Source organism: Macrosteles quadrilineatus, unplaced genomic scaffold (assembly GCF_028750875.1).
Source record: "Macrosteles quadrilineatus isolate MER2022 unplaced genomic scaffold, UCM_ALF_1.0 Scaffold_7__1_contigs__length_78375512, whole genome shotgun sequence".
Classification (NCBI taxonomy): domain Eukaryota; kingdom Metazoa; phylum Arthropoda; class Insecta; order Hemiptera; family Cicadellidae; genus Macrosteles; species Macrosteles quadrilineatus.
In genome coordinates this window covers 62,856,353-62,928,441 of record NW_026542600.1, presented here as the reverse complement: position 1 = coordinate 62,928,441, position 72,089 = coordinate 62,856,353, and the positions used below count along the sequence as shown (strand labels likewise).

The 72,089-nt window shown below is 35.8% G+C and overlaps 1 protein-coding gene across 2 annotated transcripts; it reads left to right on the top strand.

The window, feature by feature from the left end:
* Positions 1–29,370: 29,370 nt before the first annotated feature.
* Positions 29,371–68,321, top strand: LOC128998111 (vitellogenin-1-like). 2 transcript variants are annotated; one of them, XM_054424109.1, is made up of 24 exons: positions 29,371–29,507; positions 34,316–34,348; positions 40,696–40,841; positions 41,245–41,385; positions 41,634–41,798; positions 43,166–43,381; positions 44,104–44,343; positions 44,806–45,584; positions 46,095–46,263; positions 46,737–47,071; positions 47,662–48,115; positions 48,784–49,033; positions 50,130–50,331; positions 51,002–51,290; positions 51,849–52,044; positions 54,334–54,659; positions 55,388–55,541; positions 59,365–59,510; positions 60,211–60,351; positions 61,954–62,118; positions 62,765–63,014; positions 65,559–65,710; positions 67,391–67,624; positions 68,065–68,321. In XM_054424109.1, exons 1-24 carry the CDS (start codon positions 29,465–29,467, stop codon positions 68,221–68,223), a joined length of 5,385 nt encoding a protein of 1,794 aa, XP_054280084.1. In that variant the 5' UTR covers positions 29,371–29,464; the 3' UTR covers positions 68,224–68,321. The 2 variants fall into 2 exon arrangements, with proteins under 2 accessions (XP_054280084.1, XP_054280083.1); XM_054424108.1 differs by having other exon boundaries at positions 29,392–29,507; positions 44,830–45,584.
* The last annotated feature ends 3,768 nt before the right edge of the window (positions 68,322–72,089 follow it).

The following is a 72,089-nucleotide window of genomic DNA, read 5'->3' as shown; positions in this document are numbered from 1 at the left end:
AACGAGACACTAAAGATTGCCTTACTAGGAGGGAGGCAATTTGAAAGGTTTAGTAAAATATCCTGTTCATGTTAAAAATTACTTACTTGGCCAATTAGTCTGTTAGCTTGAGCTCGAGTATATCAGCTGCCTCCAAAGAATGCATCTGGAAAAAGAGAAAATTATTTCCAGATTTTGATAAATAAAATCGAAATATTTTTATTCCCATTAAGACTGGAAACTAAAAATGTGTAATGATTTTACTTTAGTTATGGTTCTGCAAACGAGTACAGTATGAATGTAAATAAGTAATGTAAAATGTGTTTTGGACTTTGATTGGTAAAGCTTTGATAGTACGGGTTTTAAAATATAAATTGCAATCCAAAAGTTGCGTGAAACAGAATCTACAAAAATAAATCAGTAAAATACAAAACTATGGCTAATCAAAGCGAATCTTCTATTCTAAGTATTGTTCTACACGTTTTGTATTCTAGTAAGCTATGAAATATTTTAAAATACACATCAATGGTGTTTAGACGATAGATTACTATAATTTCACTGACATTTTGTACACTTTTGTAAGACATCAAAAACACATGCCATATACATAAATAAATGTTCTGTTTTGTTTTAAACTGAAAAAAATGTGTTAAAAAGTCGTACAGAACCATAAAAAACATAAAATAGGTATATGTTAAAAAAACATAATACAATACACATAAATACTGTATGCTATCACCAACTAATATCCTCAAAACGATATTTCCAAATTCTGGCTTCATTTGTATCTTATGGCTTTCTCATACTGTATTTAAAACAATATAAAGGTTAAGATGAAAACAATACATAAATTCACGTATCAATAAAGCGTCATTTGTTATTTTTTTTATGCCTGTAAAAATAAGGGCGGTCACAAAACACAACTCTGCTGTTGCCCCTTGTGGTGCACCCCAGAGATTCTGCTACCACAGGCCTCAGCCCTTAGGCTCACAGTCACAGTGGATGCAGCATGAACGTACTAGGGCACTCAGCACTTCTGACAACTCACATCTGCTATCAGAACGGGTAAAAACCCCCGAGTCAGCTCTTAAGGACTTAAGGCAAACAGGCTCACGCTCAAGGCATAATAAAAGGTCATTTGCCTAAAATTGACGTAACCACGCCAAGTTTAAATCAAATCGGCTAAACGAGTGGTTAGGTTTGATGCTACACGAAGGACAAGCCTATTATGCAGTAAAAATCTAGACTACTTGTATGAGCAAAACGCCACTACTGTATTCATCTGTGGCTCGGGAACTCATGCCATTTTATATTGTTTTACACACGTTTGTTACATATTTTTACTCACGTCTGTCACATATTTAATTAAGATCAAAGGATCACATATCAACCTTGTATAATACCTATCTTTAGTAAACATTTGAAACAATTATATTTTGGCGTCTGGGTCTCGGACCTTACGCAAACCGCCTTTATTTTCAGCAGGATGGAGCACCAATATCACCGCGAAGACTAGATACAGTCCCTAAATCCACAGGAAATTCAAATCGCGTCATTAAACATTAAATTGAAAGTTATTCAAACAAACCATTATAAATTTGTATAAATTGTTATAGCTTTAAATACTGTACTTTCAAATCATTTACACAAAAATCACAAACGTGGAATAGAATCGATTTGTTGTACGTCGAATGAAGTGAACATCGGTCAATTTCCAACGTTGCTATGTTAGGCAAGGGAACTACGGCTTTTGTTGATATGGCAAACACCGTTCCCATGACAACGCAATGTTTTGTGAACCGTTGGTCAATTGCTTTATGTGTGAATAACCCACCTTCCCGGCCCACTAAAACTGACACCTGGATACAAGCCCGGGTATAGGCCTATACAGTACACACACATCGACAACAATTAGGCTTACTAGCTCGGGTAAAGGATTCATAAGCAGGGCTACTATTTACTTCATTTTAGAAACGTTATCAAATACTGAAAGCTAAATAAAACGGTACTGTTATAGGGCATCTTGTCTTTGACTACGATACAAGTCTTGTCCCTATCTTAAAGTTGTTAGCCAGTTTAGTTGAACCACAGAAAACATACTACTATAGCGTATGTTAGTATAGTATGTTAGTTATTGTAGTATGTTTTCTGTGGTTGAACTGCACTGAGCCTCTGGCAAGAGAGTCACTACCTCAGCTGCTGTCAATTACTGTTTTCAAGCACGTACATCGACAACCAAGTTAAAATGAAAGTAACACCTTACAAACTATATTTCCTTTAAGTCACATCAATAATAAAACTAACAAAAAGATCGTTTATATAATTGAGTTCGATTTGAGTTTTTATATATGCTTAGTATGCAAAATCAATGATAGGACATACAAGAAATAGCATTCTGTATGAAATAACAAACACTTTCAATTTATGTGAATTTGTGAAAATAGTATTATATATCCACTTTCTGAACTGTTTCTTTATGATATTCACTTTTGGATTTAAGACAATTAAAAAGTTATACTCACTATAGACAACACAAACAAAATGTTTGCACCAAACAATAATCTCTGCTTTGCCAATGTACACATTTTATATTTTAAGCTATACATTTTTATAGTTTTAAGCTCGGCGGAAACGAACGCCATTCCCATGTGAACGGAAACCACCAGGCGGAAGCTAAACAATAAAAATTCCGTTTTATATTTTATAATTTTATTTTATAGTGTCTGGGAATATTTTTATCCGGAAATCAAAATACTCGGTGCCGGATGACTACACAATGCAGATAACCGGGTATACACATTACACAGTTGAAACCTTTCGCTCAACCTGCTGCAAAACCAGCAAAATCGAATCATATGGCTACATTTCCAGTATATATGCCTTGTTCAAATCCAAAACTGTCAAATGTTGATGGTACAGTTTACATACAGTAATGCAATATGAGTGCAAAATTATTGCAGATTATCTATAGGATATTCTCAGAGACATGCTGATAATCCAGTGATATGCAATGACGTGTTTGATATAATATTTAAATTTACAACGTTTACGCTCCCCCGATCGTGTTTAACGTGTTAGTATGTATATAAATGATATTAATTGCACTAATTAATTACTGAACAATCAACAATAGCATGTTTGGGCTATTGGCAAACTTCGGAAGAAGAATAAATAACAAAAAACTTGTTATTAATACAATAATGCTATTTAAATGGTGTTTAGGCTTTTTGAATCCATGTCGAGTAAGCGTGGGAAATGCACTGGTAAACTGGATTTACATAAGTTTATACTTAATATGCGCACATCTTCCTAAAGAACTATCGATTACTACCGAAAACACTAATTAATTGAGGCATTTATGTCAATCTATCTACTACTAATCTTCTTTTCAAATATTGGAACGGAATATATTGTTTTTACATTCTACCAACACGATAGTATTGGTCAGTAACTAATCAGCTGTTGAACTAATTAGAGGTCAAATTCGTGAATAGGGACGATATAGGAAACAATGGTAGGTAACGTGTTCTTTTTTACAGACACCTATATTGCATACGATATGAAATCCGATCATCGTAGCCTCATTTTTAGCTAATTTCCCTATAGGGAAGTAGCTATTACCATACCGTAGGTCTCATGGTAAGACCTGGGCCCGGTACCGATTTATTTTGCCATTTTGATGTCCCTAGAGGCCAAAACACTATTCGTTCAAAATTGTATAAATGTATATATTTAAATTATGTGTGTGTGTCCGTGAACGCGATAACTTGAGTAATTTTTGTCCGTTTTTTTTATTAAATTTGGCTTGAAGGTGTAGGGGGTGATAAACTTGAATGAGTTCGCGAACCAGCATGATCGGAATATGGGAACGGGGTTTTACGGGGGGTTTTATGGGATAAAAATTTGTTTTTCTCATTTTTGGCCCTCAAAACAAAAAAATCCCAATTTCCCTTGGTACAATTTTTTAGAGCTTAAAAACAAATAATTTAGTATATTGAAGTGTTTTTACGGTTATTGGTGACGGGAAAAATTCAAAAGAAATGAAATGAAATTAAATGCCCTGTATCAGCAAATCTTAGGTACTTGTTGAACATAATGTTATTTAAATAGATTTAATTGAAAATCCAATCGGGCAAATGGAAATTCGCTTAGACTGCAGGTTTGCTGCGGCGGGGGTATTTTGTATTAACTTTAGCTTAGCATTATCAAATAGTAAAAAACAGCTGACAAATAAATCCAAACCAATTTTTAACGCTGATTATGACTTATTTTCAATTTAACCATTGATGGTAAACCAACGATTATTTCAACCTAAAAAACCAACACAGTCAAAGCAGATCTTCAAATTAACCGTAGTAATTGTGTTTTCTTAGTTCAGTAGCCTAACTTATCGTGTCTGATTGAAACTAAGGCCTACGTCTAACTACCTCAAACCAAGTTGTTTACAGATTAAAAATTAGAACCACATGTCGATTAATTAGAACTATATAAATGTTGATTTTACACACCTTCAATAGAGTTTCCAGGTAAAAAATTTTCCATTGACTTAAGATACTGACACTTAAAAGAACAGTTGTAGAAGATTTGCTACTGAAAGAGAACATCGACAATTCTCACAGATGCTATTACTCTTTTCATTATACTACTTTAGTTAATGTTGTATAACAGATTAAATAGTTTGAGTTTCATACTGATTCTGATTAGCAAAATCTGTTAGAAATGGCGATAAGAAAGGAAGCATGATTTTTACACCAATTACACTATGTTGGTGCTTTTTATTGAAGAACTGATTACGAATTCAATATGAGGACGTTATGCCTACTTAGCAATTGTTTGTGTAGCGACAGACGAAACCCAGGTAAAGATTGATCCAAAACACAATTATGTTATTTACCTGTAAAGAAAGCCTTCCTTTAAGCATAGAGTAATAAAAATGGATGGCTAATGATATTCTAATAAGGCAATAGGAAGTGAGCTGTCAGTGACGGCATTATCAGCTGTGATAACGTAAGGTCATATGACTGTGTACCTCATTGGCCTTCGCCATACAATAGCATTGGCTTGGTTGATAAAATAAGAGGCTATTATTTTTTACATTAATTATTTTCGTTATTCTGTTTAAAAAAACATCAGTTAAGTGCATTCGTGCATTCAACAGCCAAAGGTTTAACTAAGTAGGTGGCAGTGCAGGTTTCTTACAAAAACAGGTTATCGATTCCTTTTGTTATTTAGGTACTGTAAATTATAGGTACTGTAGCTTACTTACACACACACACATTACCCTTAGTAGCTTACTTACACACACACATTACCCTTAGTGCACTTAGGCGAGTTCCTAACGCTAAAAATTATATATGGTTCATATTGTAAACACAATTATGTTTGTTTCGTGAATGTTTTTATGTTTGTTTTAGTTATGTTTTTTATTTGTTTTTTTAGAGGTGTCATTTTCATTTTACGAGTCAATAATTTCAAATGTTTGTGCGTTACACTATCCGGCTGGACAGATTTAAATATATATATAGTTGCATTTTATCAACAGGCAAAACACTGTTTTCATAGTTGTTTAATAGAAGATTGTTTTTTGTATTTTCCAACTACATATCTAAAAGTTTTAATTAATATCTGATCACAAATAATGCAATAGAGTCGTAGTTTAGAATTTTAATCAATTCCGCTTAAAGCAAAGGGAATCGAACCTATGTACATATAAACATATAAAACTTTACCTGGAAATAGAGATGTATGTGATATATCAAACATTTTTAAATTTATTTGCAACACTATTTCTTTAAATTTGTTCCTCCTTGCGATTTTAAATACCACAGCTTATCGTTGAATATTGTATTCTACACACTAACGCAAATATTTTATTTACAATTCTTCCAATGCAATATACTGTCCATTGTCTGTGACTGTACTATAGATTGGCTGAAAATTTAAACAACTGTTGCCGAAACGACGTACAGTAGGCCTATATCCATCAGAATTAGGCTGGTTTTATGCACCGCGACAGTCGCGAGTCGCGAGTCGCGCCACGTCTTGCGGCTGACCAAAATGTCACGCGACAGCGACACTTTTTTGTCGCGTAAACTCACATCCGGTGGTGGGGGAATTAAAGAAATCAGTCTGTTTTCAATCCAATGTTGTGTGTTGTGTTTGTGATGTAGAAGTGATTATTAAGTTGTTTAAATATAGACCCTGTAGTGTTGTACACGTTAATGACAAAACCCCAGTTATTTAAACAACACATACAATTTACAGTTGGAATTGGGTCAACCCTCTTAAAAATGTCATTTCATAATAAAATGATGTAATTTATAGTACAAATAAAGGGTAAAGAACTCATTTATATATTAATTATTAACATTAATCAATATAAATATATAGAGAATATACCACGTGGAGTATAAAAAATGCTACTGTCGCGCCGCGACTGTCGCGGTGCATAAACGTGCCCATTGGATCCAATAGAACTTGAACCGCGCGCGACACATTTTTTGAAGCTGCGATTCTAAAACCTGTCGCGGGTATTTAGAGTCGCTCCGCGGCAGTTTGTCGCTGTCGCGGTGCATAAATGCTCCCTTACATAAAGATGGTGGATAAACTATGGAAATGCTCAATCTCCTTTACAGCCATCGTGAAGAGTTAAAAACAATTTATATTGTAGCGTTGTTGTAAAATAAAAGTTTACCGATATATTTCAATGTTATTTTTATGGAGAAAAAGAAACCTTTTTCGTATAGACCCTACCTATATATTTTGGTATTACATTTCATAAATAGATACTTTTCCTCCCCGTAGCAGCAAACCTAATTACTCGAATATATATATATATTATTTTCAGAGGAATACGAACGAACTGTTTATGGAAATATTTGAGTTATCCAACCAGACAAATTGAAATTCGCGTAGTTTGCAGGTTTGCTGTGGCGGGGATATTTAGAGTACTGTATATTATACTGTAGTGTGGTAGGTGAAGCATGGTAGTTCAGGTGCCCCGCATTGGCCCGCATTAGCTCACCTCAGCTGATACTGGCTATCTACTACAATCCAACGGTCTACAGACTATACACTACATGTACACCTGTCGGGGAAAATAACTAACTCACTAAATACCATCGGCAACTGACAGTACGTTGTGGTTCAGTGAGTTACATACAAAGAGTAAAAATTTGGAAAAAACTACCTTTTACTGAAAACTATCGTGCTAACAGGCATATTATTTATTTATTATACAGGGTGTTTCCAAAATGTCCGACCATATTTTCTGGACTTGTTCCTTGGGCACAAACATAAAATGCCATATAAGTATGGTATCAAATGCCTCGATATCTGTTTGTCGGTCTGTTAGTGATTTTTAAGAACTATTATATATCTTGGGCATTTTTCGAGATAGAAATTTAAAAATTATTATAAAAATTTGTATTTTAGTAGGTAAAAAAAGCTTACAAAGTTTCGTTCCAATGTCTTAAGCCGTTTCAATATGGCGGCCATTTAAAATCTTGAATGCCAAATTTCATGAAAGCCGTAAACTTTAAGAAAATTTTTCTTCGTATCAGAAAGATAACGAATTTAAATCCAAATCAAATGAGACCTTGTTTGTTAAAATCGGATGACAAACAACCAGTTTTCTTTCTACATTCGGTTACGCAATTTAATAATAGGCCTACTCTCATATTGTTTATTTGTCATTAGAGCAGTACCTATGGTAGTCCTATTACATTGTGTACCTAACTGAATGTAGAAAAAAACTGATAACTCTGTTGTTTGTCATCCGATTTTAACAAACAAGGTCTCATTTGACTTGGACTTAAATTCTTTAGCTTTTTTATCTGAAGAACAATATTCTTAATATTTACGGTTTTCATGAAATTTGGCATTAAAGTTTTTAAATTGCCGTGATGTTGAGACGGCAAAGATAAAAAGTAATTCTTAAAAATCACACACAGGCCGACAAACAGAAATCTAGGCATTTTAGACCCATACTTATATGGCATTTTATGTTTGTCTTAGCCCAAGGAACAAGTCAACAAAATATGTCCTGACAATTTGGAAACACCCTGTATACGAGTGCAGTAGTAGTGTTTTTTTTTACAAAATATTTGTACCGGAGCATGCGCCTTCAGTTATGTTTGATGGTAGTAATTTACCCCCAATGTCAAAACAGTGCTGGGGTTTCTCGGGCACTGTACACAGTGTCAAAAAAAAACTTTCCCGGGACTTTATTTATCGTCAGTTCCACGGTCTCTTTAAAACCGGACAAATTGTAATCACAAATTATGCATACAGAATTAGATATAAATTTCATATAAGTGCTTTACTTTTGTACCCCCATACGAGACGAAAATGTATATGAATACAGTATATGAAAAATCTTAAATTTTAAAACCCTTCGATCATTCAGGCCTTACAACATAAACGATGGCCACAGAAATATATAATTCGAGTAAATCTTATATGACACGAATGACGAAAAAGTCGCCATTATATTATGCAGGCGAAAAATCTAGGTAGCCTAATAAGTTTATAAGTTTATTGTGGGGCTTTGTTCGCGCCATTGCAGTGGAGTTGTAGTGTAGATTGTGGAAGGTATTTTCTGACCGGACACCATCGCCATAGTAACGCTTCGTCGTCACGCCACACTACACTCAACACTGACCGAGCTATAGCTGTGTTTTTATCTACTATGTTCCTCGAAAGAACGAAAATACAAAGAAAGAAAACATGCGCAGACCAAACGAGTTTCTCGTAGTTCATAATTAAATTAAATTAATACTTATTAACCACGAACAAAATTAATAAGTTGGGCTCAAAATCTTTTTCGTTGCATTTTTATCAAGCAAACAATTAAATGAATAAAGAACTGTCACGATACAATTCGTAAGAAAGCAATTTCTATCCCTAAGCACATCACATGAAAGATAACGAACTGTATTTTTTCACTTTTGTACATAAAACCCATGTACGAATACTCTCTATTCTGTGCGTGGAACTTCAGTAAACATAAATGTTGAATCCAAATATAATGCACACCGCTATATCGTTTGTTCAAGGGTTGTTTTAGTTGAACAATTATTGAACACTGTCAACAAAGTCGAAACCTGCCCACCACCACCAAAAACGCACCTTCCCCAGGTGTTAGTTAGGTTTGTTTTTACGATTTTGCAACAAATATTTATGAAAACCATCTATTAATTGACCAAGTGATATTATAATGCTTTTAATATATTTATGTTTTTGAAAGCCCTGTAGTCTGCTGAAAAAAATTTTAATTGGCCTTTGGCATTAGAGACGTCTAAAGAAAAAGGGTGTGGAATGTAGCAAAATTTACTTATGCATATACTGCAATGTAAAAAGTTCTGGGCTGGAACTGTTTTACTGCAGGCTAGTCCTAGAGGTTTGCGGCATTATCACATATATAAAACCCACATTGGTGATTGGCGGGATTTGAACCCGGGACCTTGAGCTCCGAACCCCTGAGCTCTACCACTAGACCAGCGTGCTTCCCCGAAATCCAACCAATGTCAAAAAACCACTACTGTATGAATTTAAAATCTAAAAAAATATACGAGGTTTCCTCTAGCGAAAATCAACCAATGACGAGCTCAGAATATCAGGTGACGGATCTATGATGAGATCGGGGGGGGGAGAGAATAGAAGTGCAATGACACTACCTGCACCTCCAGGCAATGACAAACTAAGAAGTACAAGCAGGAGAAGGAAAGGAAGAGACGGAATGTGTAGTGACAAAAACTGTCAAAGACGAGTATAAAGGGACGGTGCAGGAAAGCAGTGAGAAAGTTATTAAGATACACAGCCACGACTAAAGAAAAGAGAGGAGCAAGGGGGGGGGAGGGAGATGGAAAGGAGTGATGATGATTCACCAGCTCAAGGTGAAACCAGTCTCGTCAGTCTGTCATCAGCAGTGCGCTTGCGCCGACCCGGAGTTTGCGCAGAACACTGTAGCGCTCGCTGTAGCTGGGGCCATAACGCTACAAATAATGACTCCGCGGGACCCAACTGACATGACTGACAGCACTGGCTTCCTGTCGACATGACGAGTTCCTGTCACTGGTGAAACATTACCATTCTCTATGATGGGGTTCCAAACACCATTACGATAAATATGAACATAGCATGAGTACGAGAACGCGATACCAGCAGGACTTTATTTAGTCCATCTTCATGATGACTGCTTAAATGTGCACATTAGATATCTTTAAAAAGTAATATGTTGTTGATAAAACCCACAAAACATTATTGAGGTTTATTGCCTGGACAAATTAATTGTCTAATAAAACTGTTGCAACCTTACGTTACATTCAGAATTACCTCTAACAACATATTTTATACAAAGAAGTTCAGTAGTCAAGGTAAATCTTCAATGATAAAGTAACATGATAAATGAAGGTGTTAAGCCTACAATACAGTGGGAGTCAAATCATGTTTGGCCCAGGGTTTGTTGTTTCTTCTAGGAAATACTGATATTGTATGGTCGAATTGAGATGACAATTTATCATCAAATAATTTTGATTTGTATTCGAATTCGCAAATACAGCAGAGTGGTAGTTTGACCAGCCTCGTACCACAAATTACAATACTATAGAAGGTGTTCCGAAGTTGATTTAATAAAAAACTTATAGTTCTTGCCCGGCTTGAGGGTTGACACCACTTTTTACCGCTGCAAGTGTTCCCTTGAATGCTAATCTCCGTCATATCATATCACGTGTTATTAGTGGTAACTAGGTTAAATGATGTTTCCTCGGACCGCACAAGTATAGTAATATAATTTCAGTAACGTAATAAATAGATAAACATATAAAACCAACAAGTTTTGCCTTAAGTCTTGGACATTGCAACACAGGGCAAGTGCTATGCGCCAACAACACTACATGTAAAATGGGTTAATAAACTAAAATAATACAATGGCTTGCAACTCGAGGCGGAGTCAGCTACAGTTTAACTGTAATTTGAGGAACTTCTCACGCAATGCAGAAAGCCAACTCGGCTCGGCGCACTCGCTACCAAGCGAGCGCGTTCACTTCACTACACTGACGCTCTATTCTTCACATACAAGACTTTTCACGTCTAAACCTTGATAAGTGATTCTCTCTATACCAAAACTTTTCGCAGTGTTTGCCATTCTCACGACTTTCCGCGTGGAAACCTCAAAGTAACCAGCGTTCGCTCCCCTACATGATGCAATTCCAGTATTATATTTACACGAGTTTTTACACCTAAATTTCAAAAAAGGTGGCGTTCACTCTCACTATAAAATATGTTACATTCCAACTTTTCATAAGCTCCCTAAACACGAATTTACACGCCCAAAAGTGAACTACTCTACATACTGTATTGTATGCATATTTTCCTTATGTTTTCCATTTATACAAATTTCCACGCTTAACTTTTAACCAGCCTCTACAGAAACAAAAGTGAACGTGAAATGCAGCAACAGAAACGCAATAATGAACAATGATTCGTTGAATCCAATAGTTGCCTATGTAAATATATTAAATAAAATATAAATAAATATATATAGTTAGACGGAACTTGATGTAAAAAAATCCCGCCGCAGCAAATCTGCAGTCTAAGCGAATTTCTATTTTTTCTGATTAGATTTTCACTAAAATATCCTTATCATATTTTCCCTATTTAAATAACAGTAGTTTAACAAGTACTTAGGATTGCTGCCACAGGGGAGGAGATAAAGTGTTTTTGTTTTGTTAAATGTCAGTAATACTTAACAACGCAGTGTATACTAAATTTATTATATTTATCTATTGTATTTATTATAAATTATTTTGTTTTTTAAGCTCTACAAAATGATTTGGAAAGAAATTGCTGAGTTTAGTTTAAAATGTTTAAAATGTTGTTTTGCTTTTACCCCATAAAATCCCACACATTTTATAGCCCCCGTTCCCACGGTACGATCATGATGGTTCGCGAAGTAAAGCTTTGCGGTTGTTCTCTATACGGGAAATTCGCTAAAACTTTCATATTTACTTGTTCCAAAATACTACCTAGAAGGATTAATATAGGAGTTATACTGCTAACATGTATAAAACATAAATGATCAATACTGTATTTTCTTTCCTCAGCCTTCAAAAAGTGAAAATTAATAATAGCCTTGGGCGTTGGATATAGGGGCTACATTGTCTTCGAATAACTGTTCATAAATTTGTCATGAATTGAATAAATTTGTCCTCAAACATCTTTCCTTGTTCTGAGGCAAACAAAAATATGAAACACTTATAGTTTGGACCGTCGTAAAACTAAATTTCTCAAGATGTCAAAACATACGATAAAAGAAGCAAATAGGTCAGTTGATTTTCTACTTTATATTGTGACAACGTCAAAAACGACAACCACTAATATAAAGTCAACCTTCAATATTATTATACTACAGATTCCCATGAGGAGGTAAAATTATTATCTTACATGAACCACACGTACAAACACGTTACGTACAAAAGGTGATTTCTGGTTGGAATAACTGTTTATTCAATTATTTGCGGTATAATTCAAAATTAACCAGCTTATTTACATTCACGTTTACTAAATACACACAAAAAACCGTATCTAAGATCCCAAAGTTAGATGAAAGCCTTGAATAATAAACTAAAACGTGCATCCTGAACCTTGATACCTAAATGAAAGAGATCGTCCATAAGGCATTTAAGAAATTAAAAGTAGTCGCAGAATGATATACGGATTCAAAATTTGAAACCAATTAATCACGAATACTAGAAAAATACCGGTATGGATCATAAACATAAACAAATGACGTTTGGTCCGAATCCTACACAGTACTAATAGCATTAACATATGTTTTATACAGTTCCATTTAAACAATGTAAAATAATGTTTACTTTCGGGTCAAAAACGTCATTTGTTCATGTTTATGATCCATACCGGGTATTTTCTAGTATACGTGCACTTAATTGACCACGAAGTGCTCTAGCCTGATGTGAACGTACAAAATCTTTCTCTGCGACATGTTAAACGGTCAGTAAATTTCTCACTCCCTTATCATGTTAAGCCGTTCAATTAATCTCCCTACTCTGATATGTATTTCTCAGAGAACTAGGACATTCATATTTATTTGTTATTTATATAGTCTTAATTCACATAATAAATAATAAATACAAATAGCTGGTATATCTTTGCTAAGGGGACTTTGTGACTGCTTCCAGCAGATTTTCCTGACGATTTCTCACTACGGTACAGAATTAGACCACGGTATTAGTGTCAATAAATAAGCTATTAATAAGAGATGAAACAACATTTCGCATAACTTCCAGTTAAGGTTGGCCAAAAGAACACCGAATCATAAAACAGGTTGAAAGTGACAGTTATATTGTTGAATGACAAGAGTAATTGATTAATGTGTTCTCTTCAACTACCGCGTTTACATGCAAATAGGCTACAGTATTACATAACCATTAAATATAATGCATTATATTAATTACTAATGCAGTTAACCGTTTTACGAATAGATACAAAAACCGTGGTGTAAAAACACCAAAGTTAGAACTAAAGTTTCATATTTTTACAATTATGAGTACAATAATTACAGTAGGTGTTGTTTAGCTACCAGGGTGAGGAGATATGGTTGGCTGAGAGGGGGGCGTTATTTACAAGCAAATGCTAGGATACTCAACTAAATGTACTACGAATGACCGGTATCTAGGAGACAGCTCACGGAGGAAAATTTAAGTTGAATTAGACGGATGTCTATTTGGGCATTTTTTTATTTGCATGGGCTTGAAAATGCAATAAGAACATTTTGTTCCTGTAATTACGCACTAGAATGCCGTTAAAAGTCCTATCCTCAGGTGCTGGACATGGGGTCTTCCCTGCGTTTGGTTTTCAAAGTTTAGTCTAAACTTTTGTTATTTATGTAATAGGCCTATAGCAGTTCGAAAGAAACACAAAATTTAATATAATGTGTGGGAATTATTATTTAACACTGAATAATACACAGTAGGTCTATTCTGAATTAAAAGTTCTGAAATTATAAGATGATGACTGACTTGTAATATTTATTCACTTTTAGACAGTTACGATCTAGGAATTGTAAAAGTAAAAAATGATTCTCGGGAGGAGCTTTAGTAAAACGAAAAGATAGTCTTGTTTATTTGATTAACAAATAACAACCAAATAGCTTACCGAGAAGCTAGAAATTCTCATAAACACTGAAAACGTGTTTTATGAGAATAATAAAACATTTACATTGACTGATTAGAAATTTAACGTCGTTTGAAAGCGCTTAGGCGATGATACAGTTTCAATTGTTGAGTTAATGTCAGTTCTTGTGAAAATATAGGGGTATACAGAATACAGATATTGTTGGGTTAAAACCGTTCCCGAATAAATATTATTTAAAAGTACGAACTATTCGACTTAACATGTTAATTTTCAAATGTATATTTCTTAGAGATCTGCATTTGCATACGCACACAAACAGTATTTCATTTTAATCAATATTATGATAGTTTAATTATGTTTCTCGCAGCAGCAGTTTGCCAGTTGTAAAGAGAGTTTTCGGCGATAAAAAATTTGATTAGACGCGGAATACCGTGGAAGGTGGAAGGTGGAAGGAGGAAGGTGGAAGCAGCTGGCGGACATACGGACGTACGGCAGGTGGACGGGGCGAGGCGAGGGGGGCGGAACAGTCAGATCAATGCAATTATTATAACAGACCTCGGAAACAAAAAGCTATCCCCTACACTTCGACAAACGGCAAGCTTATTACATTAGAAAATAAGCTAAATGTGATCAAAATAAGCATTGCTACACGTAAAACGAGTCGGTGAATTATTTTGTTCCTTAGATATTACATTACAATATCTAATGCACTACTTTAAACAATTTTAGAGATATATCGAACAAATGTGACTTTAGGAATTCTAGGCTTAAACAAATATTATCCTGAAATTTATAACAAATAAGACCAATAATATTTCAGTAATTAGTGACAAACAGTTATTTGACCCGCAAAGAGAACCCTGAGGCACCTCTCAAAGACACGACGATCAAATTGCATGCTATGCTTTAACTTGCCTTCAGCGAGTTTTTATATAGACTTTAACGCTAAGTTATCTACGACTGTTGTGAAGCCCTGGCAGCCTTTCAGTTGAACGCTAACCTTAACCTATTTACAACGGTGCAGGCGACGGTGACAGCTAGGTGATCGGCTAGAATAGATATCGGTCACCTGGCCGTAATAAAGATATAACTACGCTACACTTACCAGAGATATGTAGTGTGTAGAGTAGTGGCTGGCTGACGGTTGGTGGGTGAGTGGTGAGGTTAGGTCACTATGTACCGTCACCGTGCACCGTCTATGTGGTAGGTGATGGCAGCACCGCAGCAGACCTACAATCCTACCTGATCGCTGGTCTAAGCACACCTGTCATGACCCCCTCCACTACTCTACCGTTCTTCCGACCGCCGCTCTGACGTCACACCACACTACATCACGTGACTACCATCTCTCTACCCGCGGACCCGCGTACCCCGCGTACCCGCGTAGTAACCTGGCCACCGTTACAACATTACACACCACAAAGGAACCCATAAATCTTCCGATCGGACCTCTCAATCCTCAATGGAACCGGAACCCCACCAAAAACAGCGAGTATCGAATATCACCTAAAATTTCCAAAAAAAACTGAATTCTAAGTTTTTTTCTTGATGTCTCATAATTAATATTCAGTAGCCCGCTTGGATGCGGGATGGTCCCGAAATAATTCTTGTCTACTCTTTAATATATGATATTAATGAACGTAGTGTAGACCTTTGTTGGTATCATGATTCTGTTTACATCCTATGTAGCATATCCTACTGAATTAGATACGATCTTCACAGTATATAATAAGTAATACTCTATAATTGACAAGGTAAAGAAAATGATTGTAATCTAAATGACACGTGCCTAACTACATTGTAGACAAAACAATAACGTTGACCATTGTTGGTCGACTTTTAAAAACTACACAAACATTATATGAACACATATATTATATATAAAATGATTACTATATAATTGATACAAAATCCCAACATATAAACATATACAACAGTTTTCACGTTGCCATCACAATATACCTTGAAGACATGGCGTTATCGGTTTGACGATCGAATTTTGTTTTCTGGCGCTCGTATACTTACCAGATGTTTATTTAATAATTAAAACAGAGTCCCAGGTGATATTTGTTTGTCATAGTATAAGAGGTAATTGTATATCAAAATTGTTCCAACCAATTAGTAGTCTAGTCAAACAACAGGTACAATAGATTTTTCTAATTTTTTCTACACATTATAAAAGAGCCTGAAAGTTCTCACGCTGTGTGCACATTTTAATGTTAATCCTTAACATCTGCAATGTTACAAATACTGAAGTTCTTTTTAAAAACAGACTACATGATATAGGCCTACGTAATACAACTTCTGTTCATTTTTAAATCGAGAAGATTATTTTTTTACTTGTGATCCTGTGTTGTAGGTATTCAAACAAAATCTTCACAATGTTGTGTAATTAATGGATAAAACTAACAACTTAACTTGAGTTTAGGACACAGCATTCGATAATGTACGTTCAAAGCAAAAAAATTAAAATTATGTCTTGTTAAAAATATTGACTATAGTTTTGTTGGATTTAAGAGTAATACATCCACATAAAGAATCATTGGGTTGTACTATGGAATTATAATTTTGTAGGCCTAATATTAGGTTACAATTTACGTCAAATTACAATTATTTTTCAGTAGTAGTATTTTACACGTCTTCCTTTTCGTCTTCTATATATAAATCGCAGCTCTGCGTTCAAAACCGAAAAATTCTCACATTAAGTACATCGTAAGCTAACTCATCCGCAAAATCAGCAAATATTGTTCTTTCAATCTAACTCTGCAAGTTAGCCAAACTTAATATATGTGAAGAAATTCTTAAGATAAATAATAATACTCACGAACAACATCTATTTTTTGTTAAAAATATGAAAACTTTTGACTTTCAAGGTAGGCTCACAAAACCATTAATTTACTATTTCAAACACGTAGTGATAGTGTATAAATGTTGTTCTCACAATTCATGTTGATTTGAAACCACAGACACTAAGCTAAATGTTCCGATAATATAGGAGCAACTCATATTTGGGTAAAATAGATGCTGCGAGAGTTGGTCCTGTAAATTGGAGGATGGAGACTTTAATATGGGGAGATACGGATACAGCAGTTGGGATGCTGCGAGGATCCGATATTCAATGGCGCGCGGCACTCCTCTCCGCTCACACATTTTACTTTTAAAACTCGCAAATGTCCATTTCACTACCGAACAGTTAGTTAATTTTCGGTTCATTTCACCACTAAAGTGACTCTTTTTGACATACGGTCTAGTATTTTTTAGTAATTTGTTTTGTTCGCGACAAGATTTTAACTCATGTGATAGACGGCTTTCTCTTTTTCGGCTTTCTCCACAGTTCTTTAGGTTAACTTAATAATAAGTATATGAATTTGTATATTAAAATTACGACCCCAAAAAGGTTTCATTTATATCTTGCTATTATATACGAACACTAGTTTATTTTTGTACGAAACACTCTGCCAACGTTGTACATAATAAATTCATGCATTCAAACTATCAATATATGTTTACACTTCGATTTAGCTGTTGTAGTGGACTACAGTATATAATGTCACATGATAATAAACACAAAAATGTAACAATACTGTAATGACCATATTTGCAGTATTCGGATAAATTTTGACGGCAACATCGTACACAAATGTTAATGGCAGAAACATGGTCAGACGATTCTCGTTTCAAACTTATTATTTTTTTCCTAGTGAAAAAAATTACTACTTTAGCCCCTCAACGCATGTTTAAAATATCCGTTCCGCCACAGAATAACGCTATCTCATACTGTAGTCACAGGGAAGTATTTATATTACTTCTCTGTGCTGTAGTACTTAACAGATCCCCAAATATCCAGGTTGTTCAGCAACCTTAGCCCAGGTGTTGTTTTATACAGCGATTTTAGATATTATGTTTAATTGTCTGTTTGTAGATTTTTCCATGAATAAAAAGATACTTACCAAAATATCTCAATTTAATACTATATAATAAACATATTGGAATATTTATTTTAATTATGACCAAATAAATCAATGGAGGGGTTAATTTTACGTTTAAAGATTTCAAGAGATGAAATTTATCATTTAAAATCTTCATTATATTTTTAATACAGTTGTTTAACTTTGTGTTTGGCGATAAATTAAGTTTCGTGCATGTTTAACCTAGATAACTTATGGATTTTTGCAAATTGCTATGCAAAGAAAAAGCTGTCGCTGCTGCCACTAGGTAAATAAAGAACATTGTTTACATATTTTTCCAAGCTACTACCATGTAGCCTTCTTGGTAACCCCTATGAGATCTGTTTAACTACTCGTATAGTCAGAGGTCAATAGGGTTTCCGGAGGTAAAATCCTCAGTTTGATCAAATGTTTGTAGGATTGTTGGAAATTATTGATAGTGCAAAACTTGAAAGGGTGTCTCTATATTATGCATTTACAATTTCCTTATCAAACTATATACAAGTTTAAAAAGTTCGAATAATAAAAAGGCTAAAAATTTAGTTGTTCTGGCCAGGTTAAATAAGACACGTCCCAACAACACAACTTGGCCTTAATTTGTGTAAACATCTTTGGAGCATGGTTTGGGTGGTTAATTATCTTTGGAGCGTGGTTTGGGTGGTTAATTATCTTTGGAGCTTGGTTTGGGTGGTTAATTATCTTTGGAACATGGTTTGGGTGGTTAATTATCTTTGGAGCATGGTTTGGGTGGTTAATTATCTTTGGAACATGGTTTGGGTGGTTAATTATCTTTGGAGCATGGTTTGGGTGGTTAATTATCTTTGGAGCAGTTCAAAACATTGTTTGACAACCTTTCCTGTTTGAGTTAGCACTGCACCACTAAAAAACACTTGTCTTTCAATTAAACAGATTACTCATCTGTTCGGCGTGATAAAAACAGCAACATATAGTTGTTGATGTTAATGGAAAAAATATATATAGTAAATTTATTAGTAGTTACAGAATCAGTGATCATACAAAAAATTATTTCACCTTAACAGTAAAACATGTATTTACGTATATGCTTAAGCAATTTAGTTTAGTACCCCTTAAACTAATAAACCTTTCTTTTACACTCATTGTACAGTTACTAGTTCAGAGGGTGTAAACACATGTGAAACTTAAGAAATTGGTCCATGGTCTAGGTCTCAACATGAGACCTACAGTAATGGCTTATTCCCTAAGTGGGCTAAGTGGGAAATTCCCTAATACATAAAGGTTTCCTTCCCTTGTTTGTCTTTTGTCTTGTTAATTAATCAATCTATACAAGTTTCAGGTTGGATTATCAAATCCGACAACAAAATGGAGATGGTTTATGTTTGTTAATATGAAGTTTTTCAGATACAGTATCATAATCTCTCTTCAATTTTATGTTACGATGTTGTATAGTATTTTGTTACGAGTCAACATACATTCAATTATCTGCTGTGTCAGCAAGAATGTTGAAATGATAACATATAAATTATCTCGGATCTTATATCAATATCTGTTTACGCATGTGGATATGATGTAGGCCCTCTGTTCTTGAATGGATCTGAAAAGTGTTTGTTATAACCCATTACCTCCAATAGTGGCTGACGATCTCAAAATTGTACCAAGGAAAATTAATTTCCTTTCGTTTGTCAACAAGTAATAGATAACCAAATCATCATTGATAAAGAAAGTCAACGATTACACATCGATGTTACATCGATGCGATTACATAAGTTGGTGTAGGGAAACTGTAAGTGCTGGATGAAATTCAATCCCTGAAGTAGTTTGATTGCAATGCGCCGTACGCAGTGTATGGTGTATGGTGTATGGTGGCGCGGACGACGGCAGTGCTGTATTGATCACAGCTAGGTAGGTTGGGGTGGAAGTGGAAGTATGCGTGCAGCCCTGGTGATTAGACAACCACGCCCTACCAACCCCACAACTCTCGCCCTGGTTTTGCCAAATTCTGGAACTATTTACGGCAGATTTATACATGGGAAGTCCGACTACGGAAATGTAACTCTCGAGTGTGTGTTGCGATGCGAACGATAGTGAAATCTAAAATACTTCTCGAGTCTCCTGTACATTTTGATTATCAATATACTATTAGACTACTGTCTGTCAGGCGATATTAATTTTTGATATCACTCGGTGAATCAAAATATACTAGGTGTACAATGCAGTTGCCTGCTTGCAGTATTGAACGGAGGTAACATATTAGTCCAAAACTTGTCCTAGAGTCGATGTTACGTCTTTTTACACGTGAATTGGGATGTCTACTTGCAGTATCCAAAGTCAATGCCGCATCTGCTTCTCATGATATTTCTTGCAGTGTGCAAAGTATAGGGTTAATCTGGCTCTCATAAATGGGATGTCTACCATTAGTATCCAAAGTCGATGGCGAATCTGGTTCGCATAAATGGGGTGTCTATCCAAAGTCGATGGCGAATCTGGTTCTCATAAAAGGGATGTTTATCCAATGTCAATGGCTAATGTGGTTCTCATAAAAGGGATGTTTATCCAAAGTCGATGGCGAATCTGGTTCTCATAAATGGGATGCATATCCAAAGTCGATGGTGAATCTGGTTCGTATGAATGGATGTTTATCCAAAGTCGATGGCGAATCTGGTTCGCATAAAAGGGATGTTTATCCAAAGTCAATGGCTAATGTGGTTCTCATAAAAGCGATGTTTATCCAAAGTCAATGGCTAATCTGGTTCTCATAAAAGGGATGTTTATCCAAAGTCAATGGCTAATCTGGTTCTCATGAAAGGGATGTTTATCCAATGTCAATGGCTAATCTGGTTCTCATAAATGGGATGTTTATCCAAAGTCGATGGCGAATCTGGTTCTCATAAAAGGGATGTTTATCCAAAGTCAATGGCTAATGTGGTTCTCATAAAAGGGATGTCGATCCAAAGTCGATAGCGAATCTGGTTCTCATAAAAGGGATGTCCATCCATAGTCAATGGTACATCTGGTTCACATGAATTTGGTGTCTACTTGCAGCTTCCAAAGTCAATGGTATATTCGATCACATAGGAACGTTTATTTGCAGTATCCAAAGTCAATGGTACATTCGTTTCACGTAATTGGAATGTCTAATTGGAGTATCAAAAGTAAAACAATTGCATTAATCTAATTGGGTTTTCAGTCCCATCTTAAATTTCTGTAGTTTAAATTCATGTAGGGAAAAGCCCTGTAGTCCGATTTGTACCATTTCAGATTTATACCTTTCCATAGGTGGTTTCTATGACTGTGATAAATTTCGTGCGGACAGCTTGAGCCTTTCAGGAGGAGTATTTGTAAAACTAAATCAGGAGTGTAGTAAGAGCTTCGCTTGATAAATACTTAAGGTGTTGCTAGCCTAAGTCGGACTTTAGTGTGGGATTGGTGGGTGTGATCCCCCGCATATTGACGGACATTTTGAGAGATTTAGACCGCTTTCCTTCAAAATATTTTGAGTTACTTTCATCCAAGTGCTGGTCAAGACACTAATACAAAATAAAATACTGAAAAAAATAATGAATTGATAGAAACAGGTAAGTAGAACACGGTGGTACACTACATATCATTCGATTGAATATTTTAAAAATAGGATGAAAGTATAATAATATTTGTATCCTGTAAGAATATTTTGATAGCACATACATTATTGGATGTGTTGAGCACTAAATTGCTCTCAAGTATAAATACAGTATAACACCCCGATTGTTCAAGAACGTGTTGACCAGATTACAAGTGAACAAGTAGGCTTACGTTTACTGTACAGTATACTATTGAACCTAACCGCAGGCAGAGTTACTGCACTGATTTACTGTAGAACTCTAACATTTGGTATTGATACTGTCTTTAGTTTTAATTCATAAATAATGATACTAATCGTAGCACACCTCTAGCAAAGTCCACTAACATTGTTGTCGAAGCTGTAAAGCCGAGTTGTAGACAGTAAAACGCAGCCCGTTAGAAAGAAGTAAAAGCGTAGCTTTTTAATTCCTAGAACCATTATTAACAAGTCTGTAATAATAAATATAAAAATTTAGTAAAAAAAACATTCGTGGTTAGAAATATACCACGAAATATTTCGTTTTTTTACGGAAATATTCGTGGTGTAGAATTCGTGGTGATTCGTGGGGGGTATAATAGGTTTTTTACTAAATTTTATATTTCATGCATTGAAATACCCAATCTTTAATTGCAAGATGAAAGCACGTTGGACTGGAAAGACATTCATAAACTGTTCACACAAATTTAATTTGTTCCTGAGACAATCGCCACACTTTAGATACTTGGTGAATTCCAAGCAAAAGCTGGAGCTGAACATAGTTTGCTGGGTTCATTCCTTATTCTCAGGCGGGCAGAAGGAGGTGGCAAAATCAATGTCTGACAACAAAGATAGTTCAACAAAAGGGTGTGTAATCTGCCGACTTATAATTTATGACTTTGACAGCTATTTAACACCTGGTCGATATATCGGCCTCCTACTTCAGAACACGAGGAAAATGAAGAGATGAATACGTCGATGCAAGCCCACCTTAAGTTACGTCTTACTGAAGACCGCCGGACGTATACAAAATTAACGAAAAACTTTCAGAAATCAATTAGACCTGCCCATTAGTAGCATTTCTCCTGAAAACATGCAAAGTTCTGTTTACAATCTACAGATAGGGCCTGTGGACATTTGAGACCATCAATCTAGCAATGATAAAGAGTAGCAACCAGCTCTGCTCGAGGACACTTTATTAAACACTTAGCAATAAAAAGCACTCAAGTGTAGCCGTATCATCAGAATCAGAGATAAGCGATTTGACACAAAATATGCTATAGGCCTAGCTTATAATTGGTTGTCTGTCCTATCAAATTGACTAGGAGTTGGCTCAATTCGACTTCGTCCCCTCCATTTTCATTTTTTTAAAAGCGATAACATTAATTATTTTTGATGGAATGTTAAGTCAGATTTAAAGTATAACGTCAACTTATACCTCAATTAAATTAAAATTAATTTGATTAGTCATATTGAAATTCAGAAATGTCTACTAGAGACAGCTGAAGTTGGGTTCCAGATTCCAGGAACCAATCAGCAAGCGATGACAGATTTCAGTCATCCAAAGGCACTGGACGTGAAAACAAACAAACATCAAAATTGATGAGTCCGTCTGGTCCGTCCACAATAATGTAATAACAATAGGGTAACGTTAACTGTTAACATTACCTATACCAGGTCTCAGTTCTAATACAAATACAGTAAGTACTAATTGTGTAGTTTTCGGGATTCCATTGTCTTTTTGCTTAATAATTGTGTTATGATCGTATTTGATATGACTTACGTGATATAGTTTAAACTGATTCTGCAATATGTTGAAATATTATTTTATTATAACTGGTGCTACTTCTACTCTCTTGTTGTACTCTAATCTGTGTTAAGTAACTGGACAGCCGAAGCACCTTCAAAGCACAGAAAAATAACATACTTAGGTTCCTTCCACCGTGATAGAAATTTCAATTTGGATTTTAAGACATCGGATGAGGAATTATACTCAGATGTTACTGCAAAATTCGTTTAGATAACACCAATAATTCTTCTGTGTGTTGAAACCTAATATTTCATTTAATTTCAACATGAAAATTAAAATGTTTATGCAACTTTAATATCTTACAAATAATGTACTCATGCAGTGGTAGCAAGGTTTTCACGCGTTATCACATAAGTTGTATGTACTTTTAAAAGTCCATGTTTAATGCTGCTTTACTCAAAAAACATTACCAAATGTATGTTTCACCCGATCTGCAGTATAGGACAATGGACCGTTCAGTACGTGTTACCTTTGACTATCAATAAGTATCCAATAGTCAATGGTGTTACGTACTCCACTCCCATAGAAGTTACGTTAGTACTCATGGATGTGTTGAATTTATGTGAGATTGACAATCTTACAGTATTTGCACTAATTAGTTAAACCATTCAACCATTCCTTAACATAGTAAATTAAATCTCTCTCAATAATGGGCTCGCCTGTATCATTTCCTATACAGGTAACCTTGAACAATTTAATATTTTCTCACATTTCTTCATAACCACTGTTACTGTAGGTGTAAAACCCTTACTCACTGTCTCTGGTTCTTGTAAATTATTAGTACATAGCGAAACCATTAGTTAAACATGACTTGCATTACCAACTGGTAGGCACTTACTAAAGTAGGTAGGTTATAGTGTACCTTATAACTTACAACCTGTCTTTAGCATGCTTATTTATGAATCAGAAACATGTAGTGCGTTGCATATAACCTACATATAATTATACACTAGGACACCTTTTTAAGATACTTTTTATAGACGAAGTAAAATTGTAAGGTACCTTGGGTACGCATTGGCATTCGTGAATTATAGTTTTCATTCAAACGGTTGAAAGCCAAGCATGAAAGGGTGATGATAGCGGGGAAACAATTTTTAAAGGGCCGATCAGTAAACATTAGGAGCCGCGCAGGACGCCACGGCTTTGTAGGGTTGGATCGAAACCGCGCACGCGTCTCTGGTTGATGTTGATCCGGTAAACTTTGCCGACGTTCCTTGTAAAACAAATTAGGAACACTTAATAATGTCTGATGGTTTGAAAACTTGACAAGTACATCGTTGCGCCATAACATTCCACGTAGAGAATGAATTTAACACGGAATTTACGTTTGTCAGATTAAACTATAAACATTTCTGTATATGTGTGGAACCATTAAAGACATCTATCAGACTGATTAGGCCTTCTTAAAAATGCATTTTGAAGCTTCTCCATCTTGTACCACAGACAAATGAGAACCGCATGTACCAACCAAATACAAACAGTTGCAACAACGGTAATCTACGTACAGCGCAGATAACATACAATAGTTGTTATATGATAAAAAATCTATCAAATAACACACAATTCTTAGTATATCATCTGTTGTCACCTAGTCAGAATAAACTAGGGTCATTCCATTAATTTAATAAAAAAATGCCTTTCAAATGTATACGTGAATATACAAACCGTACAGGGGTACGGACTGGACCGCAGGCATCAACAGCCTTTTGTGACTGGACCGAGGAACTCCGACATTGGCCAAACGATGATGTCAGTTCACTTTTTGGTCAGAATCATGATTTCGGGTTTGCTCAGAGCAAGCGAGAGGCCGTGATCGGCCCAAATCATCCTGCGTGCGTTGATGGTACGCATCACTCAGTTCAGATGGGCCACAGGGCCAGCAAACGCCACGTGCAGCTATCAAAGCCGCAACGTTATCTGCGTACCCTACTAAAACGGTTTATCAGACATCTCAGACCTCCGGGTCAAATATGGATTCTTGAGGGGCACCAGAAGTGGCACTCATCACCCACGGGTTGCGTAGCAATAAATTAAGAACCGCTCTGTGATGCGCATGAGGTATACCGTTTCGGGACATGTGTTCTCCCGGAGCGTCTGGCATGTTGCACTACCTCGCGGAATGAAATGCGTTTCGCACATAGTGTTTCAAAATCCGACAAGAGTAGTAGTTAAAACCCTTAACATTCATCACGGCTCGCTTCACCTCCTCAATAGCGTCGACTTTTGACTACCCCTTCCTGCAGTCGTACTGACGAAGGGACAGGTCCTCCGCAGCCAGCGACCACGGCTGAACTCATTTGGGAACGGATCAGCTTCTTGAGAACAATCCCATCGTGGTGACCAACATGCAGAGCGGTCTGTAAGAGGTTGGCAGGTCTGTGTCTCTCTTCCCTTCCCAATAAGCACAAGCCTGGCGACTTTTAGGTACCGGAACACCCCATTGGGAGGCAGACATTATTAGTGTTCAAAAGGATTAATTAACCTTCTTGGAAACCACGATGAGTATCCCAATACTACAATAGAGTATCCCAATACCCTATAGAAGGGCTAGGAGCCTTCTTGTTCTTCAGTGATATAACTGCCGCATCCAACTACACAAGACTGAAATGTGGGACGTCGTCCGGCCTTCCAAACTCCCGCAATGGGCACAACGTGTGAGGAAGAAAATCTGGTGTGCCAGTTGCTGTGATATGCCTCCTTGTCATGCCGTAGTTGTGTGTTTTTGTTGTGTCGTGTACTCTATATTAGACACTCTGGTGTACCGGTTGCTGTGATATGCCTCCTTGTCATGCCGTAGTTGTGTGTTTTTGTCGTGTCGTGTACTCTACATTAAACACTCTGGTGTACCGGTTGCTGTGATATGCCTCCTTGTCATGACGTAGTTGTGTGTTTTTGTCTTGTCGTGTACTGAATATTAGACACTCTGGTGTACCGGTTGCTGTGATATGCCTCCTTGTCATGCCGTAGTTGTGTGTTTTTGTCGTGTCGTGTACTGTATTTTAGACACTCTGGTGTACCGGTTGCTGTGATATGCCTCCTTGTCATGCCGTAGTTGTGTGTTTTTGTCGTGTCGTGTACTCTATATTAGACACTCTGGTGTACCGGTTGCTGTGATATGCCTCCTTGTCATGCCGTAGTTGTGTGTTTTTGTCGTGTCGTGTACTCTATATTAGACACTCTGGTGTACCGGTTGCTGTGATATGCCTCCTTGTCATGCCGTAGTTGTGTGTTTTTCTCGTGTCGTGTACTCTATATTAGACACTCTGGTGTACCGGTTGCTGTGATATGCCTCCTTGTCATGCCGTAGTTGTGTGTTTTTGTTGTGTCGTGTACTCTATATTAGACACTCTGGTGTACCGGTTGCTGTGATATGCCTCCTTGTCATGCCGTAGTTGTGTGTTTTTGTCGTGTCGTGTACTCTATATTAGACACTCTGGTGTACCGGTTGCTGTGATATGCCTCCTTGTCATGCCGTAGTTGTGTGTTTTTGTCGTGTCGTGTACTCTACATTAGACACTCTGGTGTACCGGTTGCTGTGATATGCCTCCTTGTCATGCCGTAGTTGTGTGTTTTTGTCGTGTCGTGTACTCTATATTAGACACTCTGGTGTACCGGTTGCTGTGATATGCCTCCTTGTCATGCCGTAGTTGTGTGTTTTTGTTGTGTCGTGTACTCTATATTAGACACTCTGGTGTACCGGTTGCTGTGATATGCCTCCTTGTCATGCCGTAGTTGTGTGTTTTTGTCGTGTCGTGTACTCTATATTAGACACTCTGGTGTACCGGTTGCTGTGATATGCCTCCTTGTCATGCCGTAGTTGTGTGTTTTTGTCGTGTCGTGTACTCTACATTAGACACTCTGGTGTACCGGTTGCTGTGATATGCCTCCTTGTCATGACGTAGTTGTGTGTTTTTGTCGTGTCGTGTACTCTATATTAGACACTCTGGTGTACCGGTTGCTGTGATATGCCTCCTTGTCATGCCGTAGTTGTGTGTTTTTGTTGTGTCGTGTACTCTATATTAGACACTCTGGTGTACCGGTTGCTGTGATATGCCTCCTTGTCATGCCGTAGTTGTGTGTTTTTGTCGTGTCGTGTACTCTATATTAGACACTCTGGTGTACCGGTTGCTGTGATATGCCTCCTTGTCATGCCGTAGTTGTGTGTTTTTGTCGTGTCGTGTACTCTATATTAGACACTCTGGTGTACCGGTTGCTGTGATATGCCTCCTTGTCATGCCGTAGTTGTGTGTTTTTGTCGTGTCGTGTACTCTATATTAGACACTCTGGTGTACCGGTTGCTGTGATATGCCTCCTTGTCATGCCGTAGTTGTGTGTTTTTGTCGTGTCGTGTACTCCACATTAGACACTCTGGTGTACCGGTTGCTGTGATATGCCTCCTTGTCATGCCGTAGTTGTGTGTTTTTGTCGTGTCGTGTACTCTATATTAGACACTCTGGTGTACCGGTTGCTGTGATAGACATGAGATATCGTGACGTTACCTCACGCCTCCTCATTGACACGTCACTGAGATCCTTGTCTATTATCTTGCGTATGACTGGATGTAGATGTTCTGATCAGATAGCACCGTGGTGGGGTTGTTAGCGTTTTCAGCGGACAACGCCAAAGATCCAGTTGACTGTGAATTCATCGTGTAAAGACTGATACACTACTCGATTTTATAACTTTAATTTTATTGACACTTGATTTTTTCAATTTTAACCTTCCGTTTACTTTTAATTATATCCGTTGGTGTAAACACCTCCATTTATGTGGTTTGCAGGCCTAATATTTAGTAATGCAAAAACGTTGACTCATATAAGACTCACCATCCTTAGTACTGGTCTGAGACATCGATATTATATCGATGGTCTGAGGATGACTCGTATGTGAGGCTAAACTGGTTGCCATAATGCATCAGTATTTTGGATCACATAAATGCTTATATTTACTCTAAGTTATAGTATGTACTACTTGATTTATATATTATTATCTATAAAGATTGTTTGGAACAATGGATAGAACAATATTACATTCCAATGTAAAGTGAAGCCAATTTAAGAAAAAAATGTTCTAGTTAAGTATATGAACTTAAGTCTGTGATTTTATATTCAGTTTTATTTTTATTTTTGTATTTTTTATCAATGTGTATGTGCAATGAACTGTGTTTATGTGATATGACAAGGACTGTGTTCTCCTGATTTCAATAAGGTGAGTGATGTCCAAAAATATTTATCATACTGAAGTATTGACTTCACCTAAAGTACCTTGTCGTTTAGAAATAGTTAAGTATAGTTACCGACAGAGAGTGTGATGATGTAAATTTCAGATTTATTTCGACTACACTAACTTCTTGCGAGATTGATCCAAAAGGAAACTGTATGTAAACTATAGCATCAGGTTTGTCGTATCAACTAATACAGTAACAATACCCTTAGAATCGTTTCCACAGCGGGAGCGCACTTTGTAATTAGATAAAATAATTAATTGGCTATATAGAAAACTTGACAAATAATACTACTTTATCTGTCAAATGAAGCATGAAAAATAAATACCGTACACTAGTTAATAAAGGATTTTATCAAATAAATTTGAGATTATAGTATAAAACACGTAATAATAATAATAAATAACTGTCCCACAGTCATCATTGTACTGAATATCTTTATACAGTACCTGAATGTGTTTTTATATCAAAAGTCAATAATTCGTCAATAATTGTCTGAACATCAAGCTTTGAACGAAATCCAAAACAACAAAAAAATTATTGTAATTGTATATAGAATCTAAAAATGCAATACAGTACAAACTGTTCCCATCACTTAATGCATTCTCTGGTCTGCTAAACTTCAGTGTTTGCGTTTCAGAAGCAACTTTCGGTGAGATAATATGACGGACGCAAAGCAGCGAGCATGCACAAGATAAGGACCAACTTTGGACCCTTGCTCAGCATCCAGTCAGCAGAGATATCAGCGCCCGTGTCCCTTTGGTCAGATCAGCAGCGGCAGCAGACGTACAGCCATGGCGTCGCCGACGCCGTTCTCTACTATTACAATCCTAGCGGGTAAGACTTTTTATTTACCTATTAAAAATTGCATTAAACAAGTACAATTCCAATCGGCCTTAGCAGGCGTATTATAATTTCAATACTTCCATATGACATAGAAACAAATATACCCATCTCTCAATTGTGGGTTAGTTGTTTTTTTATTTACATCAGATTATTACAATTAGATGTTTTATAGCCCTAGCTAATGGAATGGTGTAAGATTGCGATAATTGTCAAAACGGCTTAATTTGAAATAAGTTCGTAACAAGTTGCGATGTCAAACCTTCATCGGCAGATGCTACTGTAATTCTTCAGCTGGTGGTCTTTAGATAGGTTACATATTTGAAACATAGTTGATGCAAATAGACTTTCCATTCAAGGGCTTTGGAGAAATTTGTTCGAAGGGTAGCTTACGGGGTGGTTTTGGAATGTGCAAAATTATGGGCGTCCAAAAACTAAGTTTTCATGGTTTTTTAAGACGTTATACACAACTAGTTAAGCAAAATGTTAAGTGCTACTTTCATTTTTGTTACAGAAAATGTCCTAATTTTTACCTCCCAACTCCCGTGCTTCAGGGTCTACTGCCATCTTTCCCCGCTCTCAGATAGTGCCCTTGTTAAAGCTGTAGACTTTATTTTAAATTTAAATTTACTAACTGTAGTGGAATCAACAGAGTGGGATGGTGTCAATTACTGATTCATCTCGAATACGTACACTTTTTAGCCAAGCCAAATTAATAGGATAACTAAACTAATTGTGATATAAACTATGGCATATTTTGTCTTATCAATTATCAGTAGAACCTCGATAAGAAGACCCTCGATAACAAGCCACCCTTGATAACAAGTGCAATTTCCAAATCCCCTTGAAATTATTTTACATTTAAATTACCATGTTACTGCAAACCTCAATAAGAAGTCAACCTTGATAACAAGTCTTATTTAATAATCCCCATGAGAGTCTTGTTATCGAGGTTCTACTACATAAAACTAAGGATAAATCTAATTTGAACAACAGCGCAGTGTCTGAATGGCTTATTCAACTAAGCCCTATTTGAATAAAGAATTACAGCTAAATAACTACAATTAGTCCATACAAATACGACGTCTACTTCAGTAGGCATATCTAAGTCAATGGCCTCAGTACAATAAACAAATGTAATATATTTAGGTTACGAATAACGTGCTTAGCAGAAACATTGCTACTATTTTTAAAATTGTAAATTTGTTATGAACTTAGATTTTGTGTGTTGCATTGAGACTATATGATGACGTCACCAGCTGAAACACGTAATTATAGCACTTGGTGATGGTATTGATATTGACACCACATGTGGAAATTTGACTAAAACTGAGTTGTGCTGAAGAAATGTAGTCTGACGGACCCTTGATGGTCAAAACATGTATCGGACCGCTGTTAGCTGACGGAGGCAGTTCTTTTATGGACATAACTGCAGTTGGAGGGATTGTATGGCGATGGGTTTGATTACATTTACCATGGTGTTGCCTTATCATGTGGGAAAGTTATAAATTACTTACACGTAAAATAATAACGTAAATAATAATAATAAAATAATAACGTAAAAATTGATAACTGATTACAACACAGCACGACGTCCGAAATTTCATCATAATATCTTAAAATAGAGAGGATTATAATATTGGATTCATTCCCTAAATACTAATATCGAGTTAAGTTCAGTTCCTAGACGGAAGGAAACATTCAACATATTTTTATTAATTATCAATCACCAAAGTTTGTAAAAATTGTACAGTAATTATAAATAAGTGAGTTATTGGAAACCAGTATCGAACCCGAACGAATGTGAATTTTGTATTTTTCGCCAGTGTAAGGCCAGTTTACAGTAAATGTTTGGATTATTTTATTTTATTTGTGATGCATTATTTTATTTTTATATTACTATGTGCATAATGAGGAACTATAAAAATATAAAAGTTTCAGGATGTCATTTACTCATAAACGTGATACTTACATTTTTTTTCATCAAACCAATTTGTAGATTGATAAAGTATAGGCTTGTTTTGACTTCTAACCAACATTTTAAATACAAGTGTTTTAAGTTTTGATCACAATATCACAAGTAGTTTTGATGATTGCAAGTATCGATACGAATAAAAACAAACTCTAAACAAATTGAATTATGTGAGAACAAATATCTACTCGTGACTAATTGACTAACGATGGGTTAAAGAAAACAAACCATTTTGGTTTTTTCTGTGATGAGGCAATTTTTAAAATAATAATTGGTTTGATTTGAAATATAACTATGATACTGCAATACTGCAATCAAAAATATACTGCTTATAAGAATAGTCTTAAGAGGGTGAGCTGGTCAAGTGTAGAGCCATTGACCATACACAGAATAGATTTCCCATGTAATGTAAAACTTTGAAGACAAAAAACCTGGTGCAATCTATTGAGATGATCACCAATTAATGACGATATTCTGTGTTAAGTGATAAATCAATCAATCAGGCTAATATCATAAAGTCAATGCTATCATACTTGCATTGATTTTAATTAATATTCAACCCAATACACTAGTAAACTCTGGTGAGATGGTCCTGAACTTCATCTATTTTCTTGGCTTCAAACTTTCATATCACATGGTCTATTCTGTGTATAGTCAATGGTAGAGCGCAGGGTTTCAGCCCCAAAGTTACGGGTTCACATCCCGTATATCACTTATGGCATTATCTCAGTTGACTCTAGGCCTAGATCTAGGGAGCGAGCTGGTCTAGTGGTTAGAGTGTGGGACTTCGGTCCCTGGGGCCCCGGGTTCAAATTCCACCAAATCAATGGATTTTATCTAAGTGATAATGCCACAACCCCTAGGTTTAGCCTGAAGTAATGTGGAAAAAAATCCCAGACTCGTGCCTAGTGTCAGGACAAAAAAGCCTGAAGTACAGTCATGTTTAAAACGGTCCAGATCCATAAGGGGCTACCGTCCTAGGATGTGGATGAAATACATAAAAAATAACAATTAAAACCCAAATTTATAGATTAACGATCTATTCAATTTTAATCTTACAAAATCTATCAACTTATTTCGCCTCTTGGTGATATTACAAATAATAGTCCAGTGAATAGAGGTATGTTCTTACAAACGGTCCAGTAAGTCTAAATTTTTTATATGTTGTCCAGGATGGTAAGTAGGTGTTTTAAACTTGGTGACGTATTAACAACGCGAGATATAAATCTTTTATTAAAAACATATTTTAAATAAGTTAAATTTAATATTGTTTTGGGGATCGTATCTCGTTGCTAACTCGTTCGATTTGAATTATCAATAGGTCAAATGAAAGCCCTTACATCACAGAATATTTAAAGGCTAGACTGAACTGCAAGCGTTGAAAAGAACTGGAGATATAAGAAAACTGATCTTTAAAAATCTTCAAAGTACGAAACGTCCATAAGAAATGTATGGGGGAGAGTTTTCGTTTGAATATATCTTCAAAACGTAAACAGATATTTAGAAACAGATTTCGGCATTGAAATCAGCGTGAAAATTTAGCTTATAATGATGTGTCACAACGTTATCATTAAATTTTTTTTATTTATGTCCAATATGGTGGATCCAAGATGGCGGCCAAAAATGAGTTCCCTCTATAAATGAAGTACTAACCACCCAATACCTCGGTGGTCGTCCCAAGTCAATATCTAAAAAATGTTTGAATAAAATATGCATGTGGTATATTTTTTAAGAGATTTGTGCATTTTTCATTTTAAACACCTACTTACCATCCTAGACTGCATATAAAAAGTTTATACTTACCGGACCGTTTCTAAGTTAACCCCCCTATTTTTGTCTCTATTTACTGTACTATAACGTGTATTTAGCTTAAATGGCCAATCAATAGATGTACAGTAGAAGCACAGATTAAATCCTTTAATCTAAGGCACAAGTAAATGACGTAATATAGTATTACTACCACTGCATGGAAATGATCACATTTCCACATCTGTAAACAGTACGCAAAACAGCTAATTTCCGCTCAAGAGCAGGAATTACTATTCCCGCTCGCTAAATCACTACATAAGCTGATTTTATTGTTGGAATTTCTTAAGCACTAAAATTCGATAAGCAAATAACATAACCTAAATGGCATTTTGTATACAACTAAAAAGTTAAGTGTTATGATAAGTTAATCATGGTGATAGAAAAAACTCTTGTGTGTATTACCATAGATAAAAGGAGTATAGACACTACTTCTTTTAATCTATGGTATTACGAGCACATTGCCGCTCTCGAAGTGTATGGCCATCTACAGTTCTCGAGCGGAAATGACGAACTTTGCGCTCTACACAAATAGCTATTTCTGTTAAGTGGAAAATATAAGCAACAACAGTGCAGTGGCTACTTTACAAAGGGTTTTAGCAACTTAAATCATTTTACTTACATTTCATGTTTTATTTAAGTTAATAAGCTTGATTTGTAAATAATCTTACATCTTGATCAGTTATTGTGATCTTAAACTTATTCATTCGTGCAATGACAAAACAGACAAATTGCACAATAATAAAACAGATGCGCTATGGACAAGCTATAACATGAATAGGTACATGGAAACTATTTTTGTTGAAATGTCAAAATCTATTGGAAATGAAGGAGGACAGGGAACTCTACATTTTCATGATAAAGTAAAAATTGTTACAAATTTAAACTGTTATTATTTGTTTTGAATTCGATATGTATTCGAATTATCAAAGCCTAATGAACTTGCTTACAAAAATGTATTTGGACATAATTTTACATTGTTGATTCTTTGTTGATATACTAAAATATGTTGATATTGTTACAGTGGTATTATGTGGCTGCCTTGCTGCTGACTACGGTAAGTGAAATAAACTAAAACGATGGTCTAGTCTAGTATTTAAAAAAACCATCAAAACACCGAGAAAATCTGTGAAGATTTTATTGGAATATTTGAATTAAAATATTCTTACAACTAAAATGTTAACCTCCTTACATAATAACATTTTGTTGGTTATTTGCAACTTTATACTTTACACGTGTATGATAACGTTTAGCTGACTCTAGTTGATATAGATTCGCTTTGTTTTAATCGTTTATGCATACAGTTCAATGTACATCTTAATCTTGTATTCTAATTTAGGGTATAACCAGTATCAGCATGGTCAAACTCATTTAAGAAATATTCAGTCAACTTTTACTATTGGGTTAGGATTATATAAAAACGCTTAGTCTTAGTAACGTTGTAAATTATTGGCTCTACTGTTTTCATATCTCTGAAAGTGCATCCAAATTTATTTCAATTCAAACAAAATAATTGTGTATGTACGTTCGTAGCTATCAGCTATCAGCTAATCCTATAGATAGAAGGAGTATAACGACAGAAATGAGTGTGTAGGCCTATTTCACTTCAATTATTACAACTTTGTTTGTGTCCGATTTCCTTGTGATAAAAACGAATATCATACTGCATATTTAGGCGAAGGAAATAATGGTTTCAATACCAAGTTATGCTTATTGTGATGATTAAAAACTATATAGTAGTAATCTACCAACATATAATACTGTAGTTTTCAATAGACTATATTATAACAACATACTACAAACAAATAAATAACAGCCAACTCGTCATCATATATTTAATACCCCTACAGTGGTGAATGTTTGTATCCTATGTACTTTACATAAACTATGCTGAGAAATCTTTTTGTTCTTTAATTCTTTGTGCTCTTTTAATTGGTTGTTTTTTTAAGGGAGACCCTATTTCCAATAGTCTTCCTCGTGCTCTTTGGGACCTCCGATGTGTTTAGCCGCACATACGCGTCTGTCTGCATGCATCAATTTTAAATGTTTCAAAAATAAAAAAAAATTAGGGTGCAGCTGTGAATTTTCTTTGTTAACATACCGAAAGTGGAAACTCTCGCACGCATTGGTGGTTCGCCACAAGTCCACTTTCCGCACAGCTCAGATGTGAGGAGGGAATAGAGCTGTTCCCATATCCAAATACGTCTCTGTTAAATAAATTGCAGAAGTTTTTATCTTCATGCTTGCTGGCTGGATGGGGACGAGTTGTAAAAACTATGCAGTAATGATGCACTTAATCAAAAATTAAAATATTACTCAATATAGAATTTTCTTACCTCTAGGTTGGTGGTTGTGCTGACACCCTTGTCTAGAAAATAGATACTTCGTCTAAATTAACACTGACGCTCTACAGCCGTTCTTGTAGCAGCACCACCGTTCCTTGTCATTAAAAACACCGATTGGTGTCCTTTTCCGATATTAACAGCCCCCCTTTTACTATAAACTTCAAACACGCTATCCTATTTAATCGATTGAATGCAAACTATACTTTAAAAATTAATAACAATCTAGAGATGTACGCTCTAAAACTCCATAGCCTTCAATAACCTTCAAAACAGCAACTGAGCTGTAGTCCACACTCCACAGTAACTGAGAAATCATTTTGAAACATAAAAGTGTAACTCCCCGCCCCGGCCCGATCTTAAGGGCGATTAGACTGGTCGGCACAAAGTACGAAAGTGGTAGTCCCCAGTTACCAAGATATAATTTGCTACTAAGTGATTTTTGTGATTCCTCTATTGAAAGGAAGATAATGTTTAGAGGATGGGAATGTCGATGTCATAATTTTAACTTAAAGTTTCTTACATTAGAACTAATCAGTGGTAAGAGTGAAAGAGTGTAAATGTAAAGTCATTGAAACGGTGGATCGGGTAGAGTGCCACTATTATTACAGCAGTATTTTCGTGCGAACATCAACTCCACTTGTCGTTCTATATAGCTAGAAGCACAGAAAACATACTACTGAAGTAATATAACGCGGGTATAATAGCCAGTATTTTGTTATGAGTAGCGTTCCTCTACTGAAGTGGAATAATTTCGAGTCAGGCTTGATGTGCTTTTACGAGTTGAACTCATAAATGAAGGACTGAACCACATAGCTGGAGTTTACAGGTTTGAAATTAATTTTTCTCTCTGATGAAGTTTTTCCTTGAGCTAAAAAGGCTTTAGGATCGTCTTCCAAATTTTGAATTTAGGTGCATCAGGATTATTTATTTATTTGCTTTAGGATTGCTCTTATTTTTTGCAAGATCAAAGCTGCATTATTATCAGTTGAATGGTGATCGGCCTACCATTCAGCAACGATTTGAAATCATCCAATCGAAATTAGACAGGAACCTGTAGATTGGACTATATATTCCAAGTTGCTCCCTATACTTACATGCTGATGTATATTCATTTTACTCCAAATATAAATTTTCGATTTAGGCTCGTCATTTAGGTAAAATGCCTTATGTGGGCTAACACTAGTGCATAACTACGCACAACACCTAACTATATTTTGAGAGCTTTTGTCGTCCATCAATGCTCAAATGGTTTATTCAATGCTCAAAATCTCAAAAATTGCATGATAGTAGGCTATCCAACGTTTGGGTCGCCGGAATTTTACCCTCTGAGCAGAGCTGACGTCACAAACGTAGTCATCTGAGCGCTCTCAAGTTTTTGGGAGTCTAATGACAATAGACAGAGCGTGATAAATTAGATTAGCAATAAAAGCCGGAATTTTACCCCCTGTCCGTATCATTTTACCCCGGATTTTTACTCCCGGAATCTTACCCCCTGGCCAGATAGACTATAAAAATTGATGGACATAATTTATTTTGTAAATAATAAGAATTTGTAAATAAATTTATATTAAAACTAGCTGTACCCGCGGGCTTTGCCCCGTTTTACTTCATAAGTGAGCTCGTTCGCATGGCTCAATCACGTCCTGGATGAAGTTCGTTCGCTACGCTCACTCACCTTTAGGTTGGAGCTCGTTCGCTACGCTCACTTGCCTTCAGGTTAGCTCGTTCGCTACGCTACTTCGCCTCCAGGATGAAGTTTGTTCGCTACGCTCACTCACCTTTTGGTTGCAAATTAGCTGTTGTCATAAATAAAAATAAAAAAAATATAGTGCTACACCCTGTTGGTAATCCTTGTAAGTTTTTAATGCTTTTGCATATCATAGAACCAACTTTTTAGTTGAAACAGCTGACTAAATTATTTAATTTCCTTTTAATATGAATACTCATAAGGTTAACATGGGGAACTATAGAGCCACTGGGGCGGAGCCCGAAAGGATTTTTGAGATAAAAATATGCCTATATGTTAATCGGGAATGTGAGCTATCATCATGCCAAATTTTAGCAAAATCCGTCCAGTGGTTAATGCGTTCACTTGTCACAAACATACATCCATCCATACATCCATACATCCAAAATTTCTCATTTATAATATTAGTAGGATAAGACATTTCATGCAGAACTATTGAGCATGCTTATTTCACAATAATTTCAGACAGCTGGTCCAATCAAATCAAATTTTACTTTTAGCCCAACAACCATGTACTAGTTTGGATTTATTTGTTTTAGCTAGATTGTGTAATTTATTATGGAGTGAAGTAAGATTCTATCACCTTTGCTGTATCAACCTAGGCTTTGTCCCCGAATTATCAAAGTGTTAAGGGTATGACAATTGTTTTAGTAATATTTTTCACAGAAACAGTAAGAAAACTTATGTTTTTACATGTTTTGAATTATTTTGATACAGTACTTTATTTTAAAATTTAATTTAAAAGTCCAGGGTTAAAATTCTGGCCCGTTCACTGTAGGTTTTATAATTTAATTTGTTATGATTAAATTCACAACCGTGAAAAGATGTGTTTAATTCCACCTTTAATTTATTGATCACATGTTGCGCAACTTAACATTTCGCAGGCGGAATTTTACCTCCTAGGCTGTGACGTCAGTTTTTGCTCAAGGGGTAAAATTCCAGGGGGATAAAATTCAGCTACCCCAGATATTTTAGTAGTTGTCAGTTGAAATTATTGAAACTCTCAATAATTGTGATACTTTGGAATAAATAGAACACCCGAGTCCAAGACGGAGCGATTGCAGTCTGGCGTCAATGATTTTTTCTATCATGTTAATTTTCAACCAAGATGCTATTGATAAGAAAATTCCCATATTCTGGGTTGAGATACATTGCGGTTTGGTGGCAAGGATTGAAATCCAAACAAAGACTGTGTTTATAATTTTGGCTCCATTGTGTGGTTGGGATCTATCATTTATCTTTTTAACCTGTTTCATACACATTTTATGTGGCCATGATTGCTCAATCTATATCTATTTAGGCCAATGTAACACGATGTTGGCTCTGTAGTTAGTAGATAACAGCTTCCTGATATCTGAAAAGTCATGTATTAGGGGGGCTGCTGAGAGTTTACACAGCAGCCTCCTTGATATCTCTGAAGGCCGCTTGGGATCTCTGAAGTTACGAGGAGAACTTCTCCTTGATACTCACTTCTCTGTCTGCAGCCATGAGAGGGATAACACTCAACACTGGGGCGTTGGACTGCAGCCTAGATGAGAACTGATCTCAAAATCTGAAAAACAGCCTGGAGATCATAACTCTCAATGCAATTGGGAAATCAGCAAGTTTGGTTCATTCACATCTCCAGGAGAAGATAGCAGTAATCCAGCTATGCTTCATGATTGACTGAATGCCCTTATGTCCCTACTCAGTAAACCGGTATATTGTCCTGAAGTAAAGAAAAACCCCTCCACATTTTTGGTTTGTTAGTGTATTGTACATACCTTATTTATGATTACACAATTTACAAACCACACCAATTTATTTTGGACAATTTGAGCAGTCCAAAAGTCAAAACCTTCAGAATTTTTGTTATTCTACGTTTTCTATGGTGGGGGGCAATGACATCCTTGCCCTCCCTCCTGCAAGTGGCCAAGGTGGGTTGCAGGAACCATTTGAGGAATACTACACCATATAGTACTTGGCTATATGAGTTTGTGGAAAAGCCTCACTTTACCTACGGTTCGCTAGTCTGGTGGATAAATATGAGTCAGGTACCTATCATAGCCAAATTGTAAACCACCCTAAAGGTTTGCACATGTATTTCAACTGGTGCCTATAAGAAAAGCCTTTCAGTAACTCTACAAGTTGCTCTTGGGTTCCTACATCTAGTCATCCACATCCAATCTTAAGCCCGCAGGACAGCCTATCTGAAGCTTAATTTTGGAAGGAAGCCCTGACAGGAATAGGTCACTGCACCCATACCAAAGCTGTGGCTGCGTATCCCATGCTTGATACGACCTCGATGTCATGAACAGAAGTAGTCTTTACCAAAAACTTTTTCAGTTGAATTCTAGCGATTAGTGATTAGTGGAAACGTCAGAAACTGTCCCAGTCAGAAACAGAGAGCTTCGTCTGGTACACAGACAGCTCTCTCATCGATGGGCACTCAGGATTTAGATTAAACAGTGGATTGTCCATAACAGAACACTTTGGCAGTTTGGGACAATTCTGTACCATCTTGCAGTCAGAAATTGGGGACATCTTGGTTTCGCCAATTTAGGTGTAGCCAGAAGCCAGCCAGAAGACAATGTAATTTTGTCTGACTGTCAGACAGCTCTCAAAGCACTCAAGTGAAGTTACTTCAAAACCAATTTGGGAGTGCTATACTGCTATCTGCAAGCTTGCAACACACAACTCTGTACAGCCTGGTTGGGTACTGGGCCATGTAGGCATAGGTGGCTATGAGTGTGCAGAGGAGTTGGTTATGTGTGAATACCGCATGCCGCATACCATTCCAATTGGACCAGAGAATTTCTGTGATATTAGCTTAGCAGCTGTCAATCACCTAATAAACGAATGGTTCAGAAATCTAGTGCCCTCTTTACATTCTGACTGTTGAGACTAGTCAGGGGACCGAACAAGCAGCTGCTGACTTATTAAAATGATCTTAATGCTTTACAATCCAAACTATCTCTTACAGCTAGCAGAAGTAGTCATAATGCAATGTATATGACATTATTTGGTGTTGTGTGGCATTCCAATCTATAGGATTTTCTGAGATAGAGCTGTGGAAGGCTTATACTAAATTGTCTATTTCACATACCTATTAGACATTTATTCATGTTGCATGGTTGTGAGTCAGAATTGTCTGATCTTGGCTTGGATTTTTCTGCAGATAGAGTCCATGGATGCAGGTATAACTAACTTTGTAAAGTTACTTAAATGTAATCAGAAGAGTGTTTAAGGGTTTGCAAAATGCACTAATCTATTGATACCATTCTCACATGCATTTGATCACATAGTTAATATTGCTACTGTGTATGTATAAAGGATGGCAGCCCCAGAAGGAATTTTCATTTACAATCCAAGGCCAAGATGTAGTGGGCCTGCCTCAGCTGAAACTGCAGTATGCAGGGTTCCGCTACCAGGGAGAGCTACGAGTCCAAACCCACTCTTCCAGAGTCCTCCTTCTTAAGGTAAGTCTTTAAGGTTCAAAATGTTCTTCTAAATCATGATCTATTGTCAAGATTTTATTTGCTCTTACATTGCTGCAGGGTGAATGTTAATCAACCACACTTCATGTTTTATATTTATTTCTTACATTATGAACGTAGGATATTCCCTTCTTGTCGTCCATAACACCAGAGGCTCTTTATTTTTTGCTTGTATGCTAATATACTTGTATTTCCAGTAACATAACTGACACCCTGAGACTTCTCACTACAGAAGGTGTCCTTATAAAATTTCACAAATGTATTAATATTGATCACTGGCTTTTTACCGTTTACATTAAAGTTTCCTTTTATAATGTTTTAGGTGAAAAGTTCCAGGAAGATATTGATATTGAACCTTACACTTAAACCATATGATTTTTTCCAGTTCTTCAACATGAATTACTCCAAAATTCACGAAGATCTTCCTCAAGGATGGTGGAAAGGACCGGAGGATCCTACTAAAAACAAGAGTAAACAGCTGCCAATAACTACATCAACCGTTGTCGTTAAGATGACAAGATCCATGGTAATTCCAAATAGCAAGAATTCTCATACCATTTAAAACTGAATTTAAAACTGTGAATTTTCTAAAGAATGCAATTTTATTTTTATTTTCAAATGAATTGTGGAATGACAGTGGAAAATGGGGAGTATTCCATTTTGCTAGTGTACTTGAAACTCCTTTGTATGATGAATGAATGCTTTGATATTTGTATTGTTCTTTATTCAAAGTCATTTTTAATAACATGTTTATCAATTGCTGTTCTTCCTCAGAGTCCTGAACTGGTGATTCAGTCAGGTTTGGATGAGTGGCAAGTCAACTTCATTAAGGGTGTAGTTTCGCACCTTCTGGTGTACCTCAAGGACAACTCTCGTCCAGGTCATTACCTGAACCAGCTCACCAACACTCAGACCAGCGACGTCTACTCTGTCTTTGAGGCAAGTCTTTGAACGTCGAGGAACTAAGTAGAACGAAACTCCGGGACATTTCATAGAAAATATTTTCACAAACTATAATATCATCAAAAGTTTCCAACCAATACTATTTTTCAGTTTTTTAATAATTTTTTAACTACCACACCTTGATTAGGATTAGTGCTAAGGGAATGGAGATTTATGATCAACTCTTCAAATTCAACAACTAAACATCCCCAGAAAAATGAGTTGTCAAGTCCTTATTTGACGTTACTATTGCATTTTAGATTTTAGCGACCTTCTATTTTAAGATGGATAGGTAGGGGCATCAACATACACTTGCTTCTGGGAACCTCTTACTTGGGGGTGTGGTGGACCTGAAGAGGAACTGTTTCAATCTCTAGGAGAGCCAAAAAAATTGGAGGGGTTTGAACTTTTTTCGTTGACAGCTTTTGAATTATTTTCATACCAAATTCCACTGGTGGAGGCAATAAAGAAAAATACCCCCGCTGCAGCAAACCTGCAGACTAAGTGAATTTCCATTAAAAAATTTTCAGATTTATTTCCCATTTAAAAAAACATTAATTTTAATGACTACTTAGGTTTGCTGCCATAGGGAAAGTAATGAGGTGTTTTTTTTATTGAAATGTTAATAGCTTAGTATTTACAGCATTAACAAAATTGCCAAATTTGGCTAAAATATATCCACAAACAATCAAACTACAACAGTTTATTTCTTCTCCATAAGAACGAGATGGGGTTTTTTAATTTTGCGTTTTATTAAATTTTCTCTGTAACCGTTAGGTATACAACAATGTTTCAATATACAAAATTATGTTTTTGTAATCTCTACAAAATGGTTTGGATAAATATTGCGAAATTTGATGTTTTAGGATCAAAAATGGGAAAAACCAATCTTTACCCCTTAAACCCTGTTCCCAAAGTTAGATCTTTCTTCCCGAACTTGTTAGAATAAATGTAGGTTTACACGTTTGTACCAAATTTCACCAAATTCGGACATATATTATCTTGAACAGAGGGTGTTTTTGGCCTCTTGGGATCTCAAAACAAAAAAATAAATTTGGTCCCGGGTCCAGGTATTACTACGAGACCTACGGTAATAGCTTATTCCCTATATGGGAAATTTGTTAAAAGAAAACATTACCAAACCGCTTTTAGATGTAACATCAATTTCATTATGGCTTTTACAATACTATTTCAATTTCCAAATCCAAATTTTAAGAGTGTGTTTTGCTCTAGCATGCCTTTAGGCTTTAGAATACACTTCTAGTATTTGGTACGATGTTGTCTGATCAAATGATTACTAAGGTAAAGATTTCATAGAGTGTTCTCAGCTGAAATACCCTCTAACTGTAGAATAATCTGTACAGGACAGTGTATCAGGCAGATGTGAGGTGCTGTACGAGATCAACCCTCTCCCTAAACAACAAGGACCTGACAACCAGCATCTGTGTCCAGACAAACAACTGTGGGAGATCACCAAGTCCCGCAACTTCAGCAACTGCCAGCTGTTGAGCGAGGACCACGCTCATCTCCCTACACGTGACTGTACACCTGGAGGTGGAAACTGTGGTAGCTTTTGGACTGTAAGTTGACTTGCAATTATTAGAACTCAAGAAGCTCCAGAGGTGGATAATGTTTTGCCAAAGGTGTTACAGTAGAGTCTCAGTTATCTGACCTTCGGTATTATGTGGCTATCTCAACAGACAATCGAGTACCAAGAAACCACATGCTATTAAATAAGAGGTTAATTTACCTAACTATTGTCTTGTGACTCTTATATAACTCCTCTAAGGGTGGATGACGATCATTTCGGCGACTATGTCGCCTTTTTCAGATCCTAGTCAAAAACATCAAACTTCACTCTTCATGAGGTCGTCGAAATATTAAACACACACACACATGAACATATATACAACATATATATATATATACAGTCCGGACATGTAACCCATTTGCTAAGCAAATAATAAGCAAATTATTTGACATTGACAAGGAAGGTTTATCAGATAATCAAGACTCTACTATAATGCTGATTTTAAGAATTGATTAACTTTGTTCAACTCAGCTACAACAAAGTATTTATTAAAATATAATGTAAAATTTACTTTTTGAAGAGTGTTAAATAATTAAATATTCCAACTGAAATTGATTCATTAATCTATATTTCATGTCAGCGTGGAAAAGTTTGAAAACTCATATGAAGTAACAGATTACGGCAAGATTTTATATTTTTATGTGAATAAATTAATTTTCAAATCCAGATTTTTAACACTATTGCTTAAAAATTTGTTCTACTTCATTTCAGAGAGCCTCAATCACTCAAATGATTGGATGTGGTGAAATGAACAACTTGCTTCTTCTCAGTTCTGTGAGCAGCTCTGTAAAAACTGCTCAACTTCATCTGAAAAACAGTACTTTGGCCATGGTTGATTCTAATCTTAACATTACCCTAGACTCTGTGTTGGACCTCAAAAGCAAATTTAACGCACCTCAAGACAAACAATCCATGCAGACTCTCTTGTATTCATACTCTGCCACACCAAAGGTAAGGGATGATCTTTATGAATATTTCTAGTATTTTAATAAATTTGATATCATGGCATATGCACCTCCTTTACTGAGACAGTTACAATTTCAAATAGCTTGCAACCATTTACAATTATTAAAACAAAGAACAAACAGAAAATCCCATATGTTATGCCTTTGGAGGATAATTGAATTAGTTTGCTTGGATTTCGAAATATTATTTTATCACACTTAACAAAAATTATTTATTCCATTTCAAGCTATTAACACTTCACACAAAAATCAATTTCCTCCCCTGTAGAGGCATACAAGTACTCATTAAGCCTAATGTTATATAAAATAGGGAATAAATCTTACCAACTTGTTTAAGGAACTATTTTAGTACAAATTCAATCAGGCAAAAGGAAATTTGTTTAGTCTATTTAGGTTTTTTTAGATTTCCTATTCACTGTTATTTCTTTTTCAAATATACTGATTTTAGGAATTCTCTTCTCGTAAATGCCAGAAAGGTCAAAGCGAATCTGATGAAGCTGACAATTCTCATGAGCCTTTTGACCCTACCAAACAAATGAACCCTACAGAAGAGGATGACGAGAAGAGTTTCGACAGCAGGGAACACAGCAAATCTGCATTTAGGAACAAACGTTCCATAAAATACAAAATGAATAAGTACAGATCAGACTCTAATGAACTGCAAAGAGAAGATAATTCAGATGAACAACAAAAAAGCTCTAAAGGATTTGCTAACGGTAAGACCGCAGTTAAGAAACGTATGTTCAACAAGTTTGGAAACTATAATTATAAATCATCTTATGATGATAGTAGATTCATTTCTGAAGAGAAAAATGAACAGCCTTTTAAAAATTCAAAGAAAAATAAGCCTACAAAAGACTCCGACGAACAACTTTCAGAAGAGACAAATAATCAACACTCCGAAGAGTTGGATCTGGAGGAGCATTGGAAAATATCAAGCAAAGACATGAAGAAAGTTCCCCCTCCTCAGCCGTTCAATTCGTTTGCCTTGGCTCACAGAAATTCCTATGATCTTTCTTGCCTCAACACCAAGCTGCAACAACTTGTCAGTGACATTGCAAGTGACTTGAAGGAAATCAACATCCTTCCTGAGAAGAACACCATGGACAAGGTCAGCATGGCTGTAGATATTTGCAGATCTCTCCTGTTTGACCAGCTTAGCACTATTTCTGAAGATGTCTTTGAAGTTCACAATGGAGCCTCTAGCACCATGAAGAAAGATGAAAGGTGAGAACTAAAATTTCCAATGTTTCTTAGTCGTGCTAAATTAGCTGGGCAGGTTAGTGGTTACAGTAATCAAAATGTTTCTTGTACAATCCAGAGGAAAATAGTAGCTTTTTCAATTATATGAAAATGGACCCAGTTGTCCCTGATCATTTAGCACAGTCACGACTAAAGAAGCAGCCAAACAGCTGATGTTCTAAGTCAGCAACAAGTCTACACACATAGAACCACTCCATTCTACCCACTCATCCAACTTTTATTTTTAGCTTGAGATAAACACAAAAGTTATTGCTTTTTAGTTAAACGCATGATGCACAGTGGATTGTGCTAAAGTGTTTGGAATGGAAAAAAGTCTAATTTGTGTCCATAAATGCATACCAAATCCACTTTCACTGATTTCATCGTTTTAGTCAAATAAATGTATAGGAATCATTAAGGCAAAAATGTATTTATTTCAAAGTCGATGGGAGTTGAGACCATAACTTTACCCAAACAGTGTTTTATTGGTTCCAGAAAAGTTTTCCGAGATGTAATTACCATGTGTGGAAGTCACCCAGCTTTCAAAATCATCAAGGGGTGGATTGAGAGGCAACAAGTTGAGGGAGAGGAGGCAGCTCAGATGATTTCATCCCTTCCCAACCACATTTTCTCACCCAACAAATATCTCATCCAAGATTTCTTTGTGAGTAAACAGGTTCATTATCAAACTAATGATTGAGCTTTCCTCCTATATACATTAGTGTTTGTCCTGTATTATTTGAACAGTTTTAGCTCAAAGTGAATACGGTTAAGCGTTGAATATACTCATAAACTAATTATTGATCCTTTATTGGTACAAATGGTACCACAGCGTAAATATTCTACGTATAGACATATGAAATTCTTCAGTTATTTGAGATGTTTTACTACTCAATGAATAAACAACCAAACAGATACCAAAAACAGTTACAAAAAAAATAATTATATTGCTCATGAAATTATCTTAAAATATATGGTTATATTGTGTATATTATGATTTACTGCTACTCTTACAGATTTGTTTGCCATTGTGAATGGTTATATAATTACTCTCTCACACACTGTATACAATGTAATAAATTGACATTGTTTGTCTTGACTGTCCTCAATAGCCTCATAGTGGTTATTCTGTTTTAGGATATGGTCCAACAAATTGCTGAAAAAGATGATGAACAGTTGACAATCACAGCTGTCCTCTCATTCTCCAACCTTGTTCGAGGTGCTTGCATTGCCAAAGCCTCTAGACAACACAAGTTTAGCAGCATTTTGACACCGGTCTGTGATGAGAGCTACATTGCTCGTTACATTGACTGGCTCTCTCACAAGATCAGCTCTGATGCTCCTCTGAGACGAGCTTACATCGAAGCTCTCGGCAACGTGGGAAGTCCTCATGTCATTGAAATTCTGAAAAGTATTGCAGTCAATCCCAAGTACTCCTCTTATTACAGAACCTCTGCAATTTTCGCTATGAGGTATGTTTGAATTTATGAGGAACTCTTAGTCCAACTTTTGTATCATGAAAACTAACAGACAAATACTTAAATTACCTAAATAATAAAAACTGAAAGAGTAAGTAGAAGTGTGAGACTGAATTAGTAGGAAAATGGGTATTTTCGTATAAAATTAAAATGTATTACAAAGTGTTCTTGCAAGGTAAGATTTTATGAAGGAATCTTAACAAAGATGAAAGGAATCTCGATAAGTTTAGGTCAATGTGTTTCTTAGACAGTCTCTTTCTACAGTATAGCTATTTTTCTCCCAAAACCCATATTATAATTTAAACTTTTTGTCTAAGCTATCACACAATTGATTAAGAAGGTGTTGATGGATTCTATCACCTGAAAATCACTCTATAAAACTTCTTGAATTTCAATTTTACATGTATATTTTTCTTTTATGTTACCGTATATGCACGGCATGCAGGTTCTGTATAACAAAACCTGGATACCGATTTTCATTTCAAACAAGTTATGAGATTTCAACACCACATTTGTAATGCCTCTTCCCCATTTATATAAAGTTCAATCAACAAGATGGACACATAATGAAAGTTGAATTTCAGATACCAAGCTCTGAAGAGGCAACCTGAGATAGCACCTTTGTTGATGTCGTTATACCACAACTACTCCATGCCAGCAAGTGCTCGTATTGCATCTGCGGCACTTCTAGTGTACTCAGAGCCCGGCCTTGCGATGTGGCAAAGACTTGCAATCTCTACTTGGTATGAACCAAGCTCAGCGGTGTCACAGTTCGTGTCTTCCACAATCCACAACATTGCAAGGGCTAAAGATTCCATCTACAGTCATATGACCAAGGCAGCAGCACTAGTCGTCTCTCTTGCAAGACCAAGCAAGATTTCCGCTAATCGACCATTCAACATGATGACTTCATCTATGTCCAGCGACCTACAGAAACTTGTCATCCAGCAAATCTCTTGGATGCAATTTAGCGACTTCTCCAACCTATATTACAGACATAGCTCACGCTACTCTGGCTTCTCAAGGACAAACATGGAGGTGAAACTTTAAACTTAAAATTATATAATGATTATTTTTAAAGATTATGTCTGTATCTCTACTCAAAACACACATTGGGAAATTGTACTTAAGCTAACACCTTGAACTGTTTAAGCTTAGTTTCATATAGACAGCAAACTTAGTGTGAGGGTTTTTTTTGTTCCGGGTTCTATTTCAAGGCCACATTATAAATGGGCGGTTTGCACTAGATATGCTATGGGCCCAAGAGATAATTGCGTCACATCACCAACCTACCTTTGTGGGGGAATTTTTCTCTACCTTGCACCCCCAACAAACCTAAAACCTCTTGTGTTCTTGGACCCTGGGCCAATGTAAGAATTACACAGTGAATACACCAGAAGTGTGTAAGAGGTTCTAGGAGTAAAATTAAATTTTGATATCAGATACATACTGTCACAGAGAAATAAGATGCAGAGAAAAAAGGCTTATGGGCTCGTGCACTTTTAGCTCTGGAATGGTGGGGCGGAACAGAACACTAGTACCGAGCCAGAAAGAGCCCGACATAAGCCACTATTGCTAGACACGACATAAGTATACCACTGAATGTATCCTCTCTATCTTTACTGCACTGCGATACTATACATTCCATGATGACAAATTAAAATATTACTTATTGAATGCATTCATTGTTTATCTGTTTGTTACAGGCTAGCTTCAGTGTATCAAATCCAGATGATCTATGGAGCGCACTTCTAGAGCTAATTCCTTCAAGCGATGTTCAAATTCCAAAATCTCGTAACCCAGGAGCTACACACACCATCTCTGAAATTCAAGATACCCTTAAGCTTCACACCCGCAACATGCCTTCTATTCAGGCTGACCTGCACCTAAAAATCAACAACGTTATGGAACGAATGATTTCAGTCAACAAGGAAACAATCCAGTCAATGGCTAAAGGTATTATCTTTATCAATAAATAAACCAATGTAAAATACGGAAAATTAGATTTGTATAAATTATCTTTGAGCGTGAAATTTTATTGCTTTAAATTACAATTTAAATAAGGTAGTGTGTCCAATTAAAAATCCTAAATTTTACATAATAACTTTTCCGCTTTCCGCTCTAAATTTTATACTCATAAAAATATATCTACAATCAATATGACTGAATGATTTGCAAGAGAAAATTTGTTTATATGAGTCATACTTTACACACCAAATCCCCTCCAAGTAGGCCAAGGTCAGGTTGTTGACCGAAGCGCGCACATCGTCACCTGTCACCGTCTGTATCTGGGGTATTTGGTGGGCGAAAGTACGACTCATCTGCTATCGTTCGATTCATAACGAAACGAGGAAAGTCATACAATCATATTTATGATAAGTGATAACATAACTGCCGCAGCGTGCTGTATACCTGACGGAGTGAGCTGGCGTAGTGGTTAGAGCGCGGGACTTCAGTTCCTGAGGTCCCGGGTTCGATCCCCGCCAAGTCACCAATGGATTTTATCTAAGTCATAATGCCGCAACCCCTAGGTCTAGCCTGAAGTAATGTGAAAAACAATCCCAGGCTCGTGCCTAGCGTCCTTAGGAAAAAAAAAAAAAAATACCTGACGGAGTAAAGCGGTGGCGACACATTCAACTCAATTCTCGCCGACATCGCTGTCTTCTGGGAGGCAGGACTCAAAGGCCGCTAATCGTAACCAATTCAAATTTGGACAGTAAATTAATTAAAGTATGTTCTTTCCAAATTTGTAGTTATTTTTGGTCTCCGGTAAAAAAAATCCCTCTAAAATAAGCGGCCTCCGGATAATATCAAAGTACCCATAATAGCATTGAGAATAGATGCATTGTCATAACTAACTCTATACATAAAACATTTGATAAAACATTAAACATAGCATATAAGAAACCAATGTTTTTAAAGTTTTTCAAGCTATTTTATTCTGGGACTGATAGTGGAGAGCTATTGACTCACCTGGTGTTAAGAGTTTCGCCTTTTTTCAGCTCTCGTCTGTATAGACTGTTTTGTCATAAATATTTTTTTTTCTCTTCAGGAGGACGCAAACTGGTTTCAGAGGTCCTGAGAGAAGGAAAATCATTCTCTTATCAGAAGACAGATATGGATGGTTTCCACATTTCAACAACTACAGAAATGGGATTCCCAGTAGAATTCTCTGTACGTACTCCTTGGACTGTTCGTGGAAAAACAGAGCTTAATGTTACCATGGACGGTCTGGGCTTTGAAACCGCTTTCATGTGAGTTCAATTAATATAGGGTATAAAATATTTGGAAAATAAAGTCCTTTGTAATAGTTTTAGGAAAATTATTATGGATGCTCACTGCTCAGGCATCCATCACTCATTTTCATTCCAATTGTATTATCTCTCCATCGTCATGAAATTAAATTTTTATTTCTTTTGATCTCAACTTCTGTTTAAATAATCAAATAAACTAATTTAGTTTATTAAAAGACTATAGCAACCCAGCAAATGCTCAGGTAGAGCTTTGTCTATGTCTGCTGAAAACACAGACCTAATTACAAATTATTATACTGGCTGTGAAATTATAGTATTGACTTCGATTGGTTTTGTTAGTTTTTATTACTTCAAAATTTAAGTTCAAATTTTTTTTTCGTATGTGATATTCTTGAGATTACTTTATGTTTGCAAAAGCTTATAGTTACTGTAAAGATTTGAAACCTTTGTATCATGCAGCGATTTTTGTGGAATAAACCGTTCATTCATCCATTTATTAATTACTTAAACTCTCAATCAGTTTGTATTCTGCCGTTCAACACAAAACCTTGTCCTCGATTAAGGTTTTGGGTTGATTTGTATATTTAATTTACCTTTTTATGATTATTTTGATGGTTCAATTATCATTTTTAGGTTACTAGTTTTAATGTTTCCTTTATTTACTTGATAGGTATTCTGCTCAGATGATGTCATCTTTGAGTGTGATGAGTCCCTGGGATAACATTGCTCACATGGCCGGAGCCTACGCGACCAACTTTGTACAACTCCCTCCCCTGCGACTGGTGGCGAGCATCGACAGTAACAGTGATTCTATCAAAATTGCTACCGATTACATCGATCAACACCGTCTCTTGTATTTCAACATGCAGCCTTTTACATCCCAACGGAAGATTAAAGTTCATCAGCCTGTTCTTTTGAGTCCAGACACTATTGTTATCAAGACCGGTGAATCTATACAGGTAATATATTAACTAGATTTAGTATTTAGTAGACTCCTTCTCATTTGGATCCATTTGGATGATTGATTGGTGATTGATGATTTGAAAATTTAATGATTCAAAAGATTACGGTGCCTGTATATGAGTCATGCACTCATGCTGCTTTGTCCATAGACATGTAAACAAACAAGTTTTCACAATTTCGGTTTTGACCTGAAAGCGCTGTATTTGAAATATTGGTGTATTCCTGTTTACTGTTTAGTCTAATGCTGTAGTTTACAAATTTATTCATAGATAATGAGTGGTTTTGTCACTTATTTGTTTTAGTTTTAACCTTAGACGGTTATGACTATTCCTAGTTTGGACCAGGACTCGTCAGTTGTGAAGTGTCTGAATGGGAGGGAGAAACCAAGATAACTAAATTTACCATCTTTGATTTTCAACGTAAAGTTTTTGTTACATAGTTCATTAGTTATATTCAGATATGTGTTTCGGTGTTTTAAGCTACAAGTTATAAAACACATATTCTTCCTTTGGTCTGTTTGTTATTGCATGTGCCCCTTTGAAAATGCATTTCAGGTGCCAATTTCTGGTTTGGGCAGAGTTCTGAACACTGTATACTCGTCAGAGAGACGGGAACATTTCAATGCCATGGACTTTTGGAAACAAGCAAGAGGTGTAGTTGGTTTCCCGATGCTTTTTACAAACATGGAGCCTCGTTCTTTCGAAACTGTTATGAGTTCCTTGAATCCAGTCACTGCAAACTTCTCCTTAAGTGAGTAAATAATTTATATAGTCAGTAATAGCAAGTAGTTTTTAAACATAAACATTTATGTGATCCACACTCTTATAGATGAGTTAGTGAATTACATAAACATTTCTTAAAACCGTTGCGATCCGAAAGAAAGATAGGCCATAGTATTTTGAGCAGTAGATCGGATAAATTTCACAGTGGTTGTCTTTGTCCCTTGGATGGCCAGTGGTAGCTTACTACTCAACATAAAATCTGTCTAACACTCATTGGTAGGTCAGCAGCAATGTTGAAAAACACATGTTGCTATGTCTGCAGAGTGGTGATGCCTTTTGAACATCACAAGACGAGGACATAGAAAGACTAACAGTGGTACTCCAGTTCAGCATCAAAGATAGCTGATGTTAAAATTAATCCTAATTGTTTACACCAACGGCAACTTGCCTAGCTAACCAAGCTAAAATTGCTAAAATGAAAGAGGATGTGTTGATTTGAGAGAGATTTAAAGAGAATTGAGAAGTGTGTTGACAATTTATCGAGGTATTTACAAACAATTTTCCGTCTAAAACTACAAAGAACATGAAACCCGCTACCTATGATACCTATGTCATATTTTTTCGAAAGAAATGAGTTGTATAAATTTGTATGTTAAATTGCTAAAAATTATATAAATACCCCCGCCGCAGCAAACCTGCCGACTAAGCGAATTTCCATTTGTCTGAATTGATTTTCAGTTAAATATATGTTAATAACATTAGGTTTAACGAGTACCTAGGTTTGCTGCTACAAGGAAACTAATAAAGTGTGTTTTTGAGTAAAATATTGATAGCTTAGTACAAAATAAATAAATTTGCCAAGTTTGATCAAAATATATTCATAAACAAGCAAACTACAACATTTGACAATATTCTCCATAAGAATAACATGGGAATTTTAAATTTACAATTTTTTTAATTTTCTCCATTACTAATAATCGAACAAAAATACTTTTATATACTAAATTATTTGTTTTTTTAAGCTCTTTAAAAAGGTCTAAAGAGAAATCAGGAAATTTTGTGTTTTGAGGGTCAAAAGTGAGAAAAACCAATTTTTACCCCATAAAACCCCCCGTAAAGCCCCGTTCCCATGGTCCGATCGTGCTGGTTTGCGAACTCATTCAAGTTTATCCCGCTTTACACCTTTAAACCAAATTTCATCAAAATCGGACAAAAATTACTCAAGTTATCGCGTTCACGGACGTATATATATATATATATATATGTCTATATATATATATATATACATATATAAAAATTTGAACGAATGGTGTTTTTGGCCTCTGGGAACGTCAAAATGAAAAAGTAAATCGGTCCCGGGTCTAGGTCTTACCGTGCCACCTACGCTACGGTAATAGCTACTTCCCTATAGGGAAATTCGCTAAAAGGAAGCTAAACTACTTGTAATTTTATTTAAGTTTACAAGTGAGCTTTAGAAAATATTTGGCAGTCATACTCTAACATAATTTTTTTAGTCATACTACACTATTTTGACGAACTTCCCTAGCAAGGATTTACTCCAGAAAACAGCTGTTTGCAGCCAGCTTAATCAAATGGGGTTTCATTACGTACTACTGTGGGGAGCGAGCTGGCATAGTGGTTAGAGCGCAGGACTTCAGTCCCTGAAGTCCCGGGTCCGATCCCCGCCAAGTCACCAATAGATTTTATCTAAGTGATAATGCTGTAACCCCTAGGTCTAGCCTGAAATAATGTGAAAAACAATCCCAGGCTCGTGCCTAGCGTCCTAGGACAAAAACAAAAAAAATTACTTACTGTACTGTAATGAGTTTTAACGGACACCAATTACCAGCTGATTATACTGTATTTGGTGATGAGTGGCTATAAACAAAAACATAACAACTAGTGATTGTTAGTCCTTTAATTGGTAGTAAGTATTTTAACAGATTTAGTAGTATGACGTAAACTATCGTACTTCATTCGTCCAAAATATGTTTACCGGACTTGTATGGTAATCCCGTACTCGACTTCGTCTCGCAAGTGAACGACCACACTCGTCCGGTAAACACTTATTTTCAGTACTAGTTACGTTATATACTATAACATAATAAAAAAAGGATACATATATTATAGTTTTTAATTTTTACATTTAAAAGATTGACATTTTCAGGAGTCTTATTATTTGTTTAGTAAAGTGTACGTTTAGATTAATTTCACTTATGTTCTGTTATGTATTAGCTAACTGACATTTAAAAGGACTCAGGGATAGCGTTATTTTGTAAAATTTTCTTATTCACTAATATTTGTCATATTACTTCAGGCATGGCATCCAAATCCTTGGGAGTTCTGGAGTACGATTCCCCAAGAGACACACTTATTAGCAGAGTTTTATCTTCTTTGGACAAAATTACATCTTTCGGACAAAGTCCTGTCATGGCTGCATTCAGATTTTTCGGTGGACTCTTCAGTGACAGTAATGAACCAACTACCACAGAAAATCCATCTGGAGACAAAAGAGATAACTCACAAACTAACAAACAAAACTCGGACGGTAGATCTATGGAGAACAATGATGGCAGTGACAGCAATGAAGCTTCAAGGAACGGAAACAACCCAAAAGATGAAGTCTCTACCATTTCAGGAAAGGTAATGTTCAAAATCCAGATGTGCCTGTATTAACACAAACATTTACAAAATTATCTCGGTTCAATGAGTTGTTGGCTAAGTCAGTAGTATGACAGACTGTGAATCCATCCTGATACTCCCAACTAGATTTTTTCAGTATACATTTGATTCTCGTACGTACAGCTTAATCCTTGCTTTGCTGGATACATGCTACGCACATGCATGAGGAATGTGTGGACAGTGAAATGCAAGGTTAAAATAGGCAACAAAGCCCTTTTAAAAATATTGGATAGCCCTACTGCTCAGTTTTTATATCTAAATAATGTATTAATGGAAAATAAAACAAACATCTAGGATTTCAAATTATGTTTTAAAGAACATTAATTGGTCATGCTTAACCCATAGACTACTGGTACTGTATTTCATTGAATATGCTAATAAAAATATTTTTTTTGTAATTCAATTCATTTCAATTTGTTTTTTAAACAACACTATTTTTAAGTAAATAAATTAAAGCATTAATTAGTACTTGAAAACCCAAAACTTTACTAAATTTGACCTTTTAATATCCTTAATATAGGTAATGTAAATTTATTTCTACAGCGGTTTAGAATTCTGTGAGTGTCAGTCAAAGCAAAACAGTATTCCCTTTATATAGTGAGACAAATAGTGACAGTAAATTACTGGATATTATACGTGCATTTTAAATATATTTTATTGTAAATTAACACAAGAAAAACTGATTTCAGGTTGATTGGAAATCTCCTGCACCTCAGGTGTATTCTGTCACCTATGAATCGGCTGAGGGAAGTTTTAACGCCTCTACAGTTGATCCATTCTCAAGCTCTGTTAAAAATAATGTAGCCTCCTACCTTCTAGACCAAGTGCTTTCTCAAATAAACAGTAAGTTGGACCTTCATTTTTTTATTTCTTATCTTTTTATCACAACCACACACAAACATGTACAAGTACACAGTCTTGTTACACTACCTGTATCACAATAATCTGACACAAGCAAATATTAGCCTCATATAAACTTTCTAAGAAAATACAATATCTTTTGTTTACTAAGAAAATATTTGTAAAACTCAAATTGTGGCAATAAACTTAGTTTTGAATTATCTTACTCAAGTGTCAACTCCAGACCACCTGTTGTCAAATCATCTGGTCCTATATATACAGAAATCAGAAATCAGAAATCCTTTATTGTCCTTAAGCAAAACAATCTTGCAATAGACATAGTCACATATTATGGTAAAATAGGGTTACACAGTAACCCAGTCAGACTAGATTAATAAGCTAATATCACAGACAAACAGGTAAAAATTTAAAAGTAAAAGGAAGGCTGTAGGCTGGGTGGAGAATATACTAGATAAACTATTAAACATCAAAACTTAACAACTTTTACATCAAAAAACTCTTTAATTACATAAAAAGGATGTTCAACAAGCCAGTTGTATAGCCTATCTTTAAAACCCAACTCAGGCAACGCTCTTGACTCAGAGTGCAATACATTGAATAACTTTAGGCTCATGATTGAATGGTTACTGGCACATTTACTTAGTCTATGGGACGGAATTTCAAGTAGAGAGTTAGATCTAGTATAATGAGAATGGAAATCTTTTCTAACAGCCAAGTCTCCTAATTTTAATTTAACATCAAGTAAACACACATATATGTACAGGTTAATGACAGTCAATATCCTAGTTTTTATAAACAAAGGTCTACAATGGGCTTTGAGAGCTGATTTGGTTACTATTCTAAGTGCCTTTTTCTGAAGTAACAAAACATCACTTATATTGCTACCGTTACCCCAGAGAATCAGACCATAGCTTAACACTGACTGAAAAAATGCAAAATAGGCTACTCGGATATATTTCTCAGAAACAACAGTTTTTAACCTATTCACTAAATAAATAACTCTTGACAGTTTTGAACATACTAAATCAATGTGAGCTGACCAAGAAAGGCTGCTGTCAATCAACACACCCAGGACTTTTATGGGCCTAACCTCTTTACAAACTACACCTGAGCCCAAATCATTGTTTTTAGTATGGCAAACTAGGTGTTGTGTCTTGTCTACATTAAGAAGGAGTTTATTGGCACTAAACCAATCCCCAGCTTGTTTCATTGTATGTTCTACAGATAACTTTAATCTATTGAGATCAGGGTGAACAGTTAGGAACGTTGTATCATCTGCAAACATTGTGGTTTGAGAACCCTCAATACTAAGTGGTAAATCATTGACAGAAATCAAAAAGAGTAGGGGACCAAAGACCGAGCCTTGGGGAACCCCAGTTTTAACTTCAATGCACCTGGAATGCACACCCTTTGCATCAACAAACTGTGAACGACCACTTAAATAAGACTTAAAAAATTGGAGAGGACAACCACGGATGCCATAGTGCTCCAATTTACACAGCAAGAGACCATGATCGACACAATCAAAAGCCTTGCTCAAATCACACGCAGTCACCTGAGCAAGACTCCTTCCCTCAAAAGCTTCCAAAATCCCAGAAACAAAGCAATCAATGGCATCCGTAGTTGACCTTCCACTCAGAAAACCAAACTGACATGCAGAAAAAAGCTTAAATCTATCAAAGTGTGTACATACCTGGTGCTTTACAATCCGTTCAATTAATTTACCTAAAATAGGCACTAATGACACTGGTCGATAATTCTTGACATCACTTTTGCAACCCTTTTTGTGAATAGGAACCACTCTTGCTACTTTCAGCACTCCTGGGAAAACTCCCTCCCTAAAAATCGCATTGATACACAACACCAAAGGAAGCAATATTGCACTCAGAATATACCGGATTATGTAACCCGATAGGCCGAACACATCTTTACTTTTTGAAGCTTTCATGGCCCGCACTTCACTTATAACCTCCTCACTGGACTCATATTTCCATTCAAGGTGAGCTTCACAACGAAGCAGTTCCTCTGAAGACACATCAGGCTGATCGATGGTACTTCTGGCTTCCTCTACTGAGCTGATGAAGAAGTTGTTAAACTCCTCAGGAGAAATTCCCACCTCGACATCCGGAACATTGTTGGTTGTGCTCTTCTTGATGATGTTCCAAGCTGTTCGGCTTTTGTTGGAAGCGGACTCGATGGATCTGTCGTTTGCATCTAGTTTTGCCTGGTTGACTGCCGATTTGTAGATCTTCCGACTGCAATTGTATGCCTTAAGTGCCACCTCGCTAGGAGAAGCTTGGAGTATTGTACGATAGGCCATAGTCCTTTCTTTCATTTTTTTCAAGTCCTGTGTGTACCAAGATTTTCCTGCACCACTCGAAGTTTTGTTCTTCTTTCTTACGATTTTCTCCGGGCAACTTATGTAAAAAACATCCAGAAGAGTGTAGAAAAAAACATTAAATAAGTCCTCAGCAGGTAAATTACCAAAGTTTAACAGAGGCAGCCAGTCAATTTGTAGTAAATTGGATTTAAATTCTTGTAAACGCCTCAAAGAGACGTCTCTATTGACAACTGTAGGTATTTCTGGTCGAGTAGAAGATTGGACCAACTCCACTGTAAGCTCCAGCCCATCATGGTCAGACATATCAGGGTAGACCACTTTAGAAGAATATAACTCTTCCGAGATGTTGGTAAAGATGTTGTCGAGACAGGCGTTGAACCTAGTCGGCGCTCTGTTAATGTAATGACAGTTAAATTGTTCCAGAGTGTAGACAAGCTGCTTCACGCTTTGTAGTTTATTATTTACATCAAATTTGGCATTGAAGTCACCACCAATTATTATATTACTCTTGAAACGATCTAAGAATATTAATAACAGTTCCAAATTAGCGAGAAAGATGTTACTGTCTCCAGATGGTGAATGGTACACCGATACTATAGCCAAATTAAAAGCCTTGATAAATACACCAGAACATTCAAAATTCTTTTCAACACAGAGCCAATCCAGTTTTAAATTCTCAAAACTTATCAGGCTGGATACAAAGATACCAGTACCACCCCTAATGAAATTCCCCATCATAATAATATAAATTGTGAAAATACACAGTAAGTTATTTATTGGGTTTGATATTTAAAAAATACAAGGGCTGATCATGGAGCTCCCATCGCGGCCAAGCGATCCCTAGTTCAAAACTGAGACCATCACCTTATTCTTTACTTCAACCTTCAACCTTTTTTAAATATTGTTACATTTTGAGGAAATATTTTTTTTGTTATTATCTGTACTTGTTGAATTACGTTGATGGTTGTTTTTGTTTCAATTCATTTTCCTTGTTGTTATTTTTTGTTGCCATGCTTTTTTGTCAATGCTTGATGAACTTCTATTATTATTTGCAATGAAATTATATAATTTATTTCTGCTCTTGTACCTAAAATATATATTATTTTTTAAATGGTGTATCCGTTGATATAAATAAATAAATAAACCTCTACAATAATAGCCATTTCCCCTCACTAAAAAAAACCTTGTGAGGGAAAATCGACACTCTTGCCAAGTGTGAATCACGTTTTGTGACCAGGTTTATGTAGGATGGGGGCCAACTCCTAATGAAACCCATTGCCAGTTGACAAGTGTGTATGCAGAAAATTGGCCAGACCTAGATGTAAGACATACATTCTGGTATCTGCAGAAGCTCAATGGATACCTAAATATACAGACAGCTCTCCTAAGATGATGTCATTCAAAAATGCAATACAAAGCAGTATTATTATTTGATTTTTAACTAATAAACCATGGTATTTCTAGGTGGAAGTGCAGTGGTATATGCAGTTGATATCCAGTCAGCTGTGGCTGGTGGTCCAGCTGGTATATCTGCCTATGTTGCCTATGCTTCGACATACTCAAGGAGAGTGAATCGCTTTGGCCTGTTCGTCAAGAGAGACCAAAGTCAAGTATGTACCAAATTCCTGTAGCCATTATTATTTTATATTTTGATCAATAGGATATGTAAAACTTTCCCCCAAACTAAAATAAATAATGATTAGTAAAAAACAATGATGTTAGCTGGTACCAGCCTATTGCCATTACTATAGCATGGTGGTGGTATAGTGGAATTAAGATTGTTCTTTAGTTTACATGGTCCACTGTTAACTCTTTTAAATTCTTGTAGTGTGTACAAAATACAATGTATCAACTTAATAAACTCATATTAAATGGAATCAATACTACCATGGTGGTATGGTTTCTATTCTACTGTAGCTAGAATAGAAACTTTTACATTAATAATTAAATATGGTTCATTTTCTATCTATAGTACTGGTATATCTAAGGTCATTGAGCTTTGCAAAGCAAACCAGCTGAGGAAAATCCTCCAAACTCATAGCTTCTTAATTTAAAATTTAAATGACAGAGTATACCAGCGTTGAACTAAAATATTGGTATACCAGTAAGCACAGACTAAGATTGCAATATGTGTACATTTATGCTAGACATTAAACAAATGTAAAATTTGTCTTGAATGTGAAATTGTTTACTATTCATATTGGGATTTTATTTTTAGATACATGAAAGGTCAATCAAAATTCAATCTCACTGTTCCAATTTCTTTTAAAGATTAAGGAATGTAATGTAAATTAACAATTGTTCACACAGACTAAGCTGACGGCTATACACGAAGACCCAGTCGACATATCTTCTGATCTGAAGCGCAGAGTTACAGAAGATCTTCAACATAACCTCTTCCTAGACTTTGTCCATACCACATCCAACCAAAACATCAAGGCTTTCATGCAGGTAAGTTAATCAAAATCCTTAACTAACAAAAAATATACCTAATACTATAATCTCTCACAGTTTCCTTGGATAATCATTCACTGAGAATATTTCTGAAGCTTAACATGCTACGATGTAAGCTACAGTGGAAGGGGATTGGTTCAATCTTCTTTAATCGAAAAACTTCTTTAATTTTATGCAAAATCAATTAATTTTTCCTCGGTCCTTAGAGCTATCATATATAATCATTTTCAAATTCATGTATAGTGAATATAATCTTGGGTGATTCAAATGGTTTTTCAACATTAAAGTATGAAAACTATGGTTGAACAAGATCAATGGGCCAAAAAAACTGTATGAAAACACAACCTGGTTTTGGAATGAGACCTAATACTCTGCACCACACAACCCAGTCAAGGTAATTCCTTTTTCACTACTCCGTCATATATATAGCCACAAAATTGTTTGCCACTAGTCGCCTTCTGGCCCACTCTCTACCTGCTAACTCTTGTTTGGCTAGCTAACTAAGTCAGTTGATTATTCACAATGAACCTCTGAACACTGTTTTATCTTTCAGTTTCAAATTTATTGAGTTAGCTTATAGCTATTGTCAGGGCAGTCCAAAGGGGGGGGCAACCGGGGCAGGCTGCCCTGGGCGATGAGGCTATTTGTATTAACATAGTATTGAAATATGCGAATGCGACTATTATTACTGGGGGGGAGGGGGCGCCGGGACCACGTTTGCTCCGGGTGCCGCCAACCCTAGGGGCAGCCCTGGCTATTGTCGACCATTGTAAAACCAAGTAGCAAAGTCACATTCACATACCCACAGACCTACAAATCTTTGACTCTTGCTGAAAAAATAGCAAACATAAAATAAACTCAGAAATTTATCAAATTCGTGTGTTTCTAGAAAAATTGTGCCGTGCCGTTAAAAGTGTGAAATTACCATTTCAGAGCCCTTTTTTGTGCTAAAATTATCTGATTAAAATTTTTATTTTCTCCCCCTTTACATATAGTACATGGAGAAAGTATTGTTTTGTCGAGATTTTTGAGTTCAAGTTTTGAGTGGAAATATTATATTTTGGGCCCTCCTGGACCCAAAAAGTGGGTTTCTAGGATAGTTATATCTGTGTGTGTGATTACCCTAGCTTATAGGCCTAAAAACCCATCAACTAACCGAAAAATTGAATTTACACAAAACTGTTTGAATGATATTTATTTAAGTTTAGTATATTCTGGTTCTTTTAACCCTAAACGAATTGGCACAATCTCCAATTGCTGTAAATATTACGGTTAAAAAGTCACTGCAGTTTTGTGATTTTACCCATAAAACATCATAGTTAGGTACTCCCACTGCTTACCGATTAAAAGGGTTGACAAGCTAATGAGGGAAACAATGTTTCAGTTTGCTAATAGTGTTTCCTTTTTTTGTAAGTTTTATTTTTTCCTGGTTCTTTGGCGTTTGTTCTCCAAATCCCACCATCAAATTGTACGTTTCCTTATTATTATAGTCATAGTGTGACTTTGTTGATTATTATTTGTTGTTCTAAAATTATAAAGAACAAGTTACAGTTCATTGTCATGCTGTTTTGACATTTTTTTGGATTGTGACCCCTCTAGACAAAGTTAGGTGTAAGCAGAACTGAGCTGATGAACCTTAGAGGCTCTCCTCTACTAGAGTCATGCAGCCAAGATGATGCAGCCATTGAGTTCAAATGTCAACAGCTTAAGGAACAAACTCAACAAATTAGTTTCGGCAATGTCTCAGTATATTACAGCAATGATGTAAGTAACTATAATCCCATTAAACGTCACACCACTAATTTAACCCGATTTTTCTTTCTTAAAACCTTATAGAATGGATTTGACAAGAAAGTAGTCAATTATAAAACTGGATAGGAAAGATACTAGACCTACTAGAATATAAACATAAAATTTGATCCACTATGGTCTTTAAATTTTTACTTTGAATGCATTTGTAAATTGAAACCTTCTTTTACTCTTATTCAAACTATAGCTACAATATTAATATTTAACATAGCAATAACAATATTTAACAATGTTTAAAAAGTTACAAATTTTGGAAAAACTTGACATTTAACTGTCCATACAGAAAACATCAAATATATGTATACTTTTTTAAAAATACCAATCTTTACCACAGTAAGCCATGGCCATACCGTTGTTAGGTTAAATATTATCAAATGAGACTTCATACTCAGGGATCATCTGTTTGTTGGTTGATCTAGAGAAAATACTGGCAAACATTTTGGATTATTTGCAGCACTCTATCTTTTGGATCAAGCTATGCAATTCAACTCAATCTGTTCAACTTAGTTAACTTTATTTTTTCATTGTGATTCAATAGTTCAGTATGAATGTTATTCCATAATTAATTGAAGACATTTTTATCCAATTGGGACATTTTCAGGCAAAGTTCCTGGAGAACATGGTCGTGAAGTACGTAAATGCTGCTAAAGTAGTGATACCAGGGACAGAGGAGAAGTCCGGGGAAGGAGTCAACACAATGAGTATGTTGGTGGATGTTGATCAGAAGACTCGGTCTGTGGAAATGTCTGTGTACACCCCAGTGACCAGCGCCAAGATCCACAGACTGCCTTTGTCTAAGCTGCCAATGTCCACCCTGGCAGAGTGGGCTACTCAGCCTGACGCTGCATCAGGTGACAAGATCTTCACTTTGTATACACAGTAGACCTCTCCTAACTAACAGAGTCACACTTATACAAATATAACCAAACTTACAGAATTACCATCATTTCCTCAGATGGTTGGTTGAGTTTAAAAAGTAACAAGTGAATTTTCTCACTTTGTTATAAACTACAGTATATTCACCCAAAAAAATAAGAAACACAATTAACTCTGACTTTTACATTGAACGTGGGATGGAATATAGAAAGAGGAGATGTAGACCTCTCTTAAAGATATTTTACTACAGTTTTTTTATATCTTTTTTGAATATTTCAGTACGGTAGGTAGTTTATTCTTGAATTACTATTAAATAGAAAATGTAATAGCTTAAATAATTCAGAATCCACAATTTATTCAACTTTTTATCTTCTATAAAAAAATCTGGATATTTCAAAATTGCTGTCCAGTTTTTTACCATTTATGTATTCAAAATACTGGCACAACGGTCATTGGTAAATATCAAGTGCATGATTTCAACAATTTGAGGTCTTACTGGAAACACACAACAATTCAGGAGCTTGAACTCCCCTCTTCTTTTACCTCTACAATCCCATAACTTCTCTCTCTTATGTTGTATTGAATCATTAATACAAAATAAAAAAATTGTATTTGAATTAGGTACTTATCGGTCCTGGAACGTCCTCTAAGTTGAGCGCTGCCATTATATCAAGAATAAAATGGAAAAATACATTTACAAAATTTTGTAATAGGCCTATTACTGTAAAAAATATTCTATTCACTCTGTCTACCTACTTTATAAACTGATAATAATGGGTGTATGAAAAGAGCTCCCTAGTCTCAAAAATACCTCACGATAGTATTAGTTTAAATGGATGAGTATTAATCCTTTGGTGCTGTAGAGTATACTTGTAAGTTTTAGCATTGACTATATATACCTATAAGTTTGGTACACCTGTTTGACCTTGAGCGTAGTTTTGGTAATAAATAATAATAATGATAACAAATAATGATAAAAATGAGTAAAAATCACTTTGATATCTGCAGAGCTACAAATGGTTCGCATATCGAGGTGTACCAGTGTTAAAAAAACTTTAATTTCATTAACTTTCATTTAATGTATCAGTCATTGTAATTTGTATATTGTACAATAGGCTAAATAAAAAAATTTTAAAACTAGGGAGTTCTTTTTCGGACACCCGGTATGTTTTACTAACAGTTTGCTAAAATAATTTAATGCATTTTTCTGTCCTCACATAAAACTTAATGTTATTGTGACATAGGCTACATTATTTCAAAATACTGTGTTAAATACCTCACTACCCTTAAGGCTGCGTTTACATTGGAGGCACGCTTGGGCAAGTAAAATGGTGGCGCACGCTTGGCCAAGCTTGCCCTTTGAAACAAAATTGTAGCAGATTGCTGGAAACCGGTGGCGACTTGACCAGTGGTGGTTACAGTGCTCGCCACTAGCAGGCGCACGCTGGGACAAGCTTGCGCTTCTCAAATCACGAAACAAAAATATTTGTTTCTACAAGCAAGCGTGCCTCAGTTTTGTTGTGGTTCACCGACACAGTAGCATCGGTTGTGTCTGTTGGTAAAGTTTATAGTTGTTCAGCATGGATACGGAGGTGTTGATTGATGCTGTTCGTGCAAGAAGACCAATTATATAGGATCAATTAGTTTTAGGCTACAACCAGGGGTTCCCATTGCCTAATTAATTATTGTATTTCATGTATTTTTCCACCAGATTTTAGTGATTAATTATTTGATTTCTTGAACAGTGGAAAATAACACAGTAATAATTTGTTTTTATTCACAACATAATGTAATTGTTAGCAATAACTACTACAATAATACTGTACACATAATGCCCTTTCAATTACCTTAACGTAACCATCAGATTTTCTTCGGGAGAGATACACTTCCTGAAGTTGGAATGCTTTTCAATATTTGGTGTTATTCTCTTTAAAATGTGGTAAAATGTTTCTGGCATCATTCTAAAATATTCATAAAACTTATCTGGTTGTTGCAGAAGATCAGCAAAAATCCGGGCATACTCCCTTCCTTCTTCTCGATCCATAAAAAATCATTTACCCATTCCCCCCTTACTCGTTCAGAGTCTAATAATAATACAAACTTCAAAACTCCATTCTCTAGCACAATATCCTCATCGTGCGACATGTCAATTTTGGCTGTACTGTCCTGCTGAGACTAGTGGCACTTGCGCTTGGTTGCTCGTAGTATAACCACAACTTCGGGCACGGCACGCTTGCGCAAGCGTGCGCTACCATTTTACTTGCCCAAGCGTGCTTCCAATGTAAACGCAGCCTAAACAATCTGAAAGCATTGAGGTGGTTTTATTTGTTGACTTTCACTTTGTAAGCACTCTTAACAGTAGTAATAACTTTTGTAATTATCTAGGCCCATGCTATTTTTTAGTAGCTAGCGACAAATTCCTAAGACATCATGCTCATGCAATTTGTGATATTTATATTGCAATAAACTTAAATTCTTGATTATCAAAATATGGAAGTAACAAATGTCTTTTACTTCAGAATACTGTGGTGTCTCCTCGAAGCGATTCAGAACATTTGATGGAAGAGAGTCACTTTACAAAATGAAGGATGTTTGGCATCTTGTCTTACACGATCGTACAAGGAAATATGGAATCTCTGTCCTAGCCAAACCATCAAGTAACAATACCATGGTATGTCCTTATAATTTGCTACATAACATTATAATATGTAATTACCACCTTCGGCAATACCAAAAAGTCTCACACTTACCACAAGGTAGTGCTTTATGTTCAACTTTAACATTTTTAATCTACTTTTGGATTTTGGAACTATGTTTAAAAAAATTTAGGAATTTACTATATCCCGTTGTTTGAATAAAATTGAAGCTTTAAAACTTAAATAGGAATGTTGTTAAGTTACAGCTTAACACTATTTGTGCTGTCGACATGTTTGAACATAAAAGTTGCATTTATTTCAATGTTAAGCAACTGCGGGAATTCCCGTCATCAGCACCCAACGTGTTAAGGATTTATTTTTACATTAATTTAGGAACAAACTGCTCTTTTCTACTATTATATATTTATATAAATATATATAGGTTACTTACTATCTTCCCAATTCTGATTTGTTAATTATAGCACCACGGCCGTTTTACGACACCACGAAAACATCTAAGCTCGTGCAACTAACAACCGACTGATCCAACCTTATCACTGCAAGAGTTGGTAGCAGACTGGAACAGCTGATAACACCTTTACCAACTGCTCTAATTATACCTTTGTCCTGTTTAATTTGTACTACAGTATTACCTCAAAAATTGGATTTACTGCTGAATTTGTCTGGGAATTAATGACTGAGATGGATTCTTTGGCTGTACTGGTGAAGATGTGGACATTTTCAATACAATTAAGTTTTTGAGCTTTGCTGCCAATATATGACCTTAGCTGTCAGCTAAACAACAAAGGAATACTATGCCTATTAGAAAATTCAGGGATATAAGCCAAGTGCGGAGAATGTGATTCTTATTACATATTGGACAGACTGGTAGATTTTTTAAAGCCCACATAAAGAACACATAAGCCCTATAAAGAAGCCCAATCCTGTCTCAAACTATGCTGAGCATATTCAACAGTATTGACACGACTATTCTGAAATTGATAGTTTAGAAACTTCATATTGGCAGCAAAGATCACAAACTTAATTGTATTGAAAATGTCCACATCTATACCAGTACAGCCAAAGGATACAACTTGGTCATTAATTCCCAGACAAATTCAGCAGCCAATCCAATTTTTTAGAAACTATTATAAACTAAACAGGACAAATATATAATTTAGAGCAGCCTGCAGCCAAGTTGGTACACGTGTTATCACAGCAGTCGTCCACCTACTCTTTTAGTGATAAGGCTTGATCAGTCGGTCATCAGATTTTTAGCCATGCTCGTGCTTAAATGTTTTCATGCCATGTCTCGTGATGTATATGTATTATTTATTAACTGGTGACACAATAGAAATGAAGAAATCTCGGAAAATATGTAAATACAGTACAGTAATTTAGATTAGTGTACGACTACCCTACCCTCCCAACGATGAAGTAATCTCCAACTATATATTAATATATCTACACACGATCTGCCACACTGAAAAATAATTATATATTTGTAAATATTAATTTGTATGTATGATTCTTAAACATTTAAAACTACATATTTGTGATTTGCCTTTTGAGTCATGATGCTATTAAATGAAAATATTGCAAAGAAGAAAATACTTTAATGTCTTAACAGTCTATGGTACAGTTATGTATTGCATAGTTGCTCCTTCTGAAAATGTGACATTTTAATTCCTACAGTTAACATTACATTTTTTCAGAAAATTGAAATCAACAAAGACGATTCGGTTGTGCTGAGAGTTGAAGAGGGACCCAAGGTGTATTTCAACGACAAACTTCAGCTTCTGGATGTGAAACACTCCGTGATGGTAGTGAGTGACAAACAGGGCCGTGTGGTGATGCACATTGTGTATACTCCGGACTCCTCCCTGCGTATCCAACTGCCTTACGACCACCTCGTCCTTCGATACACTGACTCTTCTCTTGTTGTCAAGGTGAGGATTAACGTTTTATGTTTCACATAAGGTGATGTCAATGTCTGGTTTCATATATTGTCTGTGGTAAAAAAAAAATAAGACAGTTGTCTGACAAAAGTCCTAAAAATTTTAAGTTTAGATTCATCATTTAAAAAAAAACTACGATATTTCCTTCATCAAAATAATGACATGATCTATAATAGCAATTTTAGTCTGATATACGCCTCAGGCTAAGTTTTGCATTTATAAAAAAAAAATGTGACAGCCTCATCAACATTTCATGAGTTACCCCAAAAAGTAATTTGAACCCTTGATATAAATTAAACTACTTCTGTTATTCATTATGTGTTTATATACATTAACGTAATGTCAATACATAGTTTTTGGGCTGAAAACATGGGCTTAAAAAACTTATATTGTGATGATATTATAATCACTGTCACATTTTATGTTTGTAGGCAGGGAATGCTCTGCAGGGTCGTTTGTGTGGTATCTGTGGTTCCCACTCCAACACTGGGGTAGAGCAATACCTAGCAGCTGAGGGACAAACTGCCAAGTCTGCAAAGGAGTTTGCATCGTCCTTCCAGCTCAAAGACAGAACCTCGTCAGACGAATAGTACATCAAACTGTACTGTAGTCATGAATCAGCTAGTTAAGTCTCTTTCTTGACTTTGCCGCATGATTTGTACTTTTGAAAAAAATTCATATGATAAAATTCAGTCTTTTTGTTCATCCTTTGGATTTTCAGCTTAATCACAGTGAAGTAAGATACAAAGGATACATTCAATGGTACACTATAGTGGTGCCTAGAACTAGTCGCTGAAGTCTGGAGCAAATTCTATTCTTTGTCCCCTCCCGCTCTTTTCCCCCCTCACCATCACGTACTAAATTGCTCACGCTGGAGGGAGACCTGTGCGCTACAACTGCTGTACAAAAAGCTATGTGGCCATCGCCGTTCCAGCTCTCCTTGCTCTGTACTAATTCATTTCCACCCCACCATTCAAGAGCTAAAAGCGCAAGGTTGTCCCATAACATTGTATCCTCTGTATCATACTATCTCTGTAAACCACATCTAGTAAACAGGATATTGAGCAATAAAACAGTACCGTAAATTGATACTGTTGTTATCAAAGCATGACTGTTGAATGGCATTACACTTTCTTCTTGACCAACGTCTTCCTTCTTTTCTTGTTAAATGAAACTTTGGGGATTTCCATAAAGGGTTTTTGTATAAACAAACAATGAACTTAACTCAACACTTATTAAAAGTTTTGAATCAATTCAAGTACAGTACCTTCAGAACTGAAGTATAAGTTTTCAATCAATTTTCAATTTATGTCATGTAGATTTATCTATCAACATTAATAGTTATGTCAATTTTAATTTTAAAAACAAATGTAAGCCACTATTTTAAAAATCATACCCATATAGTGGCAGAAGGTATTGAATATAATGATTAGTTCTCTAGATGGTTTTGAAACATATACATGGTAAATAAAAAGTTTAACTATTTTTAACTTTCAAAAAACAATATCAGGTAAACCAATCTTCTTATGAATTCATGGGAAGACCCCTGAAGATGCCACACAAATGTGGATAAAAGCATAGGATGACACAAACATCTTACCTACAAGAACTTATACAAGAAATTAGGCAACAAAAACTAAGGGAAACCATTTTACTTTAAATTTAAAGTATTGTATGATCAGAGGTTAATAGAAATTACTTGTTAAAAATTTCAATTTTAAACAACAGATTGCCAAAATATTTTGAAAGTGATTTTAACTTTATTTTTAGCCAAAGCTAGTTTGAGAAGCTAAATGCACTGCATCTTTCACGGTTTGCAAGCTTCTTACGGTCTTTTAGTCAACCATTGGAGCTTATGGCCCCTTATCGAACTTTTACTCGGACAAGCAAAATCAGATAGTGTGAAAGGAGGGGACCGCGTCTCCTTGTACCGCCGTCTAGTTGTACCTATGTGTAGTTGTACCTCATAGACCTAGGGACAACTAGTCGTAGGTACAACTAGACTTAGGTACAAGTAGGCGGTGGCACACCCGACTAGTTGTACCTGCAGATTTTTAAGAGGTACAACTAGACGTAGGTACAACCAGATGTAGGTACAACTATAGACGTGTATGCCACCGACAAGTAGTGTCACCTGGCTTGTACAGATGCGAACTAGCAGATACAACTAGCCGTATGTATAACTAGTCTTAGGTACAACTAGTGTTGTAGGTACAACTAGACGTAGGTACAGCTAGACGTGGGGACAACTAGTCGTAGGTAAAACTAGTCGTAGGTACAACTAGACACAGACGTATGAGATACAAATAGACGGTGGCGTACCTGACCAGTTGTACTTGCACATTTTAAGAGGTGCAACCAGACGTAGAGACAACTAGACGTAGGTACAACTAGACGTCCGCACCACCGTCAAGTTGTAAATGCAGCAGGTACAACTAGACACCGGTACAAGTAGACAGCGACCCGAAAGGAGCACATCATTGTTTCGTTTTACAAACATATTCGGCACATGCACTGCTGATGGCTGAATCTTACTTGATGATGGTTTGGTCGTGGCATGGGGTGTGTGGCCTGATTGTTCTGCTAACCAGAGGTGTCAGCGTCAGCATCGGTGCAATGTGTATATTACCACCAAACCGAGGAGCTTGTTTGTGGCAGTCGGTTAAAGAGCTCCAAATATGGAACTCGCGCTCGCGATCATGCACTACATCCTTCCCTCCCCATACTCGTCATAACATTATTTATCAGGATAGGATAGAGGTGAAACCAGTTTGTTTTTGAGACATCGATGTGTGATATCTGAAATTCTCCTGTGTGACATATTGTTAGTTAGGTATCAGAAATCAATTTAAGAAAAATAATAAAGGGGGTATTTGCATGTTGTCTCGGGTTTTCTTGTAATTACATTTTTTTCTCGTTCCCCATGGTGATAACATAAGTGAAACCACACAAATAAGCAGCTTGAGATTTTTAATAAGATACAATGAAGCTCAAGTTAAACTTTAATTGTTACACCATCGATTGTTGCATATTTATCATTAAATTGTACAGTTTAACAAATGTACAGGGTGAGGCAATGAAAGCGTCCCAATTTATAAATAGTACTAACTCAATAATATTCACCCTATATATATAAATAGAAATAGCACATCAAAACACAGCTTATCTTTTGCCATTTTAACTTAACAAAGACATTTTTTCCATTTCTTGAAAACAAAATCCTGCAAGGGACTTCCTTGTCCTACTTGACATTCCTTTTTAGTCACTTGAAAACTCTATCAAAAATTCCTCCAGCATTTCTTCAGAAACCACTATAGTTTTGGACAATTCTTAGTGTAGGTTCAAGCAAATCTGTGGGGCGACTTGGAAAGCTGTAAGTTAAATTTAACTTCAATTGGCTGCCATTTTTTATTGGATTGATATAGAGACCTATAGTTGTGTTGTTGGTTTTTTTTACCAGGACCTTCAAAATGAGGGATCATTCGATGGGCCTTACTATTTGAAATTTTTGAGTTTCCCCCAAAATCCCCCATTTTGGGGATGTACACCAAGTGGCGGTTATGCCTAAAAAGTTCTTAATAACATGCCATAAAGGTGTGCCGAGTTGAGTTTTTCTATTATGGGCCGTTAAAAAATTAACAGGGGGTCTCAAGAGTTTTTACTAACCCTGTAAAATGTTTAGATGCAATATCCTAAAAATATTGTACATATATTCAGTACTAGATATCTACGAACAGATATCCTTTAAATATCAATCCTACATTGACAATTGGAGATTGATTATAAAGACGATAAATGCTGATAAGTGCATTATTGTTTCAATCAAGAATATTGAATGTTACAGTTAGCCTTATTAAAACACAGGATCTAAAGTCATCCAACAAATCAACAAACACAAATCAAACTAAATCTTAATTGTAGTTTATATGTGGTTATTTTGGTAGGATGAATTATAGTATATGTTGTCTCCGTTACCCTAATCCGTGCTACGCGTTAAAAAATCAAAATATTTTAATCAGCCCAAAGTGGACAATAAATTGCATTATTGATGTTTATGTGAATGACTGCACTTTTCCAAAGGGAGTGTTTCATTAAAGTCAAAATATTTTAGTCAGAAGGGAAAAAATGTGCATTACACCAGGTAATATAGGTATAATAACACAAGTCTCGCACGATCCAAAAGATGTAAGAAACCCCAAAAAAACTGTTAAGCCTTTCCGTAAAAACATTATACCATTGACTTTGAATGTATGATTAAACATCTTTTTATAATAATAATACACCTGCTTATAATAATAAAAATAGTAATAATGATGCAAATATTTTATTTTAATTAAAATTATTTAACTTATTTGAGTAAATTTTATTGGTTGAACAATTTAAGGGAAAATATTAATTAATCATATAACAATTATAATAACATTGCTAATGGTAATTAATTAATCTATATTCAGAT

Coding starts and splice junctions, on each gene's coding strand:
- LOC128998111 (XM_054424109.1), top strand. CDS start 29,465: ATGGCGTCGCCGACGCCGTTCTCTACTATTACAATCCTAGCGG. Junction 29,508..34,315: donor TACTATTACAATCCTAGCGG/GTAAGACTTTTT, acceptor ATATTGTTACAG/TGGTATTATGTGGCTGCCTT. Junction 55,542..59,364: donor AGTGCTTTCTCAAATAAACA/GTAAGTTGGACC, acceptor TGGTATTTCTAG/GTGGAAGTGCAGTGGTATAT.